The sequence below is a fragment of the Stegostoma tigrinum genome, chromosome 11 (assembly GCF_030684315.1).
Source record: "Stegostoma tigrinum isolate sSteTig4 chromosome 11, sSteTig4.hap1, whole genome shotgun sequence".
Classification (NCBI taxonomy): Eukaryota; Metazoa; Chordata; class Chondrichthyes; order Orectolobiformes; family Stegostomatidae; genus Stegostoma; species Stegostoma tigrinum.
The window spans coordinates 24,978,583-25,050,671 of record NC_081364.1 but is presented as its reverse complement, the minus strand read 5'-3'; the positions used below and the strand labels follow the sequence as shown (position 1 = coordinate 25,050,671).

Here is a 72,089-nt window from a genome sequence, read left to right as displayed (position 1 = left end):
ACTGCAGTTTAAATAAACAAAAATCATCAGTATAATTGTGTACTGCATTTTTTTGGAAGTTTTTTTAGAACATATAATTGCACACAAGTTATCAGCTTTATTTGTTAAGCAGATGTTTCCACCAGGGACTTAAATCAGTACTTGTGAACATAGTTTTAACTGAAGCACCAGCACAGTGTTTAATAACCTCATTGATATAGATTGAAATAGAATCTGAAGTAATTAATAATGTTAAAAAAGGCATCGAGTACAGTCCTTTCACAACTAAAGCAAGGGCAAGAGTTGCTTAATGTTGATTATGGACAAATATAACAGATAACGGGATAAGGTGAACATTAGATCCTAAAACAATTTGTAGGCAAAGATACAAAGCAGGCTACTATGCAATTTAAGACTTCAAATCAGCATAAAAATAACAAAGTCATTGATACACTTTTTGTTTCAGTGGATGGCCACTGATAAAAGTTAAATTTAACTGAATCTTAAAGTAAATACTTCCAAATTTGCACCAGGGTCCTTAATTGGGTAGCTCCATGTTAACTATCACCAAGTCGACACAGTAGCATCTAAAACCTTGATAACTGTTCACCAGCTGATGCTTTTCAAATTCCATTGGAGAAACATGTATAAAAATCGACCAAGCAACATCATGTAGTTAAATATCCGGAACTTTGATTATTTACCCTCACATTGCCTTCTGAACTGAGCTGTTTCCTTGGTTGCTCGGGTGCTGCCATTGTTCCATCAGCGTAAGCGTGAAGGTAAAGGCACTTTCCACCAAATGGACAGGACCCTTTCCCTTTGTCGAAATACTTACAAGCCTTCTTGCTGTGAAATGACAGTAGAAAGACAGTAAAGAGGGAGATGGACTTAATTCATAACTCTTGCTCTACTTGCTAATCTAGTCTTGCATAAAGCCATCGACATTTTCAAAGGTTCCAGACAAGTCATGTACAATGCTCAAAACATGGAACTGTCAATTATTCTACCACTGTTAACCACTTTGTATTTCGGAACCCTTTTTCTACTTATTGATGAGTTTTAATCACAAGAGCTCAATTTCTTTCAGACAAACATTAATTTATAATGTAGCTGCATTACAGTAAATTTTCCTCCTTCAGAGGGCTTGGAGGAGTGGCAGATGGAGTTCAACTCTAAGTGAGAGGTAATGCATTCAGAGAGGTCAGACAGTATAAGTGAATACTCAAGAAATGGGAATATGCTGAGGGGTAGATGAAGTGAGAGACCGGCCGTGCAAGCGCACATGTCCCTAAAGATAGCAGCACAGGAGATAAGGTCATAAAGAAGGAATATGAAATGCTGTCCTCCATTGGAAGAAGTATGTAACACAAGAGTAGGGACATAATGATAAGGCACTAATGACGCCACAACTGGAGTATTCTGTGCAGTTCCGGCCACCACATCACAGGAAGGAGATAAATGCTCTGGACAGTGTGCAGAAAGATTTAGTGTTGCAGAATTGTAGCCACAAGGAGAGATTGGAGAGGCTGGGGTTGATTTCCTTGGAACAGAGAAGGCTGAAGGGTGACATGACTGAAGTATACAAAAGTGTGAGGGGTAGGTATTTCTCGATGCAAGAGTAAAAAAAAAAGTGGTCATAAATTTAAGCTAAGTGGCAAAGGATTAGAGGGGGTGTGAGGAAAAGCTTTCCCAAGCATAGGGTGATCGGTGCCTTGGTTTTTGCTGCCAGAGTTGATGTTGGGGGCAGAGACTCTAAACTCTTTCAAAAAGTACATGGATCTGCACCTTAAGTACTATAAGGTGCAGGGCGGTGTGCAAGAAAATGGGAGTAGAAAGGGCACCTGGGTGTCTTTGGGTCAGCATGGAGAAGATAGGCCAAATGATCCCCTTTTGTGCTGTATCATTTCTATAGTTTCTATGCACTAGGTGGCAAAAGAGGGAGTGTCAGTTTCAGTGAATTTAAGGCGTTTGCGTACTAGAAAAGAAAGGATTTGGAAAAATGAATCTAATATACCCCCATGAATCTATACCAAGAACGTCAGTTAAAAAGATGACGACTCTGAAAGCTGCAACTGGAAGCAAGTTACTAATATTAAAAGCCTTTTTTTTAAAAGCAGCAGCTCCTATTTCACCCCAAGTGCTGTGTATTCTTAGAACATGATGTGGTACGAGCAGAGATAAGATACGTGTGCCAAAGATAAAAACATGTAATGCAAACATGCAAGCATTTGGTTCCTCCCAGCGTCCTGCTAACTAAAGCAACATTTTATAACTATTGCAAAAATCAGTAGTTATAGAAACATGGAGACAACTTGTCATGACTTAAGTTTGAAAAATGATTGAAGTATGGCACAAAAATAAAAAAACACCAAAAGTTTCACATTAAAAACAGTCCTATAATTAGCGTGTTAAGAGCAGAACATCCCTTAGCTATGAAACAAAAAGTGAACCTGTTGGAGAAACTCAATCTGGCAGCATCTATGGGAAGAAACTCAGAGTAATGTTTCAAGTCCGTTGACTCTTCGTTGACAGAACCGTTAGTGGCTCGGTAGTATTTATTCCGAAACCAAAGTGATGGATGGGAACGTGTGCAGATAGTTGGAGATAAAGCTCAGACAGTGAGATATAAAAGGGGTAGGTCAATAAGGAGCTGGCAGGCCAGAACAGAAGAGAAGCTGAATATTGCAAATAGGAGCTAAGATGAGAAAACAGGTGAGCTGTGGTGAATTCAACCCAAATAATGTGATAATGGGCCTAGGAGCATGTGAAAATAGGTGATGGGGCTAAAAGCAACCCATACCATAACAGGAACAAAAACAAAGTTGCTGGAAAAGCTCAGCAGGTCTGGCAGCATCTGTGGAGGTGAAAACAGAGTTAACGTTTTGGGTCCGGTGACCGTTCTTCAGAACTGATGGTGACAGGGAAAATGTCAGTTTATATGCAGAAAATAGGAAGGTGGGTGGGATAGGGAGTAAACGATAGGATAGAGCCCAAAGAGAGAGAAAGACAATTGGACAAAGAAGTTGCTAACAGTCAGGCTGGGAGGGTGAGTCATTGTTAATGGGGACTGTTAGTGACTAACAACAGGGGGTGTGTAATGGCAGGCTATATGGTAACAAGGCCTAGTATGTGGATGGGGGCTGGGACATGGGAGAGTTTAGGCACTAAGATTATTGAACTCAATATTCAGTCCAGACGGCTGTACGGTTCCCAAGCGGAAAATGAGGTGTTGTTCCTCCAGCTTGCGTTGGGCTTCACTGGAACGCTGTAGCAAGCCAGAGACAGAGATGCTGGCCACGGGGCAAGGTGGTGCATTGAAGTGGCAGGCAACAGGTAGTTCAGGGTCTTTTTTGCAAGCAGAACGTAGATGTTGAGTGAAACGGTCGCCAAGTCCACGCTTTGTTTCCCCATTTCTATGACCATGTTTGCAAAACATTTTTTGCATAGCTTCTTCTAAATTTGTGCTTTCTGATTTGGTCTCATTAACAAATACATTCTCGTACAGGAGACCACATTGTGAGCAACGAATGCAGTAGACTAGATTCTTGGAAGTGCAGGTGAAGTGTTGCTTCATCTAGTAGGTATGTTTGGGTCCTTGGATATTGAGGAGTGAGGAGGTAAATGCGCAGCTGTTGCACTTTCACTGGTTTCAGGGGAAGGTGCCGTAGGGCTGTGGGGAGGTGTTGGGGATGAAGGAAGAGTGGACCATGGTGTCCCGGAGGGAACAGTCCCTGTGGAAGGTAGACAAGGGTGGCATCTTGCTGGAGGTGGCGGAAATGGCGTCTGATGATCTTCTGGATGTAGATGCTGGTGGGATGGTAGGTGATGTCAATAACAGGACCATGTGTAGGATGGGTAAAAAACAAGGATGGAAGGAACCAGGCTCTAGTTACTGAACTCAATGTTAAGTCCTAAAGGCTACAGAGTCCCCAAGTGGAAAATGAGATGTCATCCTTCAAAGCTTGCCCACTGAGTTATTCTTTCTCAACTTCAATACTCATTAAAATAGAAGTCTGTGTCTAAAGTCTGTGTTACCAGTCTCCACGTTATGCCAAATTCTGAAACAATTTTTCTTTGCTACATGCATTACATTATAAAGACAAGTATTCAAGTTTATTTATAGGGATTTTTCAGAAATACAGTACACACACCATACAAGGTAATTACTCATGTTGGTCAGAATAGATTCTCCTAAAAGAAGAAAACCAGATGTAGACTCAAATCAGGAAAAAAAAATTCAAACAAGTAACACTGTAGTACATACAGAACCCTTCTTGTAAGGTCACTTATTGAAGTTAATCAAACTTTACAAAATTACATCAGAAGGGGGGCTGATTTAACACAAATATAAAAACAGCTGCTTTGAATGATTTCCAGCATGTCCAAAATGTACAGGAGAAACTCATAATACAAGGCCTCAAGCAAAGAAATGAAAGTCTCAATGTCACACAAGGTACTCTCCAGAACACTTTACCTGCTGGCTAAGCTTTCAGCAGGCTCCAAACAAGCCCAACCTTCTAATCACACCAGCTTTGCTTCTGGGGGTCAGCATTCATTACTTTTCACAAACAGAATGCTAGGTGAAGTAAGGATGTTCCAGCATGTCGAGGCAGAAAATGAATGGGCTCCATTCAAACTAATAGAGAGCTACCATTTACTGTAGATGCTGGGATACCATCGTCTCTAGACCTTATTCTCTTGCACTGATAATTCTGAGCATTAAGGAGATCCACAAATTGGATTGGCCAAGAAAAAAAAATACACTGGGATGTAGGTGTCAGTGGCAAGAACAACATATGCCCATCCATAATTGCCCAAATTGCTCTAGTCAGCCACACCTCTGTAGATCTAGAGTCATATGTAGGTCAGCCTGGTAAGGATGACAGATTTCCTTCCCTCAAGGATATGAGTAAACTAGATGGGTTTTTAACGACACTCAACAATCGCAGTCACGGTCACTATTACTGAAATTATTCCAGATATATTAACTGGATTTAAATTCCATCAGCTGCCATGGTGGAATTTGGACTTGTATATATGGTATTGACTTGGACTTCAAGATTACTTATTGTATAACATTATCACTATGCTACCCTCTCTCCCTAAATAATTACTGTTTCCCAACTGGATGCTTGAATGCCCTTTGACTCTGAGGTGTTTATAACAATGATTTTTCCAGAAATAATGAGCTAATTTGATGAAGGCAGGAGATAAGCCACATGACATCCTCCTAGTTGTAAAATATGAAATGCTGACACACAACCAGTGAAAAGTACTGACTCAAACAGATCTTATTTTTGATTAACTTATTAAGCACCTTCATTCTGATCTTATTACATTCTTGTTGAATGATCTTCGTCAGTGGAAATTCAACACCCATCCATAAAGCAAGGATGCCTCACCTCATTCCCTGCTTGAATGCTTCAATAAGCTGGTCCTTTTCCTCTTTATCCTCTACCCAATAAGCACTAGGGATTACAAATTCAGAAACCACTCGACACTCAGGGCAGGACCTAAAACAGCAATTATTAAATAGAGATTTTTAATAGAATATTAGCATGTACAAGATAGAAAATACATTATAACCCAAATGACCTAAATGAAGAATTGAATGAATCAGCAAATTTACATCCCTAATGCCTTACTTATAAATTATAAATGTATTATAAATTAGAATATATATAAATGCAAATAGCACTAGATTTGAACACGGGTATCTTCTGCCAGATACTCTGTGAATTGAGGAACAAGTGTAAGGGTAGCTCAATGTTCCATTCTAGGAATTTGGGGATGTCAATCATCATCTAGTAATGTATCGCCCTTTACTATGTGAGACTGTGTTAGTTCCATACAAACTCCAATATATTTGTTAAACACAAATGCCCTTCCACAATTATGCTGACTTTTCTCAATTAACTTTTTTTTATAAAAGTTCCCAGCTATAGTCTCCTTAATGAACAATTTGAACATCCTCTCTATGTCAGATGTCAAGTTTTAACTTCTTTTCTGTCTCCATGCACTCATGAATAAAGGAGTCATATTTTCTAGAAAATTGACACTAACACATTCACTACCTACTATGTTGGGAAGATGTTTTCATTGGTAGGAGAGACTAGGACATGAGGGCACAGCCTTAATGTAAAGAGAAGACTTTTTAAGAATGGAGAAAATGAGAAACTTCTTCAGCCAGAGTGGTGAATCTATGGAATTCACTGCATACACTTAAGACTGAGATAGGTAGGTTCTTGATTATCAAGGGGATCAAAGGTTACGGGGAGAAAGCAGGGAAATGGGGTTAAGGAACTTATCAGCCATGATTGAATAGTGGAGCAGACTTGATGGGCCAAATGGACTAATTTCTGCTCCTATGTCTTATGGTCTTACCTCATTATCTACCTCTATGATGAAGTCCATCAAGACCCAGGAACTTGTTAGCCCACAACTCCATCACTTCACTCAGTACCACTTCTCCGGAGATTGTACATTTATCAAATTCCTCTGCTCCCCCCAACATCCAATTTACAACGATGTTCCCTCTAAGATGCACCCACAGTCATAGCTAGGGTCGGCTTACAGTGATTGGTGTGCTGATCTGACACCCAGTTCTGCCTTGAGCAAGGCTCAAAGGTCCGCACAGAAGAAAAATAATGGTAACAGTGGTTACAATGAAAGATATTTCTGTAGTCTTGAAGACTAATGTGAACTAACTGAGGTACATGGCATCTGGATCGCTGTTCTGGACGCAACCTTTCCCACTTTGGACCTGACTCCCCTTTGCCTTCTACATTTGATCGCTTGTTGTCAGATAATAACCAGCACTGATATGCATTAGGTCAAAGGGTTGGGTTGGGAAAGGAAGAATTTCATCAACATAGTTTAAAGCCTCCACCGGATTACAGGACATTAAACTAGGATTTTTATGGAAAGGAAATGTTACAAGTTCCATTCTTCCCAAATCAGTGGATCCAATATTAAGACAATCTAGCAGTTCATGGCACCGTTCACTCAGTATAGAGCAAATTTCAACCTGTCCGTGCTTTCTCAGACAGGGCAACAGAGGTTGGATCTCATGCAAAAAATAAATGTCTTAATTAATTAGCCTTTTCCCACACAACTTATCATTATAAACCCATAAAATAAGAATCCATGACATACATATAGATTGAAAAGAATTATAAAAAATAATGGATTTCCCTCTAAGCAAACAAACCTTTTCACACACATTCATGTGCAGTGCTAGTCAAAGCCTCATTAATTGCTATTATAAATCAGACCAGTCCAGCGTAAGAAGGAATGGTCCGTATAAGCAGCTACCAATTTTCCCAGGCTGACCCATTCCTTTGTCTGTCCAACTGTTGTTCTAGTTCTCTCTCCCTGGACTCCATCTCCACCCATTGTTGAGACCTCCCTCTCTCAAAATACAATAACCTTCACATTTTCAGGAAAGTGCTTCACCATGCCAAATAACTCTATTTTGTACCAATATCCGACAGAAAGCCTCATTAAAATTGCTGGCCAGTTGTTTCATTAACTATAAAATGACTGTGACCTGCATACCAATAAGAACAGTTGCACTCACTTGATTATTTTATTCTCAAACTGCTTTGCACATCTCCACTGTCTAATGCAGGACAGACAATATGGGTGAATGCAGTCAGAAAGAATTCCAAATCTTCTCTCAGATGGTATCATTTTATCATAGACTATCTCCATACAAATGTTACAGACTTTATCTTGGCTCTTTTGCACAGCAAAGGCTTTCTCCATGTCTTGTTCAAATGCCATGAGGCACATCTGAATGAAACAATAAAATAAGTCAGCATTTATAGGGGACAGACTGAATAAATTTACCCACCCGATAGACTTAACACCACCTGTCTTGTGATAGACCAATGGAGCTTTCCACGTACTAATAAAGTTTTCAGCTAATTCCTACTTACTCAAGGTTAAGTAGTAAAACATGAATAAAACAACACCAAGCAGGAATGAATAGAATGACAGGACCATTAGTCAGTGTTGGTTGGGCAACAAATTAATGTCAAGTCTAGCAAACAAACAAATACTTCCACACAACCTCAGCTCACTGATAGTACTCCCTGGGGAGGTAGTGTAATGGTAACATAATTGAATTAATACTCCAGAACTGCAGACCAATGGTCTGGGAACATGGGTTCAAATTTCTCAATGGTAGATGGCAGAAGTTGAATTCAATAAAATATCTGAAACAAAGACAACTAGAGGCTAATGGCAACCATTGTCATTTGTTGCAGAACAAAAACTGGCTCAACTAATGTTCTTTGAGGAAGGAAATCTTGCTATCCTGGTCTGGCCTACAACTGATACCAGGCTGATCTACAGCAATGCCCTCTGGGGATTAGGGATGGGCAATAAGTGTTGGTTTAGCCAGTGATGCCAATATCACGTGATTATTTTTAAAAAAACTATAATCTCTCACAAAAGAACATGAGAACAAAAACAGGATTCCATTGTTACGCCCTCACAAACTCTGGATGCCCTACTTTACAGACAAGTCACCATTATAACACAGGAAAGGCAGCAGTTAACTTGCAGGCACATACAATGCATCAATACATTTGTTTTTGTAACACTGAGCAAAAGATAACAACCGGTAATGGCCAGGATACTAAGGAGAACTGACCTCTAAAAGAATGCCATGAGTAGATGAAGGCTCAATTTTATATTTCATCTGAATGGCACCTCTAATACTGCAGTGTTCCCAAAATTTTGTGTGAGGGTGTCAGCTTTGATTTTTATGCTCAACTCCAATATAATTTATTGACGTTGGTACATAATCAAGGCCAATGTCTGCACTTAAAGAATGTAATAGATCCCACACCACTTACTGAACAAGAGAAAAGTTCTCCTGATGCGCTTGCTAATTTTATCCTTTGCTCAGATCTTTTTTTTAGCGACGTTGATAATTTCATTGATATTTGTGGGAATTTGCTCTATCTAAAGTTATCTATGTTTCAGAAGTTCTTCATTAGCTGTTCAATGCTTTAAATTGTTTACAGTTCAAGAAGACTGCTATTTGAATGCAAGTATTTTCTTTCCAGTAAGCATCAGCCCTCTTGTGGTTTTTGTTTGCAGATATGCTGCTGCATAACTATTGAGATCTTAAAGTTTGATGAAGAGAATACAACAGGAAATGTGAACTAAACATGACACTTTATATATAATGCATATCAGATGCACCATTTTTGCATTGATTAAGAAAAAGAGAACATGTAGTAAAGAATAAACTGAGGGAGGTGTGAGTTTTAAAAGTACTGTCACCCCTTATTTCATTCAGCACACTGCACCATTTTAAACAAAAAAGCAATGCTTTAAGATGGAATTTCAATAATCTTATATCATGATAAAGATTAAATTCAACTTTAAGTTAGCAATAACTAGAGCAATAAAAATGCAAGATACAATCGAAATAACTTTTGGGTATATTCAGGACATGGAGGTAGATTCCTTTGCACCACACTTGCCTGCTCATGTGCTCTTCGTTGCTCAAGGTCAGTTGGATGAAGTACTTGCAGTTCACAAACTTCACACACATCCCCATGAAGGTATAAACAGCTGTCACCATAATGACATTCACCAACTGAGGCAAAAGGACACAGCTGCTGTGCAGAATTATTGCTGCACACTGATGCTGAAACATCCAGTCCACTGCGAACTGCATCCAAATAAGATGGTGGCTTCACCGGAACATCCTCATAAGGAAATTTTGCTGGTTCAGGGAAATGCGATGCAGTCTTTGTAGAAGTGCAGTACGATGGTGGAAAAGGAAACAATTTAGATTTTTCTGCTGCTCGGTTGCAAAGGTCTATAGAGAAGAATAAGTTCAAACAAAGTTGCAGGCATGAGATGTACATATTCCACAATCATGCTTAGCAGATGTTAATGAATGCAAAGACGATTACTTTCTGTAAGGTTTCCTCCCAAAATCTGAGTTTATAAACAACTGAAAAGTGTAAAACCAAGTAATTTTAGGCATACATTATTGGAACTATGCTGAAATACTGATCAAAGATGGTCAAATGACATAGGAGATGCAGACCTGAATGAGTAGGCATTCTGGGGATTGAAAAGTGAGATAAAAGAGTTGACGCAAAAGAAGTCAGATTTTATGCATAAGACGAATGCAAGTATCATTCAATTTATCATTTATGCATGGTTCATAAACAAAGAAATTCATAATGCATGGCGTAGTTAGATAGAATACAAGAGTGAGGTCCAGCACGGACTATTCACATGCCACTTAAGAAATTAAGGTTGCAGTACAGGTTAATAAATTATAAACAAATCAAAACATTGTTTCTACTTCATAAATAGCAAAATAAATAGAACTGAAGAACTAAATATCTCACCTTGTGGGAACAAGGTGGTTTTACTCTGCTTGTTTTTTTCAGAGGTCACAGCAAAAGTCAAATGATTCCAAAAATTGATTATAGCAGTACACAACCTAAAATCTATTCCTTGGACTTTATTTTTTTTTATAAAATCAATGATGATTCACCAGCATTCTCAGTTAGGGTTTATAGGTAATCTGTTAAACTATTTCATTCCTGTTTCAAGGTCAGTTTAGACAGTAATTACTGCGACGGTAACTAATGGGAACAGATATTAGCACTGCTCAACTTTACCTCATCTTCTGAATAAAATCAATTCTGTGCACCCATAACAGTTCAAAAATACTTTTGTACCGTGCTTTCACAAAAACTGCACATTTAAAATTTGGTTCCAGCTAATTGAAAACACTAAGTTACATCATGTACCATCATGTTCTTGCCTCTTTCATTTCTGCTGCAATAAAGTTAAATCTCCTCTGCTCCGGTACTTCCTTGAGACTTTGGAATATGTTTTCTTTTGACGGACACAAGGTCTCCTCATAAAAACAAATTACTGCATGGCCCAGAAGAACGGGGCAGTGCAGTCTCAGTATGAAAACAGTGAATTTGATATGTGATTATTGATTTTTGTATCTTATTTTTGTAAGCTCAACAGGAATACTTTAACGAAAGATGACAAAGGAGTTAGGAATTTTGTACTCTATTTACACAAAAAAACTGTACAGGCTCTAGCTCACTCTAGTGGATGAACGTAAGATTTGCAATGAAAAAAAGCATCTTAGTTGTTCCTGAATTTAGTAACAAAGCTAGAAACGGCAGAGTTCTCATAGACAAACAGATTTTACTGAAATAGTAGATAATAAAATGTGAGGCTGGATGAACACAGCAGGCCCAGCAGCATCTCAGGAGCACAAAAGCTGACGTTTTGGGCCTAGACCCTTCATCAGAGAGGGGGATGGGGTGAGGGTTCTGGAATAAATAGGGAGAGAGAGGGAGGCGGACCGAAGATGGAGAGAAAAGAAGATAGGTGGAGAGGAGAGTATAGGTGGGGAGGTAGGGAGGGGATAGGTCAGTCCAGGGAAGATGGACAGGTCAAGGAGGTGGGATGAGGTTAATAGGTAGGAGATGGAGGTGCGGCTTGGGGAGGGAGGAAGGGATGGGTGAGAGGAAGAACAGGTTAGGGATGCAGAGACAGGTTGGACTGGTTTTGGGATGCAGTGGGGGGAGGGGACGAACTGGGCTGGTTGTGGGATGCGGGCGGGGGGCGGGGGGGCGGGGGGGGCGGGGGGGTGGGTGGGGGAGAGAGATTTTGAAGCTGGTGAAGTCCACATTGATACCATTGGGCTGCAGGGTTCCCAAGTGGAATATGAGTTGCTGTTCCTGCAACCTTCGGGTGGCATCATTGTGGCACTGCAGGAGGCCCATGATGGACATGTCATCTAAAGAATGGGAGGGGGAGTGGAAATGGTTTGCGACTGGGAGGTGCAGTTGTTTATTGCGAACAGAGCGGAGGTGTTCTGCAAAGCGGTCCCCAAGCCTCCGCTTGGTTTCCCCAATGTTAGAGGAAGACACACCGGGTACAATGGATGCAGTATACCACATTGGCAGATGTGCAGGTGAACCTCTGCTTGATATGGAAAGTCATCTTGGGGCCTGGGATAGGGGTGAGGGAGGTGGTGTGGGGGCAAGTGTAGCATTTCCTGCGCTTGCAGGGGAAGGTGCCGGGTGTGGTGGGGTTGGAGGGCAGTGTGGAGCGAACAAGGGAGTCACGGAGAGAGTGGTCTCTCTGGAAAGCAGACAAGGGTGGGGATGGAAAAATGTCTTGGGTGGTGGGGTCGGATTGTAGATGGCGGAAGTGTCGGAGGATGATGCGTTGTATCTGAAGGTTGGTGGGGTGGTGTGTGAGAATGAGGGGGATCCTCTTTGGGCGGTTGTGGCGGGGGCGGGGGATGTGTTGCGGGAAATGCAGGAGACGCGGTCAAGGGCGTTCTCCACCACTGTGGGGGGAAAGTTGCGGTCCTTGAAGAACTTGGACATCTGGGATGTGCGGGAGTGGAATGCCTCATCGTGGGAGCAGATGCGGCAGAGGCGGACGAATTGGGAATAGGGGATGGAATTTTTGCAGGAGGGTGAGTGGGAGGAGGTGTATTCTAGGTAGCTGTGGGAGTCGGTGGGCTTGAAATGGACATCAGTTACAAGCTGGTTGCCTGAGGTGGAGACTGAGAGGTCCAGGAAGGTGAGGGACGTGCTGGAGATGGCCCAGGTTAAGCGAAGGTTGGGGTGGAAGGTGTTGGTGAAGTGGATGAACTGTTCAACCCACTTTACTGAAATAGTTTTGCTTTATGCTTGCATACCTTAAAATTTACACTAAGAATTAAAATCTCTCCATAACATAAATTTACCCTACCTTACACTTAAAGAAGTGATTATCAGTTGGCACTTCCAATTAGCAGAGACTAAATAATAGATAAACATTAACCAAGACATAGGAAATAATTCTGTGCAAATGTACAAACATTTTAATAAAATTAAAATGTCATACCAATCAGGTCAAGAAGCATAGACAAAAATTTTTATGAGGATTTTCTTCCTCTTTTCATACAGTAGAATGGCTTTGATGTAGAAAAATCTCATGGGACAAAAATTGATACCACGCCTATAGAGATATCAAAACAGGTGACTTGATCAAAGAGGTCAAAGGAGGAACAAGGTGGATTAACGTTGTGGTTTGAGAGGCAATTTTAGAGTTCAGATCCTGAATGACTCAAGGAAAGACCTTCAATTGCATGGAAAAAGCATAGGGAATTGCTGAAGGAAGGTTATGTTTTGAGGAATTTGAACACTGGAATGAGAATTTTCCAAATTGAGATGTTCGTATACTTAAGCACATGGAATGAAGCGTCAGGGGACATGGAGAAATGTAAAATCCTGCAGCAATTTTGGGCAAGCTCAGGTTTATGCTGTGTGGAGGATAAAAAGTCAGCCAAGAGAGAGAGACTAGAAGTAATAGAAACATCAAACAGAATTGCATGAAGCCGAGCTGGGATGTTGGCAAGCCATGTGAATGGGGAGGAAGAAGGTGGGCTTTTATGGAAGAGGGGTTTGGAGTCATAAGTCTTCATAGAAGAGAGGTTTGGAGTCATAATACTTCAGGACTAAATAGAACACAAATTACATAGCTCAGTCCAAGACAGTAGGAGGCTAAAGAAATAGAACAGATTGAGTGAATGGAATATGTAGTAGTCTGTGAGCTTCCCAATGTTAAAGGAATAATATTTCACCTCATCTAGGTTTCAGATCAGCTATCTGACAAACTAAAGGTGGACAGATCAAGTGACAGTTTGTAGACATTGTGCCTTCAGATGATGTTACTGAAAACTAAAAGTGCAAATATGGTCAAAGGTGAAGGTTTTAGGAAACTTCAAAAATTATTGACAGTATTTCATGAAGTAATAGTATGAAAATAGCATGAAGAAACATGTACCAAGGATGGAACAGAGGGAAGGGAGGTCAAGGAGTAACTGGTGTCACAGGCTCTCTGCAGCTTCTTAGATTTCACTATATGTGCCAAAAGCAGCAATGAGACATCAGTGTCTCTCATTTTGGAGACAAGATTAGTTTTGAGTAGTAAAACATTTCAAAACTAAGTGGAACAAGAAACACATGAGCAAAAATGGGCTCATGATCAATAGAGTCCCATTTTGAACCCACCTCGGTCTTTTAGTTCAAGTGTTTTCTTTTTACACCTTCCAGATTCAGTAGTTTTGATGGGGACAGTCTGTTCTGCAGTGGCAGGTTTTGCAACTGCATCATGAACAACAGGTGTGCAGGTAGCTCCAGAGATTACTGGTCCCACTGCTCGAGATCCAGAAAGTTTCACATGGTCATACCTTGTCAATACAAGATAGAATGTAGTTAGATTAACAAACAAACATCGACACTATCACCATAGAATGGAGCGCAATCATAAATGGCACACTAGTAACTTAAGTCTAAATATGATCCACTGACAGAAAATAAATTTTTTTAAACATGCAGGCAAAAAGCTAATGAGACAGGTGAGTTGTCAGTTGAAAACTGCAACAAGAGGCCCAGTGAATTTCACCCGCTGGGTTTTTGTTTACATTTGTGGTTTTACCTGCTTGAATTGGATTTTTAGAGATAGTTCATTGGGCCAAGTCTTGCAAAGTTTGGCAGCTCTGTAACCACCAGTAAAGCTAGTTAGGCTGGGGTTGTCAAGGGTATTTTTCAGATTGGAGGAATAGCGAAACCCACAATACAGCAAGTAAAGGCAAAAGATAAACTGTACAGGACTTTTTTTCCAGCTCTGACAGTTAAATGGTTTGCAAAGAACTGGGTAAATTAAGTGGTTAAAGCACCCATACACTTAAAACTTAGTCATCTGTTCCACCATTTGTAACATTTTCAGACATTTCACAGAACATCACTCCTTTGTAGGACTTGAAAATACCACATTTTATTTCCATAAATACTTCCACTAGCTTGCTGGAATTTATGTCATTTCAGAGCAGACAGGTTCAAGTTTAACTGGTGACTTGTACCTAACTTCAACAGCCATAAGATGTAATGGAGACAGGCATAACTTTTATGCTTGAGTGCCACATGTGTTCAACAGTTTATTTTGGAAGGCAGTACTGATTACAGCTGACCAGCCGCAAACTCAGCTCATACTTTCTAAAGTAAACAAATAACACAAGCCTTTCATTAAAAATAAAAAAAATTCAGAAACTCAAGGCGCATGCATTTCTCCAGGCATAAATTCTCACATCAACTGATTTTGTAAATGTTTTTAAAACATCTCAAAAATTGAGGGGAACAAAGTCAAGAAGTTATAAGTTTAAATGCATGGCCTCTAACACCTAACAGGACAAAGGCAATAGATATGTAGGAACACAACCATCTAAAAGTCCCTCCAAACAACACAATATCATGGAATCCCTACAATGTAGAAGCACCCATTCAGCCCATTGAATCCACACTAAAGCTCTGAAAAGTATCCCACTCAGACCAACTCCCTACCTTATCCCTGTAACCCTGTAATCCTGTAATTCCCATGGCTAATCCACCCAGCCGACACACCCCGGACACTACAAGCACTTTAGCGTGGCCAATCCACCCAGCCTGCACATCTTTGGACTGTGGGAGGAAACTGGAGCACCTGGAGCAAACCCAAACAGACACGGGGGTGAATGTGCAAACTTCATACAGATATTTGCCAAAGTGTGGATCGAATCTAAGACCCTGGTGATGTGAAGCAATAGTGCTAACCACTGAGCCACCATGCTGCCCTTCTATTCTCTGCATCAAAATTCTGGAACTCTCTCAGCAGCCCTCGCGGAACCATATGCACCACAGGTATTCAAAAAGGTCTCTCACTACTGTCATTTTAGGGGAATTTGGATGGGCAACAGTTCAGACTGCGAGAGGCAGCAACAGCCCATAAATAAGTAATAAAAGAAACAGAAATAAATAGGTTTAAAAGTCCAGAGAAACACCAACAGATATTTAGTCAATGTATTCAAACTTAAGCAACAACTCATTGGGGGTAGGTGAGCCAGAAAACAAAAACAGTACAAAGTGCTTGCTTCCCCAGGAAAACATGAATGGCTCTCCTCGAATTTATGTTGGCAAGTGCAAGTTTAATATGCTTGTCGCTCATTATGCCTCAAAATTGTATAACCCAACAATTAACTTCCCAAAATAATTTAGTGGAAGCACAGTAATAGGTAAAGACAACAAAATTATTAATCCTACCTGCAGTGGTCCCCGTAAGCACACTGCCCTTTCTGGTAGAACTTACAGATGGTAGATGGCTTGCTCGTCGACAAATCATGAGAAAACATACATCGACTCCCTTCACGACAGACCCCATGCATAAAATATCTGAAGAGAATTATTTAACAGGGTTTAGACCAATTTACACCAATTAACAACATAACCACATAGAATCACAGTTGAAATATCAAGTGGGTTACTCATCATTGTTTATAGAATTATTTGAAAAGGAGCTGACCAAACAAACAAGTGAAAACAGAAATGAAAAGAGATCTGTAGACATGATGGATAATGCCATCATTACACTAACCAGTGTGATTTTATATCTTACGAAAACAATCATGCACATGTAAACAAATGTTAAGTAGCCCATTCCAACTTAGGTTAATTTAAATTTCTGCTTTTAAATTTAAAAAAAAATTAACATGTTCCTCAATTCTTTTTTTACTTATTAATCCCCAAGCATATTGAATTATGAAGGTTTGGATATTTGATGTCAACTCTCCACCAAGTAGTTGCAATGATATACAGTTGGAATTCTAAGAATCCATGCTAATTACAAACTGCTACAGAAAGGTTACAGTTAGGGTGTAATTGCTGTGAACCATAGGTCAGCTGCTAAACTCAAGAGCCAACAACGGAAAATGCACAAGCTGGAACTTTTGCCATGAAAAATAAAGGTTGGGTGTGACCTGATGAAGGCTTTTCAATTAATGTATTGACGGAGGTTGCATTGTGGCAATATTTTCAATTGCAGTGGAAAAGCAAAACTAGAGACCCATCAATGTAATGGAATCACAAAGAAATCAAATACAGAATTTAGAAATGCTTTTACCACAGTGGCAAGAATGTAAATCTTACTACTGCAGGGATCAGGTGAAGCATGCAATACCTATCGACTTTACTGGGAGAGTAGCCAAATATATGAGGCAAAAAGGGACATAACAAGAACTGCAGATGCTGGAGTCGGAGTTATTTCGGTGTGGAGCTGCAGGAACACAGCAGGTCGTGCAGCATCAAAGGAACAGGAAAGTTGATATTTTGGGTTTACACCCCTCATCAGGACTGTCTGATGCTGTATGATCTGCTATGTTCCTCCAGCTCAACACTGTATTGACTATGAGGCAAAAGCAAATGGAGATTTTTTTTTAATATTGATACGAATTAGTTGAGGCAAGATGGGAGAATCTATTGTGGATCATATGTATCAGCATGGACTGGTTGCATCAACTGACCTTTTTTGCTGTCTATTCTATGTAATTCACAATGTGAAACTTTGTTTAAAGGGGAACTGTGCCAATTTAAAGCAAGTAATCAAATATTAAAGCATGTTGCATGCTTAACTGTTGATCTTCAGTTGATTTTTAAACACAATGAGAACAGATTCAAAAAAGGATATATTTAAGAGGCGTGTCTCAAAGCTTGGTCTAAGGAGTGGCTTTTAAGAACAATATTTAATAAACAGAGATAGTAGCTCTTATTAGGGAGGGAAAAATGTCTTTGGTGGTGGGGTCGGATTGCAGATGTGTCGGAGGATGATGCGTTGGATCCGGAGGTCGGTGGGGTGGTACGTGAGGACGAGATTCTGAAGAAGGGTCTCAGCCCGAAACGTCAACTTTCCTGCTCCTCTGATGCTGCTTGGCCTGCTGTGTTCATCCAGCTCGACACTTTGTTATCTCACTTAATAAGTAGAAGTGGATTCAAGGGAGTTTAAGGTTAATTCCAGATCACTGGCAGTCGAAAGCACATACAACACTGAAGAGTCAAAGGAAGGGGTGATCGTTCATGAGTTCATAGAATCCCGACAGTGTGGACCAGGTGAGCAGGGCGGAGGCGGAGCGAGAGAGGAAGAGTTTGCCAGGGGGGTGATGTTGAAGGCCTGGCACTCAGTTCCAACTCTACTGACCATGGATAACCCCAAAGGCACAGAGGTTGGCGCCAGTCCCCGCTCGGCCAGCAGTCCACCCGCGAGCATGATTCAAGAGGCTCAGTACCTGCACGTCACCTGTTTAGTACTCATCATCCCGCCGCCAGGCCTACATCCTCTTCGTTATCCCCACCATCAGCTTTCCGTCCATCCGTCCGTCTCAGACCCCGTCCCCGACGCAAGAACCGACACGAAGGTTCCGGGGCTCGGTCGCGGCCAGAGGTGGCGCCCCCACGCTGTCTTTCCTGTTTGTTCCGTAATCCGGAAGTGACGGTAATGTGACGTCACGCGCATGCGCCAATAGTCTTGTATGTGCTTGACTCCTAGTCCCTGTGTGGAGCAGCTGAATCTTGGATAGTAACAACATGTAACATCTAAGTAGCAAACTTACCGCAGTGAAAAGAGCATTGGAAAGAAAAACATGCCAATAAGTACTTTCTGTTTTTATAAACCAATATTTCAAAATTGACTGGATTATTAAATGTTATGGACAGGATCTAACATACATACCAATGTCTACAATGCCCACCAGTTGCAAAGGGTTTCAAGTGTACAGCAGCTTTTAAAAATGCCTTTTTCTCAATTTATTTGTTTGAAATGAAGATATAGATTGTTTCTTTTTCTAAATTTATTAGTGTAAAAGTACATGAGTAAACCAACCAATTAATAGCAAAATGGGCTCATTAGCTATTTTAAACATATCATGTAGGAAGATGTGAGGGTAGGTATAGAGCTTGGGTTCCACCTCATCAGTCTTGGCCCAAACATGGTCAAAAAATCTGAGCTCAGTAGCTGAGAGTGACTGCCCTTCACATCATGGCATCATTTGACTGAGTATGCCATCAAACAGCCCCAGCAAAACTGAAACCAGTGGGAATCAGAAGCAAAACAGTCTAACCAGTACAGAGGAAGATAGTTGAGATTGCTGGAGATCAACCATCTTAGTCCCTGGCTGTCTCTGCAGGAGTTCTTCAGGGTAGTGTCCAAGGCTCATTCACATTAATCTGATTCATCAATGACCTTCCCTCCATTGTAAAGCCAAAATGCAGCAGGGAGACATTCACTGATCATTGTACAATCTCCAGCACCATTTACGGATCTTCACATGCTGAAAGAGACGTGTCCAAATGCAACAAATCCAATACAACGTTTTGGAGTAAATCTGTAGCTTGGGTTGGGGGTGTTGAGGCTGGTTGGGTCGCCGAGCTGGTTGTTGTTTCGCAGACGTTTCATTACCATGCTGGGTAACATCCTCAGTGCAGTCTCTGATGAAGCGTCGGTGTGTTTTCCTGCCTGGTTTTTAAACTCTGGGGTCCATTGAGATGGATTGCCTCACAGGCAGAGACAAGCACAAGAATTCCACTCCACGAAGCATGCTATTAATAAACACATTGAACTTGACCCCATATACACTCCACTACAAAGGAAACCCAGAAGTGCGGCACTCCATCTCAACGGACCCCAGAGTTTAAAAACCAGGCGGGAAAACACACGGACGCTTCATCAAAGGCTGCATTGAGGGTGTTACCAAGCATGGTAACAAAACATCTTCAAAACAACAAACCAGCTCAGCGAGCCAACCAACCTCAAGTCCAATACAAAGTTCAGGCTCACGTTAATAAATGGCACGTGACATTTATGGCTCACAATTGTAAGGCAATGACCATCTCCACAAGAAACAATCTAATCTCATAATCAATTATATTTCCATTATTGAATTGCCCACTGTCAACTTCCTCAGGGTTACAGTTGACCAGAAACTGACCTGGCCCAACCATATAAGTACTGTGGCTACAAAAAAGTTGAGAGGCTGGGAATTCTATGATAAGTAATTCACTTGCTGGTTCCCCAAAGTATATCAATTGCTATAAGGCACAGGTCAGATTGTAAAGAAAAACTGTTCATTTTCTTGGATGAGTGCAGCTCCAACATTTCTTGAAAGCTCAATACCATTCAGGACAAAACTGCCAATTTGATTGGAATCACATCCATCAACTTAAATATCACTCCTCCTTCCAATGACGTACGGTATCAGCAGTGTGTACCTTCTCCAAGGCTCAATATAACAACTAAATCAAGGCTCCTTTAACAGCACCTTCCAAATCCATGACCTCTACTGAAGGAAGACGTGGGCAGCAGATAAATGGGAACACCATCTCCTGAAAGTTCCTCTCCAAGCGAAATTCCATCCTAACTCAGAAAAAGATTGCCACTGTTGTTGGGTCAAATTCCTGGAACTCACCAACAACAGTTGGTGTCCCTACACCACAAAATACTTCAAAAGTTTGAGAAAGTAGATCTAAAAAATAACTAGGGTAGGGCAATGAACATTGCTCTAATCAGCAATGCTTAAATATGTGAAAGAATCACTAAAGAAAATATAATTTAGATACCCAGAATATACTGCATGTGGATGCTATTGCTTAAGTTGTCACATGTATTGTGAAATCCTGTGAGATGTTAAAAGTGTGTGAAATTTGGAGATTCAGGAGGATTTTGAATTCTTTCCACCAAATTAAGGCTTCTTTATTAAGGGTGTTCTTATGGTATATTATTCTGGTTTTATAGTTCAGTGTTACTGATCATCTGTAAACACTACAAAGCTAATTTTATGAGATGTGTAGCTTTTAGGCCCTAACCATCCAAATTCCTGTGAAGGCAAACTGTGCATAGGTTTTTGTTCATAGGTTAGTAAGGATTAGTTAGTCAGTTTATCAATTTTGGTATACCAGAATAAAGAGTTACTATACTGTTTACAGATCAGTCAAAATATTTAGCCTGAACCATGATGTATCATTGTATTTGATTAATATTTGCAGTTGTAAACACATATATTGTCAGCAATGCCAAATGAAAAACTACTGTTCAAAGGAAGATAGATTGAGAAACCCTGAGATAGTAAGAACTGCAGATGCTGGAGTTAGAGATAACAGTGTGGAGTTGGAGGAACACAGCAGGCCAGGCAGCATCAAAGGAGCAGGATTTTCTGAAGAAAGCTCCTGACCTGAAACATCAACTTACTGCTCCTCTAATGCTGCCTGTCCTGCTGTGTTCTTCCAGCTCCACACTGTGTTACCTAGATTGCGAAACAATTTTTGTTTTGCTTTTTTATTATTCTTGTCAGTAGTATAGACTTCATAGTGGCAACATCACAAGTTTTCTGTTTACTGCAGCTTCAATTAATGTTCTTTACAGAAGTTATATTAAACTTTTACTGCTGTGTTGAGTTGATGGGGTGCGAGTAATATTCTACAATTTGTTGATATCGACAGGAGGTTCTGTAACATGTTCCAATTCTTATCTTTTCAATTTATTGTGAAACCAAACATTTATACAAGCTGTTACTCACTCCATGAAATAACTGTATTTGAATCACAAATGATCCAGGGAATATCCCTATTCCAAGTAAATACTTAAAATGGTTGCCACAAACATGAGTGGGCATAATAGTGAAAATGGTACAGCATGCAGTCTGTTCCACATGAGAACAATTTTAAGACCATCATGAATTCTCAATTTCACTTATTAAATGCCCTTTGCACCCTCACCCAGGTGTTCACATAAAATAAGGAACAGAATTTTATAATTCAGACATTGCTTAGCTAGATTAGAATGTAGGTCACTATGTACACTAGTGATGTGGTGAACAAGTTGCTTTTCTTCCTAATAATGTTGGATATTCTACATTATTAGACGGATACCCTTAGACCAAGGCACTTAGTAAAAACCCTCTCTACTGAAATACCATTACTGACTTAAAGGCGACAGAAAAATACAATTTAACACAGAAGAGAATACATCGGAAAGAGATGCTTCCTCCCTCTGTGCAGTCTTCCCTCTGCTTTGCACTGGACTGTTAACTTGGCAGATGGGGGGCTCATGTCCGGGGAGCAAGGTCTGCTCCCACTTTTTGGCTCAAGGCGTCTTGAAACATTACCAGTCAGTCACGCTGACACTTGGTGACGCTTGGGGTGTCTTTGTAATCAATAACAACATTCTGGCTTTAGTCTGAAATGAGTAAATGTTTGGAAGTAATCACAGCACTTCGGTTAATATTCACTCCAGAACTTTATATCGGTTGTCTTTTCCCGGACAAATTTCTAGAAATAATTTAAGGATTTCCTTATAAAATCCCTAACAGAAAAAACGATGTGATTGGTCAGTGATACGATGGCCTGTCGTGTGTATCGCACAGGGTTGTTTTGCCGTTGGATCAAAAAGGTTCCATAATGCGGAAATATGTGCTGAATTTATGGTGGATAATTTACTCAACTCACTTCAGATAAGATCGTTCAACATAGACGGCAACTTTTAGCCTTCTGAGGCAGTATAAAGCCTGAGCGACAACACAGTGTGGAGTTGGAGGAACACAGCAGGACACGCAGCATCAGAAGAGCAGGAAAAGTTGACGTTTCGGGTCGAGACCCTTCTTCAGACGCAAACTGCCTCGGAAAGCCTCAGCAGTGAGTTTTGCGACTTTGTATCTTTTTCTGGGCGAAACATTCTCATTTCCGCCTAGAGTTGTCCCTGCCTCAACCTATTTCCCACTCGACAGGAGGCCCCAGTACATGAAGCAGTAAACTTTAACAGGGCATACAGGATGCAGCAGCTCCATTAACATCTAAAAACAAAAAGCAGCTTAATATTTCAGACACAATGTCTCAACCCTTTGCATGTACCTTTACAGATCCGCGCTGCCTTAAATAATGGGACCGGATGAATGAAGTTGGGCTCCGCCCTGCAACACCTTAGATTGGACCAGCAATCAAATCCCAACCCTAACTTGGACAGTTTTCTTTTATATCTAAATCTCACTGGCTCCGGCATCTGTTCATTACGTCGCTGCCGACTTCGGAAGTTGGTATTCAAAGTGTCGCCACCATTGTAAAGGAATTACCTATCTGGTTCAGAGACTAACTTCTTTGTAGCTAAGAAATGGACAATCGTGTGATCATGTTCCGTCACTGTGAGAAGGATATTTATTGCTTTAATATACCCGAGCAGTGCCCGATCTGTGGTCAGAGTCTCCTGGGACGAAGACTAGAAGATGCCCCGGTCAGTATTCCCAACCCCTTTGTAGACGGTCATCACGAAAAGTGCTCATTCCTGATCAAACCTACTAAAGGATCATTCTTGAGGTAAAGTCAAACGGAGATATTTAGCGGCGTTAGTTTACTGCATCGAACTTGACATACTAAATCTCTGGTGCACAAGAAAAACTGATTCAGGCTGAGAGCTTGAATCTGAAAAGAAGCAAGGCAAAATCTATTTGCATAAGTTAAAATAGTAGGCTACATTTTAGAGAACAGCCGCAAAGAATATTGATGTAACCTTCCGTATGACAGAGTAAGGATGGTGTACTGTCTAACATTAGCCAGATCAGATCTTTGCAGTGGTATAGAGTGAAGTTGTCAGCCAGTATCATGCGGAAATCCTTGCATCATTTTCACACCCACCTGATCAGGACCATTCAGGACTTTCAAAGAAATCTCAGACTTCAGGCCGAGCCGAAGAAGGGTCCCGATCCAAACGTCAGCTCTCCTGCTGCTCTGATGCTGCCTGACCTGCTGTGTTCCTCCAGCTCCTTCCTGTGTTGGAGAGAGATAATGGGAACTGCAGATGCTGGAGAATCCAAGATAACAAAAGTGTGGAGCTGGATGAACACAGCAGGCCAAGCAGCATCTCAGGAGCACAAAAGCTGACGTTTCGGGCCTAGACCCTTCATCAGTGTTGTCTCGGACTCCAGCACCTTGCCGTTCTTGCTACCTCCTGAATGCTCCTCGTCAGTTTCACATTGAAGGGGATTAAAAATGTACATGGATGGATTTAAAACAAACAGGTAGTTAAGATTCTAAATATGAGACACACTCAGGTCCACAAAGAGACCTTGCTTCTGCAACATTTCATGCGCTTGTCCTGGTTACCAAGCAAATAGGTGCTGCTGAACACACAAAATGTTAGCTGGATTGCCACACCGTACCCTTCTTCTATCACCCCCACAACTGTCTAGTTACCTCAAATATAGTTGTGATATACTGGCCCATGGTGCCTGGAGACAGAGATAGATAGGTTCATGAACAAAAACAAAGTTGCTGGAAAAGCTCAGCAGGTCTGGCAGCATGTGTGGAGGAGAAAACAGAGTTAACGTTTCGGGCCTGGTGACCCTTCCTCAGAATAGGAGGAGTTCTGAGGAAGGGTCACCGGATGCGAAACGCTAACCCTGTTTTCCCCTCCACAGATCTTGCCAGACCTGCTGAGCTTTTTCAGCAACTTTGTTTTTGTTCCTTATTCATAGCATCCGCAGTTCTTTAGGTTTTTATAGATAGATTCATGATTAGTAAGGGGATCAAGCGTTGTGAGGAGAAAGCAGGAGAACGGGGGTGAGAAACATATCAGCAATGATTGAATGACTGAGCAGACTCATTGGGCTGAATGGCCTAATTCTGCTCCTGTATCTTATGGTTGTTTCATAACCAGAGTCCCATTATCCAAGTGATTATGTCAAATGGTTTGTTGTCACCCAGTTAAGTATGCACGTGATTATCTGGATGTTTTGCTAATGAATGGGAGTTGTCCCCAGCTAGTCTCCTTCAAGGCAATTGTTCCTGCTGAGGCTTTGCTGATGGGTTTCCTCCATTTCAAAGGCTTTTGAAAGTGGAAGGTCCAGTGATGCAAATGGTTAGCTATCTTTGACTGCGATTGCAAATCCTTGGAATGTGGCCTCAGCCTTTCTAATATAAAATCAATTCATGGTCTCCTGCCAATAAATTCATAAAATTATTTATAGATTATGGTTTCACAACAAAATGCCAGAGCAAGTCCTACTTATCCTAATGCAATCACCAGATCCAAACTGAAAAGTGGCAGTTTTTCTGGATCTTGCAATTCCAATGTAAGTCAGAAACCTTAGTTCCAAGCTTTTCTTTAATTCACTCGTGGGACATATGCATCATTGGCTGGCCAGCATTTATTGCCTGTCTCGAGATGCCTTTGAGAAAGTGGTGGTGAGCAGACTGGTGTCAAGCTGTTGAGTTTTGTCGGAGCTGCACTCATCCAGGCAAGTGGGCAGTATTCTGTCATGCTCCTGACTTGTGCCTTGTACTTGGTGGGCAGGCTTTGGGGAGTCAGGAGGTGAGTTACTAGTTGCAGCATTCCCAGACTTCGACTGCTCTTGCAGCTGTTGTTTTTGCATGGCTAATCCAGTTCAGTTTCTGGTCAGTAGTAACTCCCAGGATGTTGATTGTGGGTATTCAATGTTTGCAATGATTATGAAATGATGATGTTTAGATTGTCTCTTCTTGGAGGGGTCATTGCCTAGCATAAATGTTACTTGCCACCTATCATCTCAAACCTGGATATTGTCCAGGTCCAGCTGCTTTTATAAATGTACTTCTTTAGAATCTGAGGAGTGTCTAATGGTGCTGAACATTGTGCAGTTATCAGCAAACATCCCCACTTTTGACCTTATGGTGGAGGGAAGGTCATTGATGAAGCAGTTGGAGATGACTGAGGAACTCCTGCAGTGATGTCCTGAAACTGAGATGACTGACCTGCAACAACCACAACTATCATGCTATGTGTCAGGTATGACTTCACCTGTCAGAGAGTTTTCCTCCTGACTTTCACTGATTCCAGTTTTGCTGAGGCTCCTTGGTGCCACTCCCAGTCAAATGCAGCCTTGATTCCATAAGACCATAAGACCAGAAGACATAAGAGTGGAGGTAAGGCCATTTGGCCCATCAAGTCCGCTCCGCCATTTAATCATGGATAATGGGCATTTCAACTCCACTTCCCTGCACTCTCCCTGTAGCCCTTGATTCCTTGCGAAATCAAGAATTTATCAATCTCTGCCTTGAAGATAATTAACATCCTGGCCTCCACTGTGCTCCGTAGCAATGAATTCCACAGGCCCAGCACTCTCTGGCTGAAGAAATGTCTCCTCATTTCCGTTCTAAATTGGCCCCCTCTAATTCTAAGGCTGTGCCCACGGGTCCTAGTCTCCCCGCCTAACGGAAACAACTTCCCAGCATCCACCCTTTCTAAGCCATGTATTATCTTGTAAGTTTCTATTAGATCTCCCCTCAACCTTCTAAACTCCAATGAGTACAATCCCAGGATCCTCAGCCGTTCATCATATGTCAAGGGCATCACTGTCACCTCAATTCTGGCATTCCATTTGGTTTGATTTTGTTCTGTGCAAAGACTGTACAGAACTGATTTAGAACCTTTGTATTTACTTCTGGATTTTTTTAATGAATGAAGTATATTTCTCAAATAAGAAAAAATGCAGCTGTCTTGTCCATGTTTGAACCAAGGCTGTAAAATGATGTCAGGAGCTGAGTGGCCCTGGTGGAACCCAAACTGGGTGTCACTGAGCAGTTTATTGCTGAGCAGATGCTGCTTGATAGCACTGTTGATGATACCTTCCATCACTTTACCGATGATTGAGGGTAGACTGATGGGGTGGTAATTGGCCGAGTTGGATTTGTCCTGCTTTTTGTGTATGGGCTATTTTCCACATTGGTATTACACTTGAGGAACATAGAACATAGAACATAGAACAGTACAGCACAGAACAGGCCCTTCAGCCCACGATGTTGTGCCGACCATTGATCCTCATGAATGCACCCTCAAATTTCTGTGACCATATGCATGTCCAGCAGTCTCTTAAATGTCCCCAATGACCTTGCTTCCACAACTGCTGCTGGCAACGCATTCCTTGCTGTCACAACTCTCTGTGTAAAGAACCCGCCTCTGACATCCCCTCCGTACTTTCCTCCAACCAGCTTGAAACTATGACCCCTCGTGCTAGCCATTTCTGCCCTGGGAAATAGTCTCTGGCTATCAACTCTATCTAAGCCTCTCATTATCTTGTATACCTCAATTAGGTCCCCTCTCCTCCTCCTTTTCTCCAATGAAAAAAGTCCGAGCTCAGTCAACCTCTCTTCATAAGATAAGCCCTCCAGTCCAGGCAGCATCCTGGTAAACCTCCTCTGAACCGTCTCCAAAGCATCCACATCTTTCCTATAATAGGGCGACCAGAACTGGACGCAGTATTCCAAGTGAGGTCTAACCAAAGTTTTATAGAGCTGCAACAAGATCTCACGACTCTTAAACTCAATCCCCCTGTTAATGAAAGCCAAAACACCACATGCTTTCTTAACACTCCTGTCCACTTGGGTGGCCATTTTAAGGGATCTAAGTATCTGCACACCAAGATCCCTCTGTTCCTCCACACTGCCAAGAATCCTATCCTTAATCCTGTACTCAGCTTTCAAATTCGACCTTCCAAAATGCATCACCTCGCAGTTATCCAGGTTGAACTCCATCTGCCACCTCTCAGCCCATCTCTACATCCTGTAAATGTTCCGCTGCAGCCTACAACAGCCCTCTATACTGTCAACGACACCTCCAACCTTCGCGTTGTCTTCAGATTTGCTGACCCATCCTTCAATCCCCTCATCCAAGTCATTAATAAAAATTACAAACAGTGGAGGCCCAAGGACAGAGCCCTGTGGGACACCACTCGCCACTGACTTCCAGGCAGAATATTTTCTTCTACTACCACTCGCTGTCTTCTGTTGGCCAGCCAATTCTGTATCCAGACAGCTAAGTTCCCCTGTATTCCATTCCTCCTGAACTTCTGAATGAGCCTACCATGGGGAACCTTACCAAATGCCTTGCTGAAGTCCATATACACCACATCCACAGCTCGACCCTCATCAACAAACGTTTCTAGTCACATCCTCAAAGAACTCGATAAGGTTTGTGAGGCATGACCTGCCCCTCACAAAGCCGTGTTGACTGCATTTAATCAAGCCATGCTGTTCCAGATGATCATAAATCCTATCCCTCAGAATCCTTTCTAACACGTTGCAGACGACAGATGTGAGACTTACTGGTCTGTAATTGCCGGGGATTTCCCTATTTCCTTTCTTGAAGAAAGGAATTACATTTGCCTCTCTCCAGTCCTCAGGTACGACTCCAGTGGAGTGCAAGGATGCAAAGATCTTCGCGAGTGGCGAAGCAATTGCATTTCTCGTTTCCCAAAGCAGCCGAGGACAAATCTGGTCCGGGCCTGGTGACTTGTCAATCTTAATGTTTAACAAAATTTTCAGCACATCAGCTTCCTCTATCTCTATCCATTCCAGCATGCACACCTGCTCTTCAAAAGTTTCATTCACTACAAAGTTCATTTCTTTCTTAAAGACAGAAGCAAAAAACTCATTTAGGGCTTCTTCTACGTCCTCAGACTCCACACACAAGTTCCCTATGCCATTTCTGATCGGCCCTACTCTTTCTTTGACCATTCTCTTATTCCTCACATAAGTGTAAAATGCCTTTGTGTTCTCCCTAATCCGTTCTGCCAAGCCTTTCTCGTGCCCCCTCCTGGCTCTCCTCAGACCATTTTTGAGCTCTTTCCTCGCCTACCTGTAATCCTCTAGAGCTGAGCTTGACCCTAGCTTCCTCCACCTTATGTAAGCTACCTTCTTCCTTTTGACGAGAAGTTCCACCGCTCTCATCATCCAAGGTTCCTTTATCTTACCCCATCTTGCCTGTCTCAGAGGGACATAGTTACTCATCACGCGCAACAACTGTTCCTTAAACAGTCTCCACATGTCTATAGTGCCTTTACCATAGAACAATTGCTCCCAGTCCATGCTTCCTAACTCATGTCTAATCGCATCATAGTTTTCTCTTCCCCAATTAAATATCCTCCCATTTTGCCTAATCCTCTCCTTCTCCATAGCTATGTAGAATGTGAGGCAGTTATGGTCACTATCACCAAAATGCTGTCCCACCACAAGATCTGATACCTGCCCCGGCTCGTTTCCGAGCACCAAGTCCAGAATGGCCTCTCCCCTCGTCGGCCTGTCAACGTACTGCGTTAGGAAACCCTCCTGAACACACCTTACAAAAACAGCTCCATTCAAATCTTCTGCTCGAAGGAGGTTCCAATCAATATTGGGAAAGTTAAAGTCACCCATTACAACAACCCTACTGCGTCCACACTTTTCCAAAATCTGTCGACCTATGCTTTCTTCAATCTCCCTGCTGCTATTGGGGGGCCTGTAGTAAACCCCTAACGAGGTGACTACTCCCTTGCTGTTCCTAATTTCCACCCATACTGACTCAGTAGGCAGATCTTCCTCGACAATGGAAGCTTCTGTAGCTGTGATACCCTCTCTGATTAGTAGTGCTACACCCCCTCCTCTTTTTCCCCTCTCCCTATTCTTTTTAAATGTTCTAAACCCTGGAACATCCAGCAACCATTCCTGCCCATGAGAAACCCATGTCTCTGTTATGGCCACAACATCATAGCACCAGGTACTGATCCATGCTCTAAGTTCATCACTTTTATTCCTGATACTCCTTGCGTTAAAGCAAACACACTTTAACCGATCCCTTGGTTCCTTCCCAGGAAAATCCTTCCCACTAGCTGGTCTACCTCTTGCTGCTGCCTCACCTGCATCAACGCTCACCTCTGGTATACAGCCCAGGTTCCCACCCCCCTGCCATACTAGTTTAAACCCTCTCAAACTACTCGAGCAAACCTTCCACCCAGAACTTTGGTCCCCTTCCAGTTAAGATGCAACCCGTCCTTCTTGTACAGGTCCCACCTTCCCCAGAAGGCATCCCAATTGCCTACATATCTGAAGGCCTCCCTCCTACACCAGCTGCACAGCCACTTGTTAAGCTGCGCCCGCTCCCTGTTCCTCACCTCGCTATCTCGTGGCACCGGTAGTAAACTAGAGAACACTACTCTGTTCGTCCTGCTTTGCAGCTTCCATCCTAACTCCCTGAAATCACTTTTTAGATCCTCAATCCTTTTTCTGGCTATATCATTAGTGCCAATATCTAACACGATTTCTGGCTGTTCGCCCTCCCCTTTTAGAACCTTATACACCCGATCGGAGACGTCCCGGACCCTGGCACCAGGGAGGCAACATACCTTCCGGGAATCCTGATCCTGACCACAAAATCTCCTGTCGATTCCCCTAACTATCGAGTCCCCTACCACGAGTACTTTTCTATTCTGCCCCCTTCCCTTCTTTGCCACAGTGTCAGGCTCAGTGCCAGAGAACTGACTACTATGGCTTTCCTCTTGTAGGTCATCACCCCCAGCAGTATCCAAAACAGTATACTTATTGCTGAGGGGAATGACCACAGGGGATCTCTGCACTCTCTGTCTGTCCCCTTTCCTCCCCCTAACTGTAACCCATCTATCCTTGTCCTGAGCCTTAGGAGTGACCAACTCCCGGTAACTCCTCTCAATTACCCCCTCTGCCTCCCGAATGATCCGTAGTTCATCCAGCTCCAGCTCCATTTCCCTAACACGGTTTTCAAGGAGCTGGAGTTGGGTGCACTTCCTGCAGATGTAGCCAGTGGAGATGTGTGCCATGTCTCCCACCTGCCACATTCTGCAGGAGGAGCAGAAGGGGGTGCAGAAACTATTTATGAGAATGTCTGCAGTCCCATTTTTCAAGAACTAGTTCCATGGATAGATTGGAAAAGCTGGAGTAGTTCTCCATAAAGAGAAGCCTGAGAGGAGATTTGATCGAAATGTTCAAAGCCATGAACAGTTGGACAGACTTAACGGGGAGAAACAATTCCCATAAGTAGAAGCGTTGAGAACCAGAGGATACTGATTTTTAAGGCAAATGAAAAAGAGCCAAATGACATGAAGAAGATATTTTCAGACAATGTGTGGTTAGGATTTCGGCTACAATATTTGACGCAAATTCACTTGTAGCTTTCAAAAGTGAATTGGTTAATTATTGGAAGAAAAAACAACATCAGGGCTAGCGCAAGAAGGATGGGAGAGAAGCTAAATTGTATCTACAGAGAGTTTAGCACATAGACAACAGGCTGAACGGCCTCCCTCTGTGCTATAACCATTCTATGATTCTTTCTTTTGTATGCTTCCTGTTTTTTTTTGTTAACATTCAGTTTATGTGTAAGAAATTTGGGGCAGTATAGTAGCTCAGCAGTTAGCACTGCTGTCTCACAGCACCAGGGACCCAGCTTCAATTCCCGCCCCAGGTGACTGTCTGTCTGTGTGGAGTTTACACATCAGAGACAGCAAAAACTGCCAATGCTGGAGTCAGAGATAACAGTGTGGAGCAGGAGGAACACTGCAGGTCAGGCAGCATTAGAGGAGCAGGAGAGTTGGCATATCGGGTCTAGATCCTTCATTAGGACTGTGGAGGGGGAAGGGTGCTGGGTAGTAAATAGAGGGAAGAGGAGTGGAGCTCGGGAGGGTGATAGGTGGATGCAGGAAGGAGTCGTGGGGGATTGGTCTGTGGGAAGGATGGGGCAGTAGGTGGGGAATAAGATGGACAGGTAGTGTCAGATCAAGGAGTCGGAGATGATAGGGAGGGTTGGACACGGGATGAGGCACATTCTCCCCGGGTCTGTGTGGATTGTCTCTGGGCGCTTTGGTTTCTTCCCACAGTCTGAAGATGTGTGGTTTAGGTGGGTTGGCCATGCGAAATGCAGGGTTACAGGGATAGGGTGGGTCTGAACAGGATGCCCTTCAGAGGACTCAATGGGCCAAGTGGCCTGATTTTCACACTGTAGGGATTCTGTAATTGTAGTGTTCAGAAGGACCGTAGTTTAACATTATTTATATTTTTGTTTTTCAGAGAGTATGATGGGAGATCTGATCTTCATGTTGGAATTTCAAATACCAGTGGTAAGCTTTAAAATTAAATCACAATTCTTTTTTAAAAAGAAATAATTTAAGCGCAAGATGACATATTCGAAACATGTTAAGAAAATATAATGAACAATAAGAGCTTATGAATAGTTAGGACACAGCTTATTTTGTATTTTCTGATTTTAAGTTTATTTCTTATTTGTGGGATTATTGGGAATTTGGTATGAAACCTAGAATTTTAACATTAATAACTGCACCAATTGCTACCTCTAATTTCCACCTATTCATTCTTCTCAAGGCAGGGAACACTATTTATGCATTGCTCCTGTTCTCTTCGTGACCAGTTGATGTGCTTGTCCAAGTAAAATCACCATAGTCCTACTGGCCTGTATGGCTACTCCCTCATTAGAGGGGGAGAGAGAGAGAGAGAGACCGAGAGAGAGACAGACAGACAGAGAGAGAGAGAGAGAGAGAGAGAGAGAGAGAACTAGTCGTGGTTTAATCTGAGGATCACCTTGCCTCAGGTGAGGCGAGAGGTTGACAAAGAGAATCCTTCATCATAATGTCAGTCAATGTGGGAATTGAACTTATGCTGTTGGCATCACACACAATTGCAAAGCAGCCAACTGAGATAACCAAACCCCATTGTGCTTGTACATTGCAGAAAAGGAGCCTTTTACCTTGAACAAACAACTGAAGAGCAGGAAAATGACATTAGTCTTTTAGGAAAAGTCTATGATATTTCATTTAATTAATATTTATGTGTGCTACATGTAGTCGCTGTTTTCACACTATATCTCTTGTCTTCGTAGGAATTGTGTACAATTACATTGAAACTGGTGTCCAGAGAGATGTTTGTGGCTGGGAAGAATGTGTTTGTGTTCCCCTAGTACAACCAGACATGTATAGTTTAATTAACCAGTGGCATGTTTACTTGGAGCAGTTTTCCACAGCAGATTTATGGCTACCAAACAGGTATGAATTGTAACACAGGGTCATTTGGCCTGTCAAGTTCATGTTAATAATTTTGCCACATGAAACATTGATTTAATTCAAATTCTTTGGTTCATTCAGCACAGTTTTGATATAATATTTGTAACACTTATCTAACTTAATTTTAAAATAACTTATGGCTTCCATTTCGGCAATTTTTGTGGCAGATAGTTGCATACCTATCTATCTTCTGTGACTATAGTAGATTTAATACAAATGATAGTGTTGCATTATGGCATTGCTCCTGCTCTCTTCGTGACCAGGTGATGTGCTTGTCCAAGTAAAATCACCATTGTCCTACTGGCCCGTATGGCTACTCCCTCGTTACAGATCACAGCGGCTAACCCTCGCTGCATAATTGATCTATATTAATCACATTACATGGACCACTGAACTGAAGCTATTACATGTGAATGTTCCAATTGCAGCCATGAATTTCTGTAGCAGCATTAGAATGTATACTTTGAGACTTTTTAAAAAAATTAGTGAAGTTGTATGCCTTGGTAAAATTGTAAGGTATCACACTTTTATACATTTCTCTTTAGGTGCTGCAGTTGAGATGCTCCACTTCCACTCCCATTTTATATCACTGGTTAATTGCACTAATAGATATCATGCTGAAACATGATGAGCTGAGCAGAGCAGGTTTAACTTTGTTTAATTGTCTGTAATGTACCCTTCTGGGGAGGTGATGGCTTATTGTAGATGACCTAGTAGTCCAGAGACCCTGGGGCCAAAATCCCACCACAGCAGATGGTGCAATTTGAATGGAAAAATAATCTCGAATCAAAAGTCCAATGCTGACTAAGGAACCATTGTCAATTGTTCCAAAACCCGTCTCATTCACAAAGACAAATCTGCCATCCTTACCTGGTCTGGTGTGTATGTGACTTCGGACGTACAGCAATGCTTATCTGCCCTGTGACATGACCTAGCAAGCCAGCTGGTTGAATCAAACTGCTCAAAATCCTCAAAAGGACTGGAACCAGACCAACCATCTGGCACTGGAAACAACAGTCACAAACTCAGCCCTGTTGACCCTGCAAAGACCCCCTTCCTTACATTGGGGGTCTATGGCTGACGGTAAGGGAGCCAACAAAAGTGAAAAAATATACTCGAGGTCATCCTCACCAATCTGCCTGTCTCAGATGTTTCTTTCCATGACAATGTCGGTAAGTGACCACTGCACAGTCCTTGTGGAGACAATGTCCCACCTTTACATTGAGAATATGTCGTGTCCCATGGCACTATCACTGTTCTAAATGGGGCAGATTTTCAAACAGATTTAGCAACACAAGACTGGAAATCCATGAGGCATTGTGGCCTACAGCAGTAACAGAATTGTGCTCCAATACAACCTGTAGCCTCCTTAACTAGCATTTATCCATTCTATCATTAACATTTTAGCCAGAGGAGTAATCCTGGTTCAATGAAGAGTGCAGGAGGGCATGCCAAAAGCAGTACCATGCAGACACAATAGAAGAAAATTGTAAGATCACTTAAGTACCAAACAGCATAACCAGCAAGTGATAGACAGGCTAAGCTATTCTACAAGAAACGGATCAGATCTAAACTCTGCAGTCTTGCCACATCCAGTCACAAATGGTGATGAACAACTAAATAACATAACTGAGGTGGAGACTCTGTAAATATCTCTGTATCAGTGATGGGAGAACCAGCGCAAGAAAAGGCTGAAGCATTTGTAATAATCTTCAGCGAGTGACGTTGAGTGGAGGTCCCATCTCAGCCTCCTCCAGAGGCTCCCATTGTCACAAAAACCAGTCATCAGCAAATTTGATTCACACCATGTGATATCAAGAAACGGTTGGGCATAGAATATGGCAAAAGTTTTGGGTTCTGACAATATTCTGACAATCTGCTAGTCTTTTACTGGCATGTGAGCATAATCAGATTTTGGATGAAGTCAATCTTGGCTCAGTTGTGAAGGGTGGTCCATTGTAATCATTGTAAAGAGCCATTTGGAGATATTGGCATCCCTGAAACTCACTTGGCTGGAGGCAACAACTTTATGAGAATATATTGAGGTGGAGAAAATGCTGAACAGTATTCCAGAGCATTATACCTATAGAATTCTCATTTATATTACACAGCTGATCAAAGACAAGTATCTGTAATCGGTGTTTGCTTTGCAAGTAGTGAAGTCAAGTTATTACTGCACAGTAACACAATAATGCACATATTGGAGCAAATTCCAGTCCTTTTTAAGCGAAATAACACAGGATGGAGTTGGAGATCCCAACCCAATACGTAAACTTTCCTGCTCCTCTGGTGTGCCTGTGTTCCTCCAGCTCCACACTGTGCTACCTCTGACTCCAGCATCGGTAGTTCTTATTATTAAGGGAAGTTCCTTTTTATGTTTTCATATTTCTCCATATATGTTGTGTATACATAATTCAGCCCCTTCTATTGCAAATCTGTTGAAGAAAATACAGATTATCATCCAACTCTATGTAACCATTATTAACCTACAAGTCTGACATGACACAGTGCAGTAGTATTCAACATTTCCATTCACAGGTCCTAACTTCTTACCTATTCTATGTGTATCAGCAGTTCAAAGCTACTGTTCAATAACCATGTCAATCACAGGAATCAATTTTCTAGACATGATTGTTATTCTGCACAATTACAGGTACAATGAATATGAGCACAACTGCTATTCTTATGCATTGACCTTCATCAACCGTGTGTTGGCAGCACAAAGTAAACGACAGTTGAGTAGGACTGAATTTACCGAGAGGTTTGTGGTTCCTCGGACTAAAAGAGCCTCCAGATATATCACACTTCATCGAGAGTTAAGCCGAAGTTACTATTATATCGCAGATGGCTTACAATCTGAAGAAATCAGCACCAGCTATTTTTAAAGAAAAGCTACACTTAATTATATAAGAAGAAACGTATTTGGAAAAAGATGATTAAAACGACCATCATATTAATAGCACTACATTTCATAATGTTTTTAATTGATAACAAAATAACACTGTGGTCTGTGACTGTTAATTTAAAAGTTTCTAATATTTCATGTGTACCAGTTAATCAACGATTTAGATAATTGAAAATAATATTTAAAGTAATATAATAACTATGTGGCATTTATTGAAGTTTCCAATGTAATTAAAACTTAATAATCATGTTGATTTTATTTTACAAGGGTAATTTTCTGAATTGTTAACTGTCCACAATTTGGGATGTACTTAAGTTATTGATCTCTTGTTTCCTCAGCTATTTTCCCATCTGTAGTTGACACGACCCTCAACTATGTCCAACGCATCTCCTGCCTTTCTGCCCTCACCCGTTCCTTTCCCTCCCAGAACAATGATAAGGTTCCTCTTGTCCACACTTTCTGCCCCACAGTGTCTCCAAATTCAAAGGATTATCCTCTGCCATTTCTACCATCTCAGGAAGGATTCCATCGCCAAACACAATATCTCCCCACCCCCGCCAAATTTCAGCATTTCCCAGGGACTGTCCTTCTATGACAGCATGGTCCACTCCTCCATCATTCCTAACACTTCTTCATTCGCCCATGGTGCCTTTCCATGCAATCACAGAAGGTGCAACACTTGCTCCTCCTCATTCTCACAACCCCAAACACATCTTCCAAATGAAGTAACGTTTTAATTGTAGCTGCTCTCAATTTGGCCCCCCTACATTGGAGAGATGTAGACAGGACAACCACTTTGCAGTCCACCTCTGCTTTGTCATGTAGGAATGATCCTGATCTTCCAGTTGCATGCTATTTCAATAAACCACCATGCTCCTATGAAAACATTTTGCTCTGGACCAGGAACACTGTTGCACTGAAGCTTAACACAAACCGGAGGAAGAACACATCATTTTCTGTTAAGGCTCTTTACAACCTCTTGGACTCAATATTGAATTGTACAACTTTACAGCATGACTTTTGCATCCAAGATTTTTTTACATACTCCAATCTCTACTCTACCCCAAACATACACACTCACATACAAGTCTTGTCTTGTTAACTTTGCCCACAGCAGAGGGGACCCATTTTCTCTTCTTCATATCTTCATTTACACACATTTGTATCATCCCTTCACCATTCATTAGCAACCCCTTTGTCTTTGACTCTGAGCACCTTCCAACTCTGATCCACTTGCTCCTCTCTCCCCTCATTCCACAGCTGTTTCATTTTCCAATCCCTTCCAATTCTGAAGAAGAGCCATATCAGACTCAAAACTTAAACTGTTTCTGCATTGATGTTGCCAAATCTGCTAGCTTTCCCCAGCACTTTCTGTTTTTATTTCAGACCTTCAGCATCTGCAGTATTTTGCTTTTCTTTGAGGCAATTGTTCCTCCAGGTTGAGACTGTTGACTGAATTACAGTATCAACAAACAAGCACTAAATGGCGAAGAAAAATGTATGTAAGAGTTACCAGTCATAGTGGATGCTTCAACAATAAACTGCCAGTACCTCAAGAAATGAAATGGTAATTTAATTTGCAAATAATGTCAAATTTACATATCTCTAAATTGCTTCCTGTTCCATTTCGATTATTGAGAGCATAATTTTCTGCTTCACTGAGATTACATTAATTGCTTTCAGAGAGGAAAATATGTTCAGTTTGTCACTTATCTAGAGTATACAGTCAAGTGACAAAAACTGTAATAAAAGTGATTTAAGATTATGTTCTCTCTATTGTCATTGCTTTATAGCTTACCAAAATCTTTATCAATTGATAGTTATTTTAATTCCTTTGTGTGACTGCGTGTTGCTGGCAGACAAGCATTTGGTTCTCATTGCAAATTGATCCAATGGCAATCAACTTTTTCAACTGCTGGCATAAGTATATCCACAGTGCTGTTGGGAAGGAAGCTCTTGGATTTGACTCATTGGCATTGAAGTAACAGTGATGTAGTTCCAGGTTGGGATGGCGTGTGACTTGGAGGGGAGCTTACAGATGGTGGAGTAATGCACCTGCTGTTTTTATAATGACTGGACCAACTTGGCTGAGGGCTTGTCTAGCTCTGGAACACAAGTCTCTTGTGCTACTCTCAGGATGTTGTCAATACCCATTACTTTCGGTGTTTTCAGTAACTTCAGCTGTAACATAATGTCACAGAGTGAATTGAATTGATTGAGGACCGGCATCTGTGATATTGGAGACCTGAGAAAGTGGCTGAGATAGATAATTTATTTAAAACTTCTGGCTGAATATGCAGTAAATGCTTTTGCCTTGTCTTTGCATTGGTGTGCTGGGTACCTCCATCATTGAGGATGGGAAAATGGTTGGAGCCTCTTCCTTGACTTAGTTGCACATTGTCCACTGCCATTCAGAGCAGAATTGGTAGAACTGCAGAGCATAGGTTTTATCATTGCTTATTGGATTACTGAGTTACATTTATTCCGCCCTGCTTCCACTGTTTTTTTAAATATGTAGTTCAGTGTAGTAGCTTCATTAAGTTGGTTCCTCACTCTTAGGAATGCACGCTGCTGCTTTTCTCATGCTGTGCTGCGCTTCTCCTCAATTGAGGGTTAATCCCATTGTAGACTGAGGGATATGGCAAGCCTGGAGGGTTATAGGTTGTGGTTAAATGCAATTCTGCAATTGCTGATGACACATTACCCTATAGATGCTCTGTTTGGAGTTGTTCTATGTGTTCAATCAATCTCATTCAACATGGTGGCACGACTGCACCTGATAGATGGTATCCTCAATGTGAAGACAGGCTTTTGTTTCTATGCCGACTGTGCAGTGTCATTCTTACAGTTAAATATGTGACAAATTAATAACTTAGAATCATACAATCCCTATAGTGTGGAAGCAGGCCATTCAGCCCATCAATTCCAAACCAACTCTCTGAAGAGCATCTCCTCTGGATGCATCCCCTACCCTATCCCTGTAACCATGCAATCTCCACGGCCAATCCATCTAACCAGCACATCTTTGACTGTGGTTCTGCCTTCATCAAGTTCTCCATTTTGATACGTAATTAGTCCCATTACTCCTCTAAGAACCCTTTTGCTCCTAGCATGCTTAGAGAAGACACTTGAATTCACTTTTGTCTTCAATTAAATTATAACTGACATTTTTTAAGAACTGTTAAATCAAAGTATATGGCAGAAATGAATGAAATGATATTTTAAGAGTTTAGATCTCTTCATTGAACTCAATCACAGGGAAGGCTCAACAATATAGCAGCCTGTGGAAACTGTCCCCACCTTTGCAAGTTTAAACATTTGCCTTCTCCATTGCCTTAATTTGGTAATTGCATTGTGTAATTTTGACAAGATATAGCACCAATGCTTCTAGAACATCAGCATCCTAAGTGTGGCCTCCTTAGCTAAAACAGATAAGCGTACCAGTAGATTGGAAAAACAGAAAGAGGAAGAACATGAGAATGATGATAAGAGTAGGCTGGATCAACAATTATCTTATTGAATGAACGAGCAGCTTCAATTCCACTTTTCCATTTTCCTGTCTGTCCACCCTCTCCTCCACTCGAACATTTAACACAGGTTCGAATACAGTCACCCAGCTCCTTGCAGTTCTGGAGAAAGGAATCCCACGGTAATGACTCACCAGAGAGAGAAAAATCCCTCCTTAGGTCTTAAATGGGAAGAGAACTAATTCCATACTGTCCTTCCAAATAGAAACACCCACCCCATCACATTCCTTTTGTATCTTACATTCTTGATAAAGCATCTGTGATTCAAATAACGTGGACATTTATTCACATTACTTCATTATAATGGAATCAAAATCTTTATCTCTAGCTTTCATCACTTTGAGAAGCCACACAAAACATTGTCTGCAGCATATCAAAATGTTTTAACATTATCAGACTCTTACACAGAGAACCATTATGATGACATCAAATAGGTTTGTGGGCAGAAATGCTGAACACCTCAGGAAAGATCCACAATCTAAGTTTTCAACCCACGTCTCTACAACAGAATCGGCCGAGCCCTGAATAACATGGGTTACGGTAAGAAATGAAAAAAACTGAGCTGTTATGCCGTGCCACTCTCAACCTTGAGAGCAAAATGTTGCTTTTTCAAACAGATTCTCCGAACATTGAGATGAGATTCTTGCTGGTGAATGATGAGAGGCCTAATAACAAGGATTACAGTTTATTATCAACCTCATAATTACTTAATCTCTTCTCATTAATGTGCGGCCTCCCAATCTAGGGAATCGATGCTGAAAACACCTGACAGGAAAGTCAGACCGGGTGACTTGAGCTCACTGCTTCCTCCGAACCTCAATCTTGGATATCCAGCTCTAACAGCTAAGGGCACACTTCATGGGCACTGGCCACATAAACCCCTCCTTATCTCACCAAAATTGGCATTCGACAAGCATCAGACTCTCTGCACTATTGCAGCACATCCTCAATCCACTGACAGTATGAAAACCAAAAGAACTGCAGATGCTGTAAACCAGGGTCAAAAACAAGTTGCTGGAAATGCTCAGTAGGTCCGGCAACATCTGTGAAGAAAAATCAGAGTTAACGCCTCAGGTCTGGTGACGCTTCTTCAGAACAGACACAATGGTTTTGCACCTCAATGCTCCACTTTGGAGCACACTGATACCTCTCAATGTTTTTGCAGCAGTATCACACTTTGTGCTCAGGAACAGGCACCTGTATTAGGGATCAAAGCAAGCTGCTGCTCAGGGATCCTTCCTTTTCCCCTTAACTTCAAGCCTGTTTGGATGCACCCATCAACTCTGCTTTGTCTTGCCTTTCAGTGTTTTGTTACCCCAAATCAGAACTTACAGGCTCACTCCTTCCAGCTCGCTGGTGTCATTATATGCTTTGCCAGTCTCGAGGAAGAGGATGTCCCTTCTCTCACCAGTTTGTCCCACTGGGACATTCAAGTCCATGGCCACAAAGCAGTGCTTCAATTTCCCCTTCTCAGCCATGTGGTGTAGGCTAGCTCTGGATGACAGTACTTCACAATAACACGATAGATATTTAAAGACAGTGCCACCATCAGGGATCCCAAGATTTCCCAGCGGTGGTGAATACTTCCATCTACACAGTGGGTGGGAGAATCAGGCTAACATTGGACAAGACAGGCATCACAAGGCTGTGGTAGGTAGTTAAAAAGGCACTTTTGAGATGAAAACAGGACAGAAATTGCTAGGTCTCAGGGAGAGAAGTTCTCTACAAAACTCATTAAAGTGGCACTTTGCTGATTTTTGATAAGACTCCATCCATTATCAAGAATGTAAGTTGTACCTTGTTGCTAATATGCAATATACTATACATTGGACAACAGCCTCTTCTCATTAGACGAACCAGTTGGTTGCATCTAACCTACTAGATCAGCAGGGCCTGTGGATCACTACCAGGAAAAATGTCTGTGCAGCGAATGTCAACATGACAGTCTGTCACAGCACTAATTCAGAACTTTTGTGGAATCCAAATATAATGGCTTTGATCTGGCTGTGTCTAACAAGAGATTGTGTCAGAAATGGCATTATACGAAAAAGCATTCTGACAAGTGTGATGTTTCAACAGTTTTGGAGAGAATTAGAAGTTATGAACATATAGGTGGAAGTTAATCCCATAACATTTCCATAAAGTAATACAAATTAAGAAACAAAGGGACAAGGCTGTAATGTAAAATGGGACGCTGCAAGTTAGAGACATACAATAGAACCAAGTAGGGTGAGTCCTAAACGTGTTAACAGCAGAGGTGGGGAATAACATAGAACCATAAAATGATTAACAGCATAAGAGATCCCCACTGGGCCTACTGAGTCTATGCCAGCACCCTATGACGGCAATCAAACTAGTTCAACTCTGGTAACCTTTCCTCATCATCACGCTTCTTAAAAATAATCTTCAGGTGTTTATCCAATTCTGTTTGGAAAATAATTCACATGTTTGTCCACCCAACCGAAATAAACAAATGAGCTATATCTTTTAGCAATTTATTTTGAAGGCAATTCTTTCATTGAAATCTTCCAGAAATATAGATATAAATATGTAAAATGCTAAAGAACTCTCATCATGATTTAAAATATTATTTGAAATAAATATTTTCAACTGGATGTGATAATATTTTGTAAAATTATGGCTAATTGTATGCATATAGCACAGCACATTTGTCAATGCCAAACCAAAGTGTAATCAGGATGAAGCTCAATAATACAAATTGTACGAATGTTTAAGATGAATTCTTCAAAGAAAGCACTAATATTAAATTGACCTGATATATCTGTGTTGTCACATTTTTAACATTTGTTTTGAACAAAACATAAATGTTTAATGTCACATACCATAATCCTCATTACAAATGTAACTAAGTAGTGCAAGGTCTAAAATATTACTGTCTCATTCTTATAATGAGTCTACATATCTGTAAGCGCAATTTTATGGATAAAGTCTTGGACAGTTATCAGAAGCCACATTCTTTTATTTGGCAGGTTAAATAATAGTCAGCAGGAGCAGGCTTTTATATCAGTATTTATCCTCATTATCTTCAGTCGTTCTATAAATATTTAAAAGGCTTAAAATCTGAATTTGACCTCCATCAGTCACAAGAGCTACTCATTTCACATAGCTTAATATGGGCAGATCGGTTTCCAAGAAGTTTCCATTAAGTGTTCAAGCAAACAGAATAAACTGGTGTAACTCTGCCTTCATGGCCATGTCGAATTAAGGGATCAGTCATGAAAAATAAATGCATGATGCATAAATGCTGTAAACTGTGAGTATTAATTATCATTGGCAATTATAATGTGATACACTGCCATTGCCACATTCACGTTTTAACTCTTAGTATCACAGCGCAGTTTAAATTTGATGATTTCTGTAGGTCTGCTTACGTGTTCAATTCAAACTGACATTATCAATAGTTTCCCTAGATGCTTTTCTGCATAACTGAAAAAAAAATCAGGTTTTCATCAAAATAAAACAGGGATTAAACAGTGGAGAGAAAGTCAACGACCTGAAACAGCAGAGAACTGAACATTGTAGATTGAGAGCAGTTGTTAAAATTGGTACATTTGTTTTGACTTTTATTAACACTGCATTTTGTTGAAAAGAGAAGTTTTTTTTCCCCCCAAATAATTTTTAAACAGTTGAACTACCCTGGTATTTAAAAAAGTCACCACTGCAAATACTCAATAATGGAATTAGTCAAAAAAAGTCACTTTTTCAATTTTATTAACTTCAACTGTACATCTAGTTTTACATAAATTTATTTGGGCCCTGCATTAACCGACTTTATTAATACTTTATAATATGCTACAACTCTTCTTGGTCAGTCCGTTCACGGGAAGAAATCCAACGGCTTACAATTAGCTCCTGAAACACAGGAAAAGAAAAATTAGTTCTCAGATAATGATATGATATAAACAAAATTAAGGCTAACACTATGGTTACTGTTGGTTTTTTCATCTACTGATAATAACACAAAAGAAAATCTATTTCACCTGAGCTTTAATTTTCTTCATACATTCAGGTGATGTCATTGCCTCATCAGTCATATTTGATGGCTTAATTAAATAGCACAACAGAAGCTCCTAGAATAAAAAAAAGACGTTTTACTGCCAAGATTAAAATAAGCAAAAACTCTAGTATAAGAAAATATTTATCTGACAAAGTATGGCAGCAATTCAATGTGGCATGATAGAACATAGAACATAGAACAGTACAGCACAGATGATGACCAAGTATCAGCCAAAACATCTGCTTACATTTCTTCTTCAGATGCTTCTTGACCCCCATGTATTTATAGATGATCAGCCGTGATCATAATGAATGGTGGTGCTGGCTTGAAGGGCCAAATGGCCTACTCCAGCACCTATTGTCTATTGTAATTTCCACAATTCTTTCTTCAGATCTTTAACGCGGTTTTTTTTTATTTTTAATCTCCAAACAAAAATAGACACTTGGTACTTATTTTGATCTGCAGAAAGAAATTACTAGCAACTGTCTTTCATATCTTTGAACTTCAATACTTTCGAGCCAACTACTGTGAACTGGATAATGTTGAATAAAATAAATGTTAAAATGCAGATCAGTTAACAAAAATGGTTTATGATGTAACTTTTTAAAAAAAAAACTACATGGCAGCTGGAAACTATACAGCCGTCAGTTATTCTGCAAAATTATTTGGAACTTTCTACGTAGCTAAGCGGCATATCTTTAAGGTGAGAGAAGAAAGATTTTAAAAAGTCATGGGGAGCATTTTGTTTTTAAACAGAGTGGTTCGTATGTGGAATGAACTTCCAGGGGAAGTGGTGGACGCAGGTATAGTTATAACATTGAAAGACATTTGGATAAATACACGAATAAGAAAGGTTTGGAAGAATATGGGCCATGTGCAGGCAGGTGGGAATAGTTTAGTTTGCGAACAGCACGGACTAAAGGGTCTGTTTCTGTGCTGTATGACCAGGACTATTTCTCAAAATACATATTCAACTTTAAAAACATAATAAAATCATAAATTGGAGAAATATTTTTATAGGTTGCTAATGACCAATTAAAGATTTAAGAAATAAATTTAGTTGTGATAATTATCATAATCTGAACAGCTCTAATTAGAAGAGCAACAAGTGGGATAGCCGAAAAAGGCTTCAGAAGATTCTAGATACGTCAGCAAAATAGGCAAAACACGAAGCAGATAAGTTAAGAATGTTGAGGGGGTTAAGATGATATCACTGGATCCCTGCACATGAAAGAGGCCATTTAGCCCACTGAGTCTACACTGACCTTCTGAAGACCATCCAAACCATACTCCCCCACCCAATCCCTGTAACGCCACATTTACTATTGTTAACCCATCTAACCTACACACCCATGGACACTGTGGGTAATTTAGCTTGGCTAATCCACTTAACCTGCAGATCTTTGGACTGTGGGAGGAAAACAGCGTGCCTGAAGGAAAGCCACGCAGATAGAGAGAACGTGCAAACTCCACACAGACAAGTCACCAGAGGCTAGGACTGAACCCAGTTCCCTGGCGCTGTGGCAACAGTGCTAGCCACTGAAACACTGTGCTGCCCGCAATAGAAGCATTACAATCCACGGATACGTGCTGAAACATGTTGAAGAAAAAGCGACATAGGGGAGCGAGTGCAGTTTCCCTTAAAAGTACCCTTGCAGATAAATATGAAGATAATGAAATGGTATTTTGGGTTAAACAAATAAAGGAACAGAGTACGAGATCAATGGGATTATGATTAATTTATATCATTAGGCTGTAGAAAAAAAAATGGGAATTTGAGGAATAGAAAGGGCATTACATCCACAGAGTGTACAGTGTAGATCCATCTGAATGAAATCAGCACTAAGGTTCAAATAGGAGAATATTTGAGATAGGGGAACTATTTTCACTTCCATTTATATGGCAACCTCCATGCTCTAACGTAAATAAAAATACTTTGCAACAAATGAAGTAATAGGTACTCAAAAAAAAACCTATTGCCACTTTTTGGATAGCAAATAAATGCTAATTTAAAATTGTTATGAAGAGAGAGATCGGTAGAAATTTCTTGACACACTGCTTAATAGAGCAAGAGATGACTTTTGTCACAAGTAGTGGCTGAGGTGGGGGGCCTGCTGCATCTTTTAAAGGAATAGCAACTACATATCTAAACACAAAGACTATCCAGTGATTTGAAGAGAAAAAGGATTAGTTTTGGATTGTTCCAGCAAAGATCCACACTGGTTAAAATGACCTCTTTCAATGACAAATTTCTTTTGTTACAAATGCCATCTACTATTATGGAGGTTCCAAATTTCTCAACAACCAGAAGTAGATGCCTGGTCTGAAAATTTACAACCCACAAAACACGACAGGTGAGACCATGGGAGCAAACCAGGAATTTTTAATATCATTACAAAATAGCAGAATGGAGAGGGTGGGGTTTAGGGCAGTACAGTGGCTCAGTGGTTAGCACTGCAGCCTCACAGCGCAAAGGACCCAGGTTCAATTCCAGCCTCAGGCAACTGTATGTGTGGAGTTTGCACATTCTCCATGTCTGTGTGGGTTTCCTCCAGATGCTCTGGGCTCCTCCCACAGTCTAAGGATGTGCAGATTAGGTGGATTGGCCATGGTGTCTTGCCCACAGTGTCCAAGGATGTGAAGGCTTGGCAGATTAGTCATGGGAATATCAGGATTACAGGGATAGGGTGGGTGATCTTTAGAGATTGGTGTGGTTTCAATGGGGTGAATGGTCTGCTTCCACATTGTGGAGATCCTATGAATGTTGACATAAATTGAATTTCAGGCCATATGCTTTATGAGAGCCTTTACCTTAGAGACATTAGCAGTGATTCGGCTTAAACCGGCAAGAGATCTCCATGTAAAAGGCCTACGTTGTGAGCCCTGATAACTATCATCAAGCATTTCAATTACCACTGAATAACTGCAGACAAAGAGAAAAGTATGATCAGAACATTTGGACAACATACAGCAGAGCAAGATGTTTATACAACTACTTATTTCACACATTGTTCGTACCTTGCATGATAAAATGGAGGTCCTTTTCGATATAACACTGAAACACAAAGAAAAATCAAAGATCACTTTGAAATCTGGTACACGGAAGTGCTACATTCTAACTTTGTTTAGTTGGACCAGCCTAAGAAATATGGATTATTATTATGTGACAAGGATATTGCCCTCATCTAGTGTTATATGAACTCTATAAAACACACTGATCTTTACCTGACTTGGGAAAGTGCTGAGCTATGTCAGTGAATTGTTACCAAGGAAGGATAGTTTATGGCTCCTTCTAAATTTCATATATTTAAAAAAACCTGAAATAACATGTTACTTTTCAAAAAAAAAGTCTGTATTCTGTATGGATAACTTTCCAGAGGCAATTTGTTCACAATAACAGATATTGGTTGTATGTATGAAAAAGGGCTAAAATGCCAACTAAATAAACATACAAGATGTAACCTTCCAAAGTAATCCTAATTTCATAGGAAACTGAACTAAACTGTTATATTGTTAATAAACACAGAAAAGGCTCAGAAAAATACAGCGGATCTGGCAGTATCTGCGGTGAAAAGAAACAGAATTAAGAGAGTTTGGTTGAGTCCAACGATTCTTCTTCAGAACTGAAAGGGACTGGAAAGTGGTGTGTTAACGCTATTGACTCAGGGGAGAGGAGCAAATAGAACCGACGGTGAGGGTGCCCAGACCAAAAACCAAACAGAGTGCTAATGGTGGTAAAAGACCGATTTGGATGAAAAATACGTGTAAATGATAGGCTGTAAATAATACTAAAGCACACGACCACAAGCTTACAGATAATAACGCCATCTATCCAAACAGCTAAATTTCGTTATGAGAAAGGCAACAAGGCCAGTGGCGTGAAACAGCAAAAGAACGTATACCAAATAGAGAGAAAGATGTGTGAGACCAAGGAACTAAGTGTTATGCAAACAAATACCCCATGGACCACATTTACTGTCACACTGCAGTCATGTGCCAAGCAACAATACATCAGCCTGTCAATCCATCAGCCACGGAGTTGACAGCAATGCACAATGAAGCTCCATTATTTTGAACCTGAAGTTTGATCATTTCTGACTTATGCGAACTATGAGACATACCACAAACTGATCCTAAAATGGCTGTGGACTTGTTCACCTGAAACTATTATCTCCTATAAAAAAAAGTATCATGTTAAACAGAAAAAGAGATCAGAGATCATTAATGCCTGAAGCATGAGAGCCAACAAACTGAAATGGATAATAAGTGACAGAAAATGTCTCGGACTTGGCATCAATAATTTAACAGAATCTTTCTGCAATAAATCTCATAGTTGTGTATAATGTGCCAGGTAATTCTTTTAATGAATGGTGCAAATAAAAGGTAATCTGATTCCTTAGTTAGTATTCAATATTGCTGTAAATTATCACGCCTCACAACTTCTCTAAAACAGAATGCTATTCCTAAAGGAATATTGGATTACAATAGTAATGACAGTCATTGTGATAGATACAAACAATGTGCTGTTGAAATAAAGGTGGGAGGCAGGTTTGGGCCTTCCAAGTCCCTTCTGTAGGTTCTCTATTTCAATCAGTTCTGTGTTGGTTTAATTCCAAATGCAGTAAATTAAGAAACAACGCACAGCAGAGAGAATGGGCACAGAGTTCTTAATCAGTCTCAATAACTGCTAGAAAATTATGCCTTGAACAAAATTACAATAGAAAGCGGCTGCATCCATAGGGCTAGGCGGCTGGGAGCAGTTTATCTAAATTCGTAGATAGTAGGTTATTGAATGATCAGTGAGGCAGAGAACAAGATTTGCAACTATATACCACCTCAAGTCCACCAGGGCATCAGTAAATACTTCAAAACTATTCAGTTTGACTAACTTCTGAGGCAACTCAGCAGCCAGATTGGGCACAGCAAGCTCCCACAATGGGTAATGTGATAATTAACAGATAATCAGGTTAATGAGCTAATATACTCCAGAACACCAAGGAGAATAACTCTACCCTTTGAAAAAGTCCTACAGAATCTTTTATGACCACTTGAGAAGGTAGCTGCAGCTTCAGTTTAATATCAGAAAGGCAGCGCCTCCACCACAGCAACACTGTTCAGTAGTCTGCAGTAGGACTTGAACACACAACCTTCTGATACAAAGCTGCATTAAGCCTCAGAAAATGTCCATCTAGACAAAATAAAAATTAAGAAATTTTCTGGTCATTACAGAGTCACGTAAAAATTTTGACGTTTCAGAACATAAGAAAAGTAATAAATTACAAAACTTCCTCTTGTTCATTACTTAAATAGTCTTCCATGAGTATCATGATGTTTTCGAGCTTCCATTATTAAATATTTTACTGAAGATATGGTTAACTTATCATAACAGTAATAGAATGGATTGAGACATAATTCACAGCAAAACAGGACACGATTAGAAGATATAAATCATTGAAAGTGTTAGAAGTATCAAATGAAAACAGAAAACACAGCATTCCCCCCAAAATTGTCAGTATTTGTGTAAAGACAGGACAGACTCTGATGCTTCAGTTGATAGGAATTTTGTTAATTTGTCAATACAGAATTGTTGATCAAGAATGTAGCAAGATTTCATCAATATTCATACAGGTTCCAGACATTAAAGGCAATGACAAATATTGTTTTGATTCCATTATGGTCAACTGCAGGAGATAAATGCAACCCTGAGATTCTTTTGGGTCAGATGATACATGGTGACAAAGTACAAAACTCCAATGACCAAATGCAATTCATAAGCCATTGATTGACAATGTATGTAAGACAGTTTCTTGTTACTCTTCTCATCACTTGTGGACTTGATCTTTCAATCTTCTGGCTCAGATGCAATAATTCTAACAGCTGAATCATGCCGATGGCTAAGCTTAATTTTATTTTAATCTCCAAGTCTTACTAAATACAGCTGGCGCATACAGAATAAACCAATCAAGAAAATGCCTGAGTTTGAACATACATTGAAGGAATTTCAGATCAAGAGTTCACAATATTGACAAATGGTAGATGCAAATTATGAGATTTTGTACAAAAATGTAATAGGAAAGGAACCGTACACATTAAAATATGCCAAATCTGACATCTTTGATTAAAAGCTGCCCTAAATCATTGCCCTACAGTATCCTAGCCACTCCTCACGTGCAAGACTTGATGATGGGTGTTGGTGGGAAATGCGATCTTGAATCACAAAATTGTTACTGCTTAGGAGGAGGGCATGTGGCCAGTTATGCCTGTCACTGGTGAATGAAAACTTTGTTTAATACCAAACCCCCATCCCATCACTGTGAACAAACAACAGCAAAATTCCATTTTGAAAGCATTGATGAAACCTGTTCCACCCCCACTCTTAAGCGGTGTAATCCAGATGTTAACCACTCTCCTGTAAAAAAGCTCTTTCCCATATCACTTTTGCTTCTTTTGACAATCTCCTGCAGATTATCCTTCCATCAGTGGGAAAAATCTCTCCCTGCCCACTCTGTTCAAAGTCACGAGGGGTCTGGATATCTTCATTAAATCTCCTCTTACCTTTCTCATCAACCGAGGAAAGCTGTCCTAAACTCCCCCTTCAGTTTTAATAATTGAAATTTCTTATTCTTGGAAACTTTTTTTGCACTCATTCCAACATTTTTGCATCCTTTCTAAAGTGTTACAAATGGAATGGCATGCAAAATACCATCTGAGGCTGAACTATTGTAAAAATTTAATGTAACTTCCTTGCTCTTGTATTCTGTGCTCTATTAATAAAGCCAAAAAGACAGTGTGTTTTCTTAACCATACTCTCAACATGGCATCTTTAGTCTTTTATGCACTTATGTAGCCTGGTTCCCCTGCTCCTACATCGCCTTTAGAGCTGTACTTTTTTTATTTCGTGTCTCAATGTTCTTCCTACTCAAAAGTCAATCACTTTGCATTTCTCTGCATTGAACTTCATCTGTCACCTGTTCATCACTCAACTAAGCCTTTTAGAGACGTTACATCATCTTCCACATAGTTTATAGTGTTTCCAAGTTCTGTACCATTGGCAAACACATCAATGTCTGAAACATTAGCATACATCCGGAAACGCCAAGGTTTAAATACTGACCCCTGGTGGTGGAAGAGCTACACTACAAAACTTTCCTCCAGCATGAAAAACATCCATAAACTTTCACTCTCTATTTACAGTTACTCAGCTAATTCTGTACTCAAGATACTGAGGCCATTTGTTCCATAAGCTTTAACTTTGCTCAAGAATCTGTTGTGTGCATTATTACATCCAGAAGGTATTTGATACAAAGAGGATTAAAACACAGTCTAGCCTTATGAAATTCCTTACCTAACACCAAAATTATATTTTCAGTAGGAGTTACTTGATAGTAATCTTTTACCGACCCTAGCCGAAAAACTTTCACTGTTGCCCTGTTTAAGATTAGCCAACATGGTACAAAACAGAATTAACCTAGGACATTTTGAGCCCATCCATTCAACTTGGTTAATTTATGATGCTTCAGCTTTTTCACCTGAGCAATTTTCTGATGGCAAAGCGAGGTGGTGTAAAAACATATGCCTGGGAAATACTTACGAAGATCTGTTCCATACTTCAGTCCAGTTTTTGGCACCCAGCCTTTACTTCGGAAGTAGTGATAACCCATGTAATTAGTTTTAAACCCAGGTTGAATCAGACTAAATATTTCCCATAATTTGAGAATAGTCAGAGGTTCCTGAAATGAAATTTAAAAAACCATTATCATACAGAGATAGTAGGAACTGCAGATGCTGGAGAATCTGAGATAACAAGGTGTAGAGCTGAATGAGCACAGCAGGCCAAGCAGCATTAGAGGAGCAGGAAAGCGGACGTTTCAGGCCTAGGCCCTTCTTCAGAAACGGGGGAGGGGACTGCTACCCGAAAGTCGCAGGAATAGCGCCTCATATTTTGCTTGGGAATCCTGCAGCCCAATGGTACCAGTGTGGACTTCACAAGTGTCAAAATCTCCCCTCCCCCAAACGCATCCCAAAGCCAGCCCAGCTTGTTCCCACTTCCCTAATGTGTCCTTCTTCCCACCTGTTCCCTTCTCCCACCTCAAGCACCACCCTCATCTCCTACCTACTAGCCTCACCTTGTCCATCCTCTCTGGACTGACCTACCCCTCCCTAACTCCCAACCTACACATCACCTTTACTAGTTCCATCCCCACCTCCTTGACCTGTCTGTCTGTCTCCTCGCCACCTATCTTCTCCCTTATCCATCTTCTATTCCCCTCCCCCTCTCTCCCTATTTATTACCCTTCCCCTCCCCCATTTTTGAAGAAGGGTCTAAGCCCAAAACGCCAGCTTTCCTGCTCCTCTGATGCTGCTTGGCCTGCTGTGTTCATCCAGCTCTACACCTTGTTATCTCTACCATTATCATATACCAGACATTACCAAACATAACCTCTGTATTTTTAGTAGGGATTAAACCAGATGACACACATCTAAAAATGCTGGCGTTTCAATCAATGCACTCTTTATTTTCATCTTCAAAAATCAGACAGTAATTTTCAGGGTACAAAACATGTTTTCACCCAGGGTTGAGTTTGTAAGCGGAGAATGGATAAATTAGCACACTTTTGGAAGAGGAAGAGTCTTATTCTAATGCAGAACTGCGAAGACCAATTGTATATTTCCTATTACTTCTCCAGTGGAAATCAGCTCATTCAATACTGACTGCAAACTGAATCAGGAATTTTCTTGATTTGCACGGTTTAATGTCTCAGTTGATAAAGTTGCTGAATCATTGTCAGTTTTATCATTTTTTTATGAAGTGGAAAACACAAAACAAAACTCACCTCATTGTGATAAATGGTTAAACATCCTAAAGCATAGACAAGGAAAAAAGCCTGAAACAGTACAGAGTTGGGTATTAATTTACATACAAGTGCTATGAGCTTGTCTAGCTTTAGTAATCTATCAGGAACAGGAACAGGAACATTGCAAATGTAAATTTAATTAAATAAAACCTTTAACCATAAATGAAAAAATGTTTTAACCATATTAAGAAACATGAATTAACAAGTATTAAACTAAAAATTACCGTAAAAATATAAAGCATGACAGTTATAACCGTTTGATAACAACATGATGCAGCATCTTTCAAAACATTCACCATATAAAAATTGTTCATGTTGTAACAAAGATTAAATAAACCAAACAATTCAATATTATTCTGTAACATATCTTACATATTTTGAATTGAGCAATAGGTATTTTTGTATTTAAGTTACATAGTCACCAAACTTGAACTAAAAATGTAACTACCTTTACTAACTAGTTAAAGACTAAAGTTTACACTTCTTTTTTATTTTCTAACTCTTTCATACCTCTTCCAAGCTGAGTTGAAGATATTCAAAAACTTTGAACGGGTTTCTTTTGCAGACTAATCTCTCTGTTACTTCAGGCTAAGGAAAACAATTCATAAGGTGAGCGCAAACCATTTTTTTCAATGAAGCACTTGTAGATACTTTGATTTGTCTGTGCTCATATGAAATTACAGTGCTAGATAATGAAATAAAATGCAATATAATTAGATGTAATTATAGTCCCAAGGCAATTTGCTATCATAGAACATTCCACAGGGTCTCAAATACCAATCTGCACACTAAACAGTACAATTTATGGTGATACTATTAAACAAACCCTTTTAGTCACACTGTAGCCCTCAATCAGAAGTCTTAACTATGGGGTTATCATTCTACAAATTCAGGAGTGTTCCTTTACTCTATTGTGCTTATCTAATGCAAACCACCATTGAGTGTGGATAATCCTGAGCATCTAATGAATTTGCTACCACTCAGTGCTTGCCTTCTATCATTTAAATCAATGAGGGAACAGATTCAAAGGATTCAATGGCTTACTCTTGCCTCTACAGATGTACACTTTACGGCTGCAGCAGAATTTAAGTTTTAACATAGCTTTCACCGAGTAGGACGTTTTTACGAACTACAATTAGGTTCGAATATAGAAGATGGAATTAAGAGCACATTATGGGTACTGAGTCTGAAAGCGGTGCTCCTGAATCACTTGAAATGTTATCCCATTATATCAGTTACTCAATTTGGTGGCAAGCCTGTTTAATTTTGACAAAAAAAAATGAACAACAAGGCTCTTAACAGCCAACCTGTGAATAAGCTATATTGTACTTTCTGAACTGGAAACAATTAAATGCCACAATTGTGAAGGGAGAGCTGAGCTGATCATTTTATAGATTAGAAGAAAGAACTGCAAATGCTAAAGATCTGAAACAAAAAACAAACAGAAATTGCTGCAGCAGGTCTGACAGCATTGGTGAAGAGACAGCAGTGTTAATGTTCCAAGACCAGTGACTTCTTTTTCTCCACAGATGTTGCTAGACCCACTGAGATCCCCCAGCAATTTCTGATTTTGCTTCATATTATAGATTGTTCAGTTGGGGGTCAGTTAGCACAACTAGCTTAAGACACAGAATTATGTCAACAGCATCAGTTTAATTCCCGCACTGTTGAGGTTACAACGAAGAACTCTCTTTCTCAACATCTCCCCTCACTTGAGGCATCCTGACCCTCAGGTTAAGCCACCACCAATCGTCTCTCTCAAATGAGAGAGCAGCCCTAAGGCTGTTCCATAGCAGCCAATAGTTTATAAAGTCAATGGCAACTTTAGATTGTTCAGTGTTCAGAATCAACAGCAAAGCTATTTCTTAACTAGAATGATGGAGATCTTGAGATTCAGCAGATAAATAAAAATAGAAACCTATAAAAATTTTAAAGTAAGTTAAGATTTTTGTGAAGATGAATGCATCTGGTGGCTACAGTACTAATTACCTTGATTATTCATAATGCATTTTGTATTGAGTTTGAAACATCCCATATGAAATAATCTGTATTCAATTGATCCTTGGGTCATAACAGCAACATATTGGTTATAGTTCATTGTTAAATTACTGCCACATTGACAACTCACTTCTACTTAACAGATTAGTTTGAATTAATTGTACTGTACTGGAATTCTTGAACAGATAGACACAATGCCTTTAGCAGTGTCTGAATCTGCTGCAGTCATACGATGAGCATTCTAATACACAGTTGAACACATTCTGTAAACATTATACTCACTTTTTTACTCAATTCTTTATCATTAAATGGAAGTACGTTTTCCACCACTAGAACATATTCATGTTCTACGGACATTTTGTTATCTTTAATTGAATTGTATTGCAGAACTTCATTCATATCATCTGGATACTGGCAGCCACAGTGAATAATGAGATCATTATGTCTGGGACAGTGTACTTCTGTTACAGCTTCCCTCTCAGTTGTTTCACAGTCTGCCAGTCTTGCTAATGGATTGTAAAGTGCATCACCTTCCAAACAATGTGCCATATTTTGAGTGCTTTTGACAGAATGATTTTCTCCATTATGCATATTTTCAACTCCTTCACCAGATTCTTCTTCAGCTGCGTAGACTTGGGAATTGATATTTATTCCTGGTGAATGATCACCAGATTCACTGCTTGTTCTATCACATGGTAATTCTATTGGTTTTGTATAATCTTCCAAAATTTTCTCAATGAAAGCATCTTCTAGGCCTTGTTCTTGCAGGAGACTTTTCGCCCACTCTACATGGTGCTGAAACCTGTGGTGATAGCGAAAACACAACAAAGATTTGTTAGCGAGTACCAGCAATAACACTTCCAGAGAAGCTATCCTCAAAAATACAAACTACTCCTTCTAAAAATATATTTTCAATGGTCTCATTACTTTGTGTCGGAAATTTACAAAAATACTCAATACTGCACAATAGCAGTAAAATGGCACTGGGTTGATGGAAACATGTTGATTTGTGCAATGTCGCGCATGGTGCTATTCTGTGCTAAACTGCACCATTGTAGTGATACTGGTTGGACATGACATCAAGAACGGAAAGAAATTAAAAGATCGAGACCCATTCATCCTATCCCTCTTACATAACATCTTGCAGCTCCTTGATTTGATTTATTATTGTTACATGCATCTATGTACAGTGAAAAGTTTTGTTTTGCATGCAGGCAGGGCGCAAAGTGCATTAGGATAATAGAACAGAGCAACAAATACAAAGTTATGGCTGCAGAGAAGGTGTACAAAGAGCAAAATTACAACTAAGTTTAAAATTTGAGAGGTCCATTCAGAAGTCTAAACTTGAATCTGTTGGTATACGTGTTTAAACTTTTATATCTTCTGCCTGAAAGAAGAGGTTGTAACAGATTATAACTAGGGTGGGAGAGATCTTTGATGATGTTGGCCGTCTTCCCATGGCAGTGAGAAGTTTAGATGGAGTCAGTGGATGGAAGGTTGGCTTGCACAATGGGCTACCGTGTGTGCACAACTCTCTGTAGTTTTAAATGAGCCTGGGCACAGCAGTTGCCATACCACAACATGATTCGTCAGGATTGAATGCTTTCTGTGGTGCATCTGTAAAAATTTGTAAGAACCGACATGGACATGCCAAATTTCCCTCCTTGTTGGAAAGCCAAGAGTACTTTACTTCAGCCAGACATTAAGGACTTAAAAGAAGTTAAAAACTTGGATCTTGTCACATTTCACAGCAAAACAAACCTCAATTTATATTATCATTTAAAGTTAAATTAAAAGGAATCACCTAAGCATTTCATAGTGTAAAAATGGATGCAAAGCAGAAATGAAAAAAGTTGGCCAAGGCACGGCAAACAGGTAGACTTTCAAAAAATACAACATATTCTGGAAATCTGAAACAAAATAAGAATATACTTGAAGCACCCATCAGTCAGGTTTTCATTCCAGCTTGCTTTCAAAAGGTCAGGATTTCTACAGATAGTTACTGAATATATTTTTAGAGGCATAATAAGAGGAAACAAGGGATGGTGAATTTAGGAAGGCGGATGAGGTAAGGATGTTCAACTGTAATTTTCATAAGGAAATTTGATAAAGGCTTGACAAGGAGCAAACTGCAATGCAATGGAGTCAAGATTGGAGAGTGGGGCCAAGCGGTATCTCTTTCAAAAGATCCTGCACAGGCACGATGGGCCAAATGGCCTTCTTGTGCTTTGCAAAATGCTACAAAATCGAGTTGGGAAGCTTGAGGGGCTTCCTGCTCTGACACAATGGAGGGACTAGAATACACAGAAGACTAGTTAGTGGAGAAAAGGGCTGCAATATTTGTGGACAGGACAGTGGATCAAACAGTTGAAGCAATTTATAAAACAGGAATGTGATTTGAAAGTGAGGTGTTGCCTAGGAAAGAACCTGCAGTTTGTCACTGAACAGAATAATTAGTGAGTGGAATATATTCCAGACAGGATACAAACAAGTTGGAGTTTATGCAGGACAAGTGAAATAACTGCACACAGGCCAGTATTTGAGTCATTCTTTATTGACATGTGTATAGTACATTGGCCCCGAACACAGGAATTCTAAATCTCCTGAATATGGCGGTCAGCCAGGGCTTTCCTGATTGGTGATAATGGGAACTGCAGATGCTGGAGAATCCAAGATAATAAAATGTGAGGCTGGATGAACACAGCAGGCCCAGCAGCATCTCAGGAGCACAAAAGCTGATGTTTCGGGCCTAGACCCTTCATCAGAGAGGGGGATGGGGTGAGGGTTCTGGAATAAATAGGGAGAGAGGGGGAGGCAGACCGAAGATGGAGAGAAAAGATGATAGGTGGGGAGGAGAGTATAGGTGGGGAGGTAGGGAGGGGATAGGTTAGTCCAGGGAAGACGGACAGGTCAAGGAGGTGGGATGAGGTTAGCAGGTAGGAGATGGAGGTGCGGCTTGGGGTGGGAGGAAGGGATGGGTGAGGAAGAACAGGTTAGGGAGGCAGAGACAGGTTGGACTGGTTTTGGGATGCAGTGGGTGGAGGGGAAGAGCTGGGCTGGTTGTGTGGTGCAGTGGGGGGAGGGGACAAACTGGGCTGGTTTTGGGATGCGGTGGGGGAAGGGGAGATTTTGAAGCTGGTGAAGTCCACATTGATACCATTGGGCTGCAGGGTTCCCAAGCGGAATATGAGTTGCTGTTCTTGCAACCTTCGGGTGGCATCATTGTGGCACTGCAGGAGGCCCATGATGGACATGTCATCTAAAGAATGTGAGGGGGAGTGGAAATGGCTTGCGACTGGGAGGTGCAGTTGTTTGTTGCGAACCGAGCGGAGGTGTTCTGCAAAGCGGTCCCCAAGCCTCCGCTTGGTTTCCCCAATGTAGAGGAAGCCACACCAGGTACAGTGGGTGCAGTATACCACATTGGCAGATGTGCAGGTGAACCTCTGCTTAATGTGGAAAGTCACAACCCGCCACAACCGCCCAAAGAGGATCCCCCTCGTTCTCACACACCACCCCACCAACCTCCGGATACAACGCATCATCCTCCGACACTTCCGCCATCTACAATCCGACCCCACCACCCAAGACATTTTTCCATCCCCACCTCTGTCTGCTTTCCGGAGAGACCACTCTCTCCGTGACTCCCTTGTTTGCTCCACACTGCCCTCTAACCCCACCACACCCGGCACCTTCCCCTGCAACCGCAGGAAATGTTACACTTGGCCCCACACCTCCTCCCTCACCCCTATCCCAGGCCCCAAGATGACTTTCCACATTAAGCAGAGGTTCACCTGCACATCTGCCAATGTGGTATACTGCATCCACTGTACCCGGTGTTGATTGTCAGGGGAAAATAAACTACGTGCTAGAAAGAACTGCCGATGATGGAGTAAGAGATAACACAATGTGGAGATGGAGGAACACGGCAGACCAGACAGCATCAGAGGAACAAGAAAGTTGACAACCCTTCCTCAGAAAGACCTTGTTCTGAATAAGGGTTCAGAATCTCAACTTTCCTGCTCCCCTGATGCTGCCTGGCCTGCCGTGTCCTCTAGCTCCACACTATGTAATCTAGTTCACTAATGTCCTTCAGGGAAGGAAATCTGCCATTCCTACCCAGTTTGGCTTACATGTGACTGCAGACCCACAGCAATGTGAGTGTCTCTTAACTGCCCTCTGGGCAATTAGGGATGGACAATAAATTTTGGCTGTGCCCACGTCCCATGAATGAATAAAATAAAAGATACAGCTTTGAGATAAATAAGAAAACTGTTACAGAAATCAGGTACGGAGGTGAAAAAAAAGGGGATTACAGGTTTAGCTATGATGAAAGTTGCATATTGAAAATTAATTTGGAAGAATAGAAATTTCAAAGCGGAGTTGCAGACTACCTAAGGCAGCCTCGGTGAGTAAACTAGGAAGAAGCAACAGGGATTAATGTTTTCATTATTCCAATATTCAACTACAGGAGCTTAATTGGCTCAACCGTGATATTAAGTCAGGCAGGCATTCTAACAATGTGGCAACTGTGTTTCTGGGAGAAGTGATGAGGGCAACAGATCTCTGTGTTGTGGGCATACGTACAGACAACTGCCTCCAAACCGTATATAAAAATAAAACAAAAATTTAGAGATGGAGATCTGAAACAAAGACAGAAATTGCCGGAGAAACTCCGCAGGTATGGCAGCATCCGTGGAGTGAAAATAGAGTTAACATTTCGAGTCTCGTGACTCTTCTTTGGGTGCAAGTAAACACGACATACACCTTGATAACACAAACTCAAAGATATGGGGAAAAACAGTTAAAATTAAAATCCTGCATATAAACTAAAATTTCACATATCAAAGGGCAATGCTCCCAAAATTTGTTTAACCTTAACCGTGCCAACTTAACAACATTAAACATTCTACTTTTCAAATACGATACATCCTCTCCAGCCACTTTTTCACAAACTGTTTTATTCTCCTTACAAAACATACGAGTGATTGGTAAGAGGTTTAAAAAAAATAACATTGGTCAACAATAACAAAATTTATTTAGGGCGTTGTAGAGCTGAATTGCAACAAATGAAAATGACTTCCAAAACAATAAAAAGCAATGCAGTAGCTGATAAAGATTTTAAGTGGTACAAGAATACTGAATCTAAAATCGTAATGACAGGCCCAGACTTACTTTGTTGATGAAATTATGGGCATATGCAGAAGATTGGCATCTACAAACAACCAAAAGAATAATATGAATGCATTTCATCAGTTGTGTAAATCATAACCAATGATACTATATATTTTGTTAAATTATTTGACAAAACTTCTTTGCTTCCAATATGTACTAAAGAACATAAGTTTAAGTGTAACTTGTCTTCCTCTTTGTAAGGCATACACAGCCAACTAAGATTACTGCTGCTGTGACTAATGCATATGTTTACAGGAAATATTCTCTCAAATTTAGCATTAACAGCCATTCTTTAAGGCAATATGTCCACAGTGTCCTATAGATTGTGAATGCATTTATTACCCAATATTTAACTAAATGAAAGCCTGGTCTGGACATTTGTTGCTAAATTTGCAGATGACACAAACACAGGTGCAGAGGTGTAGTGTTGAGGAATTGGGGAGGCAAAAGAAGGCTTCTAAGAGAGTGGGCAAATAAGTGGTACTTCGAATTCAATTTGGGAAAGTATCAGGTAATGCACTTTGGAAAGAAGAAAAGTGGTGTAGATTATTTTCTAAATAGGGAAAGACTTCAGAAATCTGAAGCATCAAAGGGACTTAGGAGTCCGAGGTTAGGATTCTCTTAATGTAAACTTTCAGGTTCAATTGGTAGTTCGGAAGGCAAATGAAGTGTTAGCATTTATTTCAGACAGGGTAAGTATACCAAATCAGGGATGTACTGCTAAGGCTGTATAAGGTCCTGGTCAAACTGCATTTGAAATATTGTGAACATTCTAGATGCCATTTTTAAGGATGGATGTGTTGGCCCTGCAGGGGGCCGAGAGGAGATTTACAAGTATGAACCTGGAGATAAAGGATTAGTTCTCATTAGGAGCGGTTGAGCACTCTTCGATGAAAATTAGAAGGATGAAACTCATAGTTAAATTAGAATAAATAGGTAATAGAAACTTACAGAAGACTGAGAGGCCTGGATAGAGCGGATGTGGAAAAGTTCCTACTAGCTGAAGAGAACAGGACCCAAGGGCACAGCCTGAGGGTGAAGGGACGACTCTTTAGAACTGGGATGAGGAAGAATTTCTTCAGCCTGAGGGTGGTTAATCTATGGAACTCATTGTCACAGAAGACTGTAGAGGCCATGTCACTGGGTGCATTTAAGACAGAGGTAGATAAGCTCTTGCTCTTTATATAATTCACTTGTGGATGTCGCTGGCTGGCCAGCCAGCATTTATTGCCCACCCCTAATGTTATGTATCTGGCCAGACTCCCTCAAAATATTTTAAGAAGGTAGCCCACACCCTAACTTTTTCTTATTGTAAAGGCAGATATGAAGTGAGTGTGCCAGGTCTGATGCAACTGGTCAAACTACTTGGCTTTAAGCAAAACAAAATTTAAACAATACAGTTGAAACACGAACAAAAGAGAGTGGAATTTAGAGGAATTTAACAACTGGAAAACCTAACCTACCTGATATAGTCACTTAACTAATTAACTGTTCCAAGAAACACACTCCTTAGCGAAAAGGTAAATTCAAACACAGATTCTTACTGGCAGGAGGAAATAACAGCTAGAGAGAGATTTCAGAGAAAGTCAGAAGAATCCTCTACCGAAGCTTGCAACACTTCTGGTACTCAGAACATCTTGTGACAGCTGCAGCTTAAAAATAAACTAGGAGTTTTAACTGGGAGAACTGGCCACTCCCCCTCCATTGTTAAACTGTTACTCCTTAGACTCTTTTGCATCTCTGCCTTTACAACCTCTCCAAAAAAAAACCCAGGACAAAATAATATTTTTAAAGTGACAGCATTGTCACACCTTCCCACTTCAAAAAAAAACGAACCATCAATATACATAGAGATAGTAGGAACTGCAGATGCTGGGGAACCTGAGATAACAAGGTGTAGTGCTGGATAAACACAGCAGACCAAGCAGCATTAGAGGAGCAGGAAGGCCGACGTTTCGGGTCTGGACCCTTCTTCAGAAAAAAATATTTTTTCTGGAGAAGGATCAAGGCCCGAAACGTCAGCCTTCCTGCTCCTCTAATGCTGCTTGGCCTGCTGTGTTCATCCAGCTCTACACCTTGTTATCATCAATATACAGAGATGGTTTTAATTTAAATGCCTTAATCTTATCTATTAGTACACTATATACACTACATTGTTTGCATGCTTAGAGTCATTCACCACTACATTCTACTTCAGTCTGTTCACCCCTGCCACCGAACAACTGGGTAATCCAGAAATGACTTTACTGGTTAGTCTTTGAAATGTGGCCAGCAAATTTTTCAGACCAAATGGCATGACTTTAAATTGATACAGCTCATTCGGTGTCACGAAAGCCGAAACTGTCTTCACTCTTTCGGATAAAAGTACCTGCCGGTATCCTCTGAGTAAGTCCAACTTATATTTCTAAGTTGCTTGTCCCACCTTCTTAATACAGTCTTCCAAACATGGAATTGGGTATGAATCAGACTCTGTGGCTGTGGTGACTTTGCAATAGTCTACATATAATCATTGGGTACCATCTGGTTTTGGCTCTATTACTATGGGTGAGCTCCAGTCTCTGCAACTCACTTGGATTATGTTGTCTTGGAACATGCGTTCAATCTTTTCTTGAACGCGTGTGAACTTTAGTAGGTTAAAATCTACAAGGATGTTAACGAAAACAGAAGTCGCTGGAAAAGCTCAGCAGGTCTGGCAGCATCTGTGAAGAAAAAAAAATCAGAGTTAACGTTTCAGGTCAGTCCGGTGATGGTTACTGGGAAATACGTCAGTTTATATGCAGAAACAGAGAGGGGGGTGGGGTAGGGAATAAACGATAGGATAGAGCCTGAAGAGAGAGAAGAGCAGTTGGGCAGAAAAAGGAGTTGATAATGAGCTAGTTAGGAGGGTGAACAGTTGTTAATGAGGACTGTTACTGACTAACAATAGATGGTATGTAATAGCAGGCTACAAGACCTGGTGTGTGTGGGGTAGGGGGCTAGGACGTGGGAGAGCTTTGGCCCTAAAATTATTGAACTTGATGCTGAGTGCTTTGTCAATCCAACTGCTCTTCTCTCTGTTTGGGCTGTATCATATCATTTACCCCCTACCCCATCCCCAACATGTTTTCTGGATATAAAACAACATTTTCCCAGCTACCATCTATTCTGAGGAAGGGTCACCAGACCTGAAATGTTATCTCTGAATTTTTTTTCAGATGCTGCCAGACCTGCTGAGTTTTTCCAGGAACTTTTGTTTTTGTTCCTGATTTACAACATCTGCAGTTCTTTCAGTTTCTGTAAGGAAGTTACCTACTGGAGCAGCATTTCCTATATCTACATCATGCACAATTAAATTCGTACTTCCCTGCTTATTCCTACATATTTCCACATGCAACAGTAATACCCTTTTTGGGTCATTTCAATTTTACTCTGGAAGGTAACTCAATAATTTATCCCAATTTTTCAGAACTTCCTCATTGTCCAATTTAAATTGAGGTATTTTCAATTCCGAATCATCTGAATTTGGTTCTTCAATTGTGTTGTAACCAATAAGACATTGTCCTGCTGCTTTCCTTCCCTATCAAACTACCTTTTGAACATATTCACATGACACATTCCGTGAGAATTCTTTCTATCTGGAGACCTTATCAAATAATTCACCTCACTCAATCTCCTTTTGATTTGATAAGTTCCACTAAACCTTACTTTTAAAGGTTGACCTATCACTGGAGGTAACACTAACACTTTTATCTCTGTTAGCAAAATCGTGAGTTTTCGATTTATTGTCTGCTTCCTGTTTCAAGATATACCGTGATATTTTTAAATGCTGTCTAGTCAACTTGCCCACTCTATTTAGTTGTTCTCTAAAATTTGACATATAGTTCAAATATGTGGTGGGAGTTCCAGGTGTTATGCAACTCGACAAACCACACAGCTTTAAACAAAACAAGATTTCTTTAACCACTATAGTTGAAACACGAACAAAAATAAAAAGCAGAATTTAGAGTAATTTAACTATTGGAAAACCTAACTAACCAGATACAGGAATCTAACTAATTAACTGTTCCAATATAGTAACATCCCATAAACACACCCGTCAACAAAAAGGTAAATTCAAATTCAGATTCTTACAGACAGGAGAGAACAACATCTCGAGAGAGATTTCAGAGAAGGTCAGAGGAATCCTTTACTGAAGCTTGCAACACTTCTGGTACTCAAAATATCTTGTGACTGCTTGAGCCAAAACAACAAGAAAAAATCTGGCCACACCCCTTCCACTCCCTATACTCTTCTGCACCTCTGCTTTTACAATCTCTCTTCAAAGAAAAAAGGCAAAATAGCCTTTTTAAAGTGACAGCACTGTCATAGTAGTTGCCCTTCGAAAGCTAGTTGTGAACAGCCTCTCAAGCTGCTGAAGTCCACTTGCTATAGGTTGACCCACGATGCCCGGAGGGAGAGAATTACAGTAAAGGAATCAAGGATTACAGGGAGAATGTGGGATAATGATCAAAAGATGCTACAGACCAGAATGGGCCAAATGACCCAATTCTGCTCCTGTATTTTATGGTCCAATCACAAGTTAGCACTGTCTCACTCACTGTGACTAATAGATATCAAAAATTATGTACCTTTCCTGTACCTGTTGTCTCAGCTGGGTCTGGATTAACCTTTCCACAAGTTGTGAACTAGCTTCCCAGAATCTCTAACAAAGCTACAAGCTTAAAAGTTAAACAATTTCTTGGTACGGCAGTTCACAACAAATATGCTGGCTAGTTGCTATATTGAGCTGGTAGGAAATCATTATTGAAGTCTGGGTTTAACCCATGACCAAATATGTCGAATGTTCTCATTGTCTGAAAACAAACAGTTTCAATGGCTCTCACTTTCCTTTGGGATAGCATACTGGCATTTTGAACTAGCTATTATTCAGTTTTTACAGATTAAGTTCGAATATTTATATTGGAAATCTGGGAATTGTAAACGCACACTGAACTAAACCTTCTCATGCCAAACATGAATAAAACTTGAGAAGGACAAATAGCTCAACATTTGTGATGTTTTAGATGCATTAACCTACTTTAAAGTCTGTAATATTTGACTTGATTTCTTCAGCTCTGCATACAAGAAACTACCGTGTCCTTAAAAGTTGCCAAACGAAAAACCATTTTGGGGGTGCATGTTTTACAATGTGGATGTAACGGAAGTGGGGAAGGACCCACGTGTGGAGATCCAACAATGATGCCTCTAATGTCCTTACAGTATTACTGGCAGCAGCCACTGCTCCTGGTGGCACTGACGGACTCCAATTACCTGGAAGCTTTTGGAAGGTGGGACTTCCACTTCCTAAGCCCCTTTTCTGGGGAGGATCTGATGCTGACTGAACAAGGGCCTAGTAGCACTTAATTTGGGGAGACAATGCCAGTCTCCTAACGGTTCTTCAACTGGTGTCTGAGACCTTCATCACTTATATTATATATCCAGCCCCACCTAACCACAAACTCAAAGAACTAACCTAAAATAAATACAGCTTCTTGTTCCACAGGCACCATTGAAATGGAGTACGCAGAAATGGAAGGAACAAATGAAACAGGACTTTTTTTGGATAAAACAGATCTCTTACTGGTACTGAGTGCAACTAACCTGATGCCAAATTGAATTCAAGTGGTTACTATTCATTGTGGGTGTTCAGTAAAAGACAATTTGCAAATAATCATTTATGAATAACAGATGAAACAAAAGGCTAATAAGTGGTTAAGGAAGATCCTTACCTTTCCATTTGGCAGCTAAAGTGGGGTCTGAAATATTGTAATCTGGTCGGCTTCTCGACAACACCCCTTTTCCAAAATAACCCTTTAAACAGAGGAAATTTAGCGAGATTTTCAACATTACCAAATTTTTGATTTCAACAGTTAAACAAAGACGATGCTGTTATAATTTAGTAAAATGAGACAGGCCAGTTTCTATCCAGTTAGTCCAACCCCTCTTTGCTTTACTTGTATCCTTGTATTTCTTGTTCTCCTTCAAGTATTAATTCAATTTCCTTTTGAATGCTGTGACCGAATTTGTGTTGACTGCATCGACTGCCCTCTCAGACAGTGCACTGTAAATCCTACTCACTGTGCCTAAAAAAGATTTGCCATTATGTTGCTGCTAGCTCTTGGCAAATCAATTTAAATCTGTACTCTCTGCTTACCAACCCATGAGCCATTGGAAACAGTTTCTCCTCATAGTACATCTAAACCCTTTATGATAATAAACATACCTATTCCTCTCTCAACCTTCACAGTTATAATGAGAAAATCTAGCCTCTATTAACTATTATTTCACATCTCTGGAACTATTCAAGTAATGGAACACCACCACCTGCAAGCCCCTCTCCAAGCCACTCATCACTCCGACTTGGAAATATATCACCATTCCTTCCTGTTGCCAGGTCAAAATTCTAGAATTCCCTCCCTAAGGGCATTGTGGGTCTAGCACATGGCCTGCAGTGGTTCAAGAAGGCAGCTCACCACCACCTTCTCAAGGGCGACTGGGGATGGGCAATAAATGCTGGACACCCACATCCCATCAGTAAACAACAAAGGGGAGACAGTGGTGTAGCCCCTGGACTAATAACCCAGTGACCCAGGCTACTGCTCCAGAAACACGCAGTCAAATCCAACCACTGCAGCTGGTGAAATTTAAATTCAAAAAGAGAATAAATTGGAAATAAAAAGTTTGTCTAATGATAATCACAAAACCCTTAATGATTGCTGTAAAAGCCAATCAGGTTCACTAATACAAAAACAACGTTGCTGGAAATGCTCAGTGGGTCCGGCAACATCTTTGAAGGTCAAACAGAGTTAACGTTTCGGGTCCAATGACCCTTCCTCAGGCCCTTCCTATTCTGAGGAAAGGTCACTGGACCCAAAACGTTAACTCTATTTTTCTCCTTCACAGACGCTGCCAGACCTGCTGAACTTTTCCAGAAACTTTGTTTTTGTTCCTGATTTACAACATTTGCAGTTCTTTTGGTTTTTATTCAAGTTCACTAATACCCTTAGAGAAGGAAATCTGCAATCCTTAACTGGTTTTGCTACATGTGATTCTACACCCATAGCAATATGGTTGCCTCTCAACTGCTCTCTGAAATGGTCTAGAAAGCCACCCTCAAACCATTAAAAAAAAAAATCGAAAGAAAGGAATGAAACCAAATGGATCATCTGGTGTCAATCTATCTGTTGCAGGTGCATCTGCTGTTGCCACTATCAATAAAAGTGACCACCGCACAGACTTTGTGGAGGTAAAGTTTCATTTTTACTCCATTATCATGTGTGGCAATTGTGTTAACTGTGAAAGGTGATAACCAGATCTCACAGAACAAGACTGGGAATCTGTGAGGCACTGTGGGCCATCAGTAACATTTTATTTAACCACAATCTGTAACCTCATGGCCTGGCAAATACTGGCTATTAGCATCAAGCCTGGAGATCAAACCTAGTTCAATGAAAAGTGCAGTAGCACCTGCCAGAAGCAGCGCCAGGCATACACACGATGAAGTTACAATACAGGACTACTTGATGCAAAACGGCAGAAGCAGGATACAGTAATCAAAGTGATCCTAGAATCAATGGATCAGATCTAAGTTCTGCAGTCCTGTCACATCCAGTCATGAACGGTGGTGGACAATGAAATGACTCACTGGAGGAGAAGGCTCCACAAATATCCTCATCTTTAAAAAGAGGGCAGAGGCCAACACACAGGTACAATGGATAAGGCTGAAGCAATTGAAACTGTTCTGAAGAAGGGTCACTGGACACAAAACATTAATTGATTTCTCTCCACTGATGTTGCCAAACCTGCAGACATCTTCCAGCAACTTCTGTTTCTGTTTGTGTTTGAAACTGTGTTCAGCCAGAAGTGCTGAGTGGATGATCCGCCTTGGCATCCTCTTGACTGTGTCACAGTCAGTCTGATTCATGCCATATGCTATCAAGAAACAGATGACGGTACTGGACGCTGTAAAATCTATAGGTCCTGACAATGTCCCAACAATAGTACTGACGCCTTGAGCTCCAGAATTTGCTGCATCCCTAGTCAAGCTGTTCCAATACAGCTACAATACTGGGATCAACCTGACAATGTGGAAAATTTCCCAGATATCGCCTGTCCACACGAAGCTGGACAGCTCCAACCTGACCAATTACTCCCAAAGTCTACTCTCAGTCATCAGCTAAGTAATGGACAGGACTGCACCAGCTGAAGACAGCGACTCATCTGCACTTTCTCAAAGGCATTATGGATTGGTAATGAGGACTCAAACATCCTATCAATGCATAACAAAAGAAAAACATCAAGTTGGCCATCCTCTCAACACTTTGCATTCTTCCTAATGTATAGTGCCCAGAATTAAACACATTCCTGCTGTTGGAACCTATAAAGGTTCCTAACTTTTGCACTCAATGCCTCAATTTACAAAGTCTGGAACCTCATATGCTTTATTAACTGAATTGTTAATCTGTCCTGGCATATTAAATGAACTCTTTGTGAAATCCTTCCATCTTTTATGTTCTTGCATCAGCCTTTAAAATTGTACAGCTCGGCTTGTATTATTTTACCTGATTCTTCCACTCAAATTGAACCACCTACCTACGTCCGACATGTTTTCACATTCCACCAGCAGTCTATGTCTGCTCCTGGCTATCTATCTTCCTCACTGCTTATAAGTTGCATGTCATATGCCAACTTTGAAATTGTGCCCTATAACGCCACGTTCAAATCATTAAAGTAAATGAGAAAAAGCAATGATCCTAAAATACCTTTCCATAAAGGGCTTGCATACTGTCTGGGTTCCTCACAATTACGTTGTTATTCATAATTTCTGCATAATAATGTTCTTGTTCATATGCATTTGATTCTTCTCGTTTTAATGGCACAGGATAAGGAGCTTCGTAAGATTCATACACTCTTCTCTTTCTTTTTGGCGCACAGAAGTTTGCTTCTGCCATAGCACCAAAGATTCCTTTGAAGTAATTTCAGACAGGATGGTTGCTTCAAATTAAAATATTCAGAAGTTAAGGGTTTTACATGGGTAAACAATTACTGAGCAGCTTAGCCAGTTAATAAATTCCCTGAAGTTTTTAATAAGGTAAATGCCAAACACAATTCTGTTGGAAGGTATCACTGCTAATTTATAATGAATCATTTCAGATCTTTATAGCCATGTACACAGAATACCTACAGTGTAGAAACAGGCCATGTGGCCCATTGAGTCTGCACTGACCCACTGAAGAACATCCCATCCAGACTCAGATGCCCACCCTGTCCCCATAACCCTGTGTTTTCCATGACTAATCCACCTAGCCTGCACATCTATTGCCACTACAGAGCAATTTACAATGGTCAATCTACCTAGCCTGTTCATCCTTGGACTGTGGGAGAAAATTGGAGCATCCAGAGGAAACCCACGCAGACACAGACAGCAAGTGCAAACTCTACTCAGGCAGTCACCCAAGGCTGAAATGCAATCAAGGTTCCTGGTACTATTAGGCAGCAGTGTTAACCACAGTGCCACCATGCTGCTTGTCTCCAACAAGGTTTTAAACAACTGTTAAAGTACCTGTTTTAACAAACTGATATATTTTTATCATCAATGCTTGGTCTGCCACTCAAATCCTCTCTAGACAGACGTCACAAGCAGTTGCAGCCAAGGAGAAGGGGTTTCTTCCTCCTGCAATCCTCTCCACTGAGATTCAGTCATAGAGAATCATGGAATAACAAGGAGTAGAGCTGGATGAACACAGCAGGCCAAGCAGCATCTTAGGAGCAGGAAAGCTGATGTTTCAGGCCTAGACCCTTCATCTAGGCCCAAAACATCAGCTTTCCTGCTCTTAATATGCTGCTTGGCCTGCTGTATTCATCCAGCTCTACACCTTGTTATCTCAGATTGTCCAGCATCTGCGGTTCTATTATGTCTGTTACAACTTTAACCTCACTGCGAAGCCTCTTCTAAGGATGCCTACCCTGAAGAAGTTACCCTCCTCCCTCCAGACCAACCTCAGGGGATCTCTCTCCCACTGCAACTCTCTCGTAATCTCTTCGGCCTTGAAACTGCTCGACCATATCCTGAAGCAAACCAGATACTACAGCCATATCACCTTTCTTAGTCCCTGCCTACGAAACCAGATCATCCCCAATGGACTACAGTCCACATTAAAAGCCTTCCCAATTTGACCCCAAACATAACAATGTCTACATTCAGAACATTGAGACCCTTCAGAAGCGTTTCTCCCAATAGGGAATCATGATCGGGCTATACAATACCCAAGAGGGGGGTTTCACGGATTGTCAATGTGCAGACAGATCTCAGGGAATCAAAGATAACCAGGCATTGGCTGTCTTTTTTACCGACAGGTTCTCCCTCCGCTTTTACCTAATTAATTCCTCAAACTCGAAAATGTCATTCTGCATTACTCCTCCATCCCCTTCAGTCCCTCATTTCCTCTCTACAGCAGGCCTTTCCATAACTCTGGCCATTTCCTCACCCCACTGTATCTACTGTGCGCGCGTATACTGTACCTTCCACTGTTCTCTTTTCATTTTTCTCCCCATCTGCGCCTTTTTCCCCACATGCTTTCCACAAAAACACAGTTGCCCCTGTTGCTCACCGCCCCCGTTCATTCCCAGCGCGTACCGTACCCCCTCCACCCCACTCCTACCGTGAGGGGTCAGCCAAACCGGTCAGCACACTGTGAAGTGCCGCAATGGAAGGAAATAACATTCCAACAGTTGTTACAGGGACGTTCGGAACACTGATACTCCAGATTCCCATTCACAACAAGCACAAACATTGCTACATTGTAACCACCAGAATACTCACGGCCGTTTCAAGCGTCCACACAGCATCAGCCGCCAGTGCAACCCAGAAACATCACCGACCGAACCCTCTCTTACTGTTTCTTCGTTCCCATTGAGTTTCCGCAATAAAGTGCCTCGATTGCATTAATCAATTGTGCATGAAGCTTTCTTCGTCTAATGTATTGAAAACACAAATTTAGATTTGTTCTAGCAAATAACTTACGAATGCCTTCATAACTGAGTTTTTCAATTCTTTTTGGAAACTGCCTATTTGCCTCATCTATGATGTGTGAACAGGGTGATTGGCACTCTTGAAAGAATCAGACTGGCACTGCACAGAAGCAGGCCATTTGGCCTGCTAAAACAATTAACCTCATGCAATTCTTTCATGTAACAATTCAATTTCTTTTGAAAGCCAGGGGAATCTGCTTCTACCATACATCCTAGATTCCAACCGCCTGGTGCTTAAAGTGTTTATCCCATTTTCCTAATTATTTCCTTTGCCAATCAAAGTACAGTCCTTTTTCTTGAAGTCCTGCCAGCAAAACATCTACTCTGGCTAGACCCCACGTGATTTTAAAAACCATAAGAAAGCAGCCACAGGTCCTCCAATAGCTATCTACTGGACCAAAGTTTCTCACTCCAAAACCATTCTCATGGATCTTTTCTGCATCCTGCCAAGCATGACTATGTCCTTTCTGAAAATACTTCATCTGAGGCAGAATGTGTGTGTTTTACATAGCTTTATCATAACTTCCTCAGAGATAGCAAGAACTGCGGATGCTGGAGTCAGAGATAACACTGTGCGGAGCTAGAGGAACACAGCAGGCCAGGCAGCATCAGAGGAGCAGGAAAGCTGAAGAAGGGTGCCGGCCCAAAATGTCAGCTTCCCTGCTCCTCTGATGCTGCCTGGCCTGCTGTGTTCCTCCAGCTCCACACTGTGTTACTTTTATCATAACTTCTTTGTTTTTATATGGTCTGCTTCTATTTATAAAGCCTTTTTAATCATTCTCTCAATCATCCATTCAATGATTTGTGGTAATCAGATCTCTTTGCTCCCACATCCTCTTTAAGATTGTGTCCTTCAGATTATATTGCCTGTCCCTGTTCCTCTCACCAAGCTTAATGGCTTCACACTTCTCTGCAATAAATTTCGTCAGCAGCTTGTCCACCTACTCTAGCAACTTCCCTGTGGAAATGCAGTTTGGTTGAATCTAAACTAGCTGCCGCTAAAACTCGGTCCATTGCTCAGTTACAGTTTTGTCTGCCACTCTTTGATTCCTGTTTATTTGGCTAAATCTGTTCTCTCGCTATTCAAGTTTCCCCCTTCCCAATTAATTATGCTCTGATTGATGCTTGACCTATACCATTCCTAACCTAAACATCGAAACAAAGAGAGGGAGTAGGCCATTTAGTCTTTGAGTCTGCTCTGCCATTAAGTATGATCATGGCTGATCCTCTATACAATATCATATACCCGCTTCCCCCCAACAGCACTTGATACCTTTAATATCTAAAAAAATTACCAATCTTTTTCTTGAATATATTCAGTGACTGTGTCTCCACAGCCTTCTGTGGTTGAGAATTTCACAGGTTCAGCTCCCTTTGAGTGAGGAAATCTTTCTTCATCTCAATCCTACATGGTCTAACCCATATCCTAAGACTTTGCTCCCGGCTTCTAGTCCCAACTGGGGACCACATCCACTCTGCATCCATTCTGTTCAGCCCTGTTAGAATTGTTTATGTTTCTATCAGGTCTTCTCTCATTCTTCAAAAGTCTAGTGTTTACAAGTCCAGTCAAATCAATCTGTCCTCATTGAACAGTCCTGCCAGCTCTGGTATCAGAGATAATGGGAACTGCAGATGCTGGAGAATCCAAGATAACAAAGTGTGGAGCTGGATGAACACAGCAGGCCAAGCAGCATCTCAGGAGCACAAAAGCTGACGTTTCAGGCCTAGACCCTTCATCAGAGAGGAGGATGAAGGGTCTAGGCCCAAAAAGTCAGCTTTTGTGCTCCTGGGATGCTGCTTGGCCTGCTGTGTTCATCCAGCTTCACACTTTGTTATCTCT

General features: G+C 40.9%; 3 protein-coding genes across 9 annotated transcripts in view; 1 reads left to right on the top strand and 2 right to left on the bottom strand.

Moving 5' to 3' along the window:
• mkrn2 (makorin, ring finger protein, 2) overlaps positions 1–18,354 on the bottom strand; it is a 20,219-nt gene extending 1,865 nt beyond the window's left edge. Inside the window, exons 1-8 of one of the 2 annotated variants that reach the window (XM_048547616.2) lie at positions 18,140–18,354; positions 16,125–16,253; positions 14,061–14,239; positions 9,483–9,823; positions 7,562–7,776; positions 5,385–5,495; positions 684–828; position 1 (exon numbers count right to left, since the gene is read on the bottom strand). The exon at position 1 is cut by the window's left edge and continues 1,865 nt beyond it. In XM_048547616.2, coding sequence (XP_048403573.1) covers position 1; positions 684–828; positions 5,385–5,495; positions 7,562–7,776; positions 9,483–9,823; positions 14,061–14,239; positions 16,125–16,253; positions 18,140–18,168 — 1,150 coding nt within the window. In that variant the 5' untranslated portion in view covers positions 18,169–18,354. The remainder of the gene's footprint in view (positions 2–683; positions 829–5,384; positions 5,496–7,561; positions 7,777–9,482; positions 9,824–14,060; positions 14,240–16,124; positions 16,254–18,139) is intronic. The other variant, XM_048547617.2, reaches the window with a different exon arrangement.
• A 3,804-nt stretch (positions 18,355–22,158) lies between these two features.
• Positions 22,159–37,371, top strand: LOC125460298 (MKRN2 opposite strand protein-like). 3 transcript variants are annotated; one of them, XM_048547619.1, is made up of 5 exons: positions 22,159–22,535; positions 22,760–23,210; positions 31,719–31,768; positions 32,545–32,707; positions 35,379–37,371. In XM_048547619.1, exons 2-5 carry the CDS (start codon positions 23,008–23,010, stop codon positions 35,608–35,610), a joined length of 648 nt encoding a protein of 215 aa, XP_048403576.1. In that variant the 5' UTR covers positions 22,159–22,535; positions 22,760–23,007; the 3' UTR covers positions 35,611–37,371. The 3 variants fall into 3 exon arrangements, with proteins under 3 accessions (XP_048403576.1, XP_048403575.1, XP_059505821.1); XM_048547618.1 differs by having other exon boundaries at positions 22,159–23,210; XM_059649838.1 differs by lacking the exons at positions 22,159–22,535; positions 22,760–23,210 and adding an exon at positions 25,589–25,656.
• A 5,501-nt stretch (positions 37,372–42,872) lies between these two features.
• On the bottom strand, positions 42,873–70,299 carry tsen2 (TSEN2 tRNA splicing endonuclease subunit). 4 transcript variants are annotated; one of them, XM_048548195.2, is made up of 12 exons: positions 70,041–70,299; positions 67,981–68,212; positions 64,948–65,029; positions 59,201–59,240; positions 54,311–54,830; positions 52,541–52,618; positions 52,010–52,060; positions 50,767–50,905; positions 46,194–46,230; positions 45,987–46,098; positions 43,159–43,248; positions 42,873–43,030 (listed from the first exon to the last, which is right to left on the bottom strand). In XM_048548195.2, the coding sequence occupies exons 2-12, from the start codon at positions 68,167–68,169 to the stop codon at positions 42,971–42,973; spliced, it is 1,398 nt and encodes a 465-aa protein (XP_048404152.2). In that variant the 5' UTR covers positions 68,170–68,212; positions 70,041–70,299; the 3' UTR covers positions 42,873–42,970. The 4 variants fall into 4 exon arrangements, with proteins under 4 accessions (XP_048404152.2, XP_048404153.2, XP_048404154.2 ...); XM_048548196.2 differs by lacking the exon at positions 70,041–70,299 and adding an exon at positions 69,855–70,033; XM_048548197.2 differs by lacking the exon at positions 70,041–70,299 and adding an exon at positions 69,740–69,797.
• Positions 70,300–72,089: the final 1,790 nt, after the last annotated feature.

What these genes read in the sequence shown, in the direction of transcription:
- tsen2 (XM_048548195.2), bottom strand. Translation starts at nt 68,169, where the DNA reads ATGGCAGAAGCAAACTTCTGTGCGCCAAAAAGAAAGAGAAGAGTGTAT. An exon ending in CCTCCATTTTATCATGCAAG is followed by an intron (nt 46,099 to 46,193) that starts GTACGAACAATG and finishes CTTTGTCTGCAG; the next exon opens with TTATTCAGTGGTAATTGAAA. An exon ending in TGAAGAAAATTAAAGCTCAG is followed by an intron (nt 43,031 to 43,158) that starts GTGAAATAGATT and finishes CCTGTGTTTCAG; the next exon opens with GAGCTAATTGTAAGCCGTTG.
- LOC125460298 (XM_048547619.1), top strand. Translation starts at nt 23,008, where the DNA reads ATGGACAATCGTGTGATCATGTTCCGTCACTGTGAGAAGGATATTTAT. An exon ending in TGGAATTTCAAATACCAGTG is followed by an intron (nt 31,769 to 32,544) that starts GTAAGCTTTAAA and finishes TTGTCTTCGTAG; the next exon opens with GAATTGTGTACAATTACATT. An exon ending in GATTTATGGCTACCAAACAG is followed by an intron (nt 32,708 to 35,378) that starts GTATGAATTGTA and finishes GCACAATTACAG; the next exon opens with GTACAATGAATATGAGCACA.